Raw genomic sequence first — 72,089 nt, forward strand, 5'->3', positions numbered from 1 at the left:
TTTTGATATTCTGATTAGAGCAGTACTGTTTATGCAATCAATATTATTGTGACAATATAATATTGAGTGTCCATTTGGCATGATTAATTTTGCCAACTTATTTTACTATTTAGTTTATTTTTGGTACTATTCATGGGTCTCACTGCACTTTTTGATACTATTCATGGGTCTCATTATACTATTTCAGCTAAGACCTTTATCTATAGTACTGTACGTTTGGCAAAAAATTGGGTAGAGGCCAATTTGGGGTTACCATGTTTGGTAGTGATGTTCAAAAAATAGTTTTTAGTGTTTAAACTAATATTATTGAAACCAACCCAACTCAAACAATGAGATCGGTAATCCGGTGACTTCTCACAAAGATCAATCCAGGTCATTAATTGGATCGAATGTGCATAACACCCGGTCAAAACCAGTAAAACTCGGTGGGTTTTACGAAAACCGTGTGACTTGACTGGGTTTTAATAACTCAGTTGGGTTTGTGAATTGTGTAAAATTACATATATTATTTGAAATGTGGTACCAAATACATTTTTTTTTTTTTGGCATTATGAATACATTAAACAAGTGCTTTTATAAAAAAATTTAAATCAGAGTTTTCTCATAGATTGATGATAGGTTTTTATTTATTTATTTGGGTTGTTTGCATTTTTTATTTATGTTTTGTAATGAGTTTTGATTTGATTTGGGTTTTTTTTAGACTTGTGGTGGTGGTTGGGTGATGGTGGGTTGTGTTTTAGTGGTGGTGGAGTGTTGTGGGGTGTGGTTGTTGCTACTTTGGAGAGATGTAAAATAGTGTGTTATAGTAGATAAAGTAACTTTTAATCTGTTAAATACTAAATTTTTTAAAAGAGCTGATGCTAGTGCTCTTAGATAAAGTAACCTTGCTTTGGTAATATTTCGAAACAAGAGAGTTAGAAGTCTGAAAAAGAAATTTTATTCTGATGTGCATATAATTTCTAATAGATTATTACGTGGAGAAGCTGCTTCCAAGATCATGGAGGTAAGTACTCATTTTATTTCAATAACAAAGAGGTATTAGTTACGATTACTGGTGTGAATATTATAATTCATTCCTCAAACTTACTCATGCATATAGCTGTCCTATTATTTGGGTGGGAGGTGGCTCATTAGGAGGAATTTTATCTTCTTTGGGTAAGAAGGAAGAGGCTATATAATGTGTGGTACCGTGGACAGTGATTTTCAATCCCTTTCAAAAGTGGGATGGACAAATAAGAATTACAAATGTAATTGAGTCTACAAAAGTTTAGTTTCTTACTGCACATTTTACCTAGCTCATTCGCCATATCGCAAGATAGAGCCCTGAAGTAACTTCTTTTCCAAGATTTTATTTATTGAGCAAAGCCCATAGTACATAACTACCGACACATTTATATGGTAGAATGGCAGCATGGGCATACAACATAAGTAGGAAATGATTCAATACAGAAAATTTGTTAAAAGTAAAACAAACAAACACACACACACACACACACACATATATATATATATATATGTATGTATGTATATTTTATTCATTACACATCAAATTCACAACTAATAAAGATGAAGAGGGAGTCGAGGTTCCATCATTGCAACAAGTGGGAATTTGCGCGATGTTGCAAATCCATAAACTTCATCCATGCTTAAATCTTCATTTTTCATATTTTCTGGTAGTTTCCAATTAAATCCATGTAACATATTAGCCAAGGTAGAGCTAATCACCTTGAGTCCAAAGTTATAGCCAGGACACATTCTCCTCCCAGAACCAAATGGTAATAGCTCAAAACTTTGTCCCTTCACATCAATAGCCTTACCCAAAAACCTCTCTGGGCAGAACTCTTCTGGTGCATCCCATATTGATGAGTCTCTCCCTATACTCCATTTATTTATGAAGACTCTAGTTCCTTTCTGGATTTTGTAACCAGCTACATCACAATCTTGCACAGCTAAATGTGGTGCAAGCAATCCAGCCACAGGGTGCTTTCTCATAGTCTCCTTGACAATTGCTTCAATATAAGGAAGTTGTGGAATGTCAATCTCTTCCACCCATCTGTCTCTCCCTATTACTTTATCGAGCTCTTCTGTTGCCTTTTTGATGAGATGTGGTTGCTTTAAGAGTTCGGACATTGCCCATTCCAGAGTCGTTATGGTTGTATCTGTGCCTCCAGCGATTAGGTCCTAATTTTGTTTCACAAGACAAAGATTAATATCTAGAGATCAAGCTGAAACTCTAACGATCGGCTTTCATATAACATGATTAAAGTCTAGCATATTTAAATTATATTGGTTTTTATCTAAAGTCTTACAACTCAATTACCACATCTCATATTGTAACTACCAAATTTATTTAAAAAATATAAATATAGGAGTCTTTTTTTATTGAATTTAAAATATGAGTTAATTGTAGATATATATCCACAGTATATTACAGGGAATTTTTAATGATAACCATAAACTACAAAATTTAGCAATTAACATTCTAATTCGTTATTAATGTCAAAATTAACAAATTTATGGCTTGTTTGAGGTGAAAATTGCAGATTAATGTGAACTGATTTTTTAATGTTGACATCTTAATATATATTCCTTAGCAACTAATGAACTTATTTTTTAATTTCAACTCTAATTTTTGTTGGAGAAATTATTATTGCAAATGAGTCTTCAATTAGAGTGTTGATTGAATAATAGAATACTGAATGAGTCTTCAATTATAATACTTATTGCATATAATATAATTAATAATACCGAATTGATATTCCAAGTTTGCAACATAAAGCAAAATATGATTTTAAAATAATAAGAAGAATGGTTTTTAAATAAACGAACTTAAATATAAATAGCCGAATATTATAATTTAATTGATATGATATAAAATTTTTTTTTAAGAAAAAAAAAAGAAAAAAGTCTAATATAAAGTTATCATCTATGCCTCAATATTCGCTGAGCTAGGCCAACAGGCGCTACTACTGTAACTACAGAAAAAAAAAAAAAAAAAAAAAAAAAAAAAAACTCATGCATGCTTCCACAGTATAATGCATGCCTGCTTAATAAAAATTTGGAATGCAATTCTAAAATCTTTTATGGATATTCAAGTAATTCATTTGTTGGATATTACCTTGGAAAATGTTAGGGCATATTTGGTAGATTATAACAAATACTGTAATGTAATAGATATTCCAATGGCATAATTATTCGGTTGTTTGGTTATATTTTTATTACAATGAATAATTATTTTTTATGGATAGCTATTCTTCAAAATGAGGAATAATTATTCATTATCAAAAGTACTGAATATCTATTCATTCACCTTATATAATAACTTTTTTTAAAAATATCCTAAAAAACCATTAGTTGCCACATCTTCAAAAGGAAAGAAAATAAATTTTCCTTCTTGTTAATTATTAGCTCTGTTTTGAACACCCTAAAATAATTGTATTTTAGGAAATTTGACTTAAAAATAATTTAATTACATATTCTTTTTATACTCTACTAAATTGTGGACGCATACTTAGAATTTTATTCCTAAATGATCACCAAACTAATAAATAATAATACTTATTAAATTCTAACTTAATGTATTTATTGTAATACTTATTCCTATTCTCATGCAATAATCATTATAGTAAATCAAACGTGCCCTTAATGTTACAAACTATTTTGCAAAATATTTCACAAGATGTTGATTTGGTGAGTGGCTACGTTAGTGGTGGACTGAAATAAGAATAATTTATAAAAATGTTGTAAAATAAGTTCTCACTAACATTGTTCACAATGTCTTCAAGAGACAAGAACCAAAAAAAAAAGGGGTGAGAAACAAGAGTAAAATATAAAATATTACCTTAATGAACGCCTTGATACTGTCATGGGAGAGCTTAGTATCAGCATTAGGATCATCAGCGAGCTGCACTAATAATTTCGCCATCTCCTTTGGCACAAAATCATTCGCTCCCTCCTTCTTTGCGTTGTGTTCATGAAAGACATGATCAAGGAATTTATCAAATTTCTTACCTAAAGCCTTCATTCGCATCACATACCTCTGCAAGTCTAGGAAATCAAGCCATGGTATCTAGTCCCCTATATTAAACACCCCATTTAGGAAAAACAACTCGTCTAACATTTCTAGTAACTCTTCATGTGTCACTATTGAGGTCTCATTTTTGGACTCACTGCTACTAACACAGCTTTTACCAAATACAACTCTGCTTATAATGTTTAGAGTATGAACAAAGAGATGGTCTTTTAGCTTAAGTGGCTTCCCCGTCCCTGACAAGGTGCAAAGGCGTGACATAAATGCACGCATTTCTTCAACACGAATGTATTGATAGGAGTTGAGTCGTTTTGAGTTAATTAAACAACTCGGGAACATAAATCTTACGGTCTTGGCGCCAATATGGTCCCTTAGGGGCCCAAGTGATATTGTGATAGTTATAAGATAAATACTTGCCAACGGCAGATTTGGGTCTAGAGGCAAAGACATGGTCATGTGTTTTTAGGAATTCCTTTGCCATTTCGGCATATGAGGCAACAACAACAGGGAAGGAACCAAGCTTGAGCTGCATAATTGGTCCATATTTTTGGGCCAATTTATGAAGCGATTTGGGAGGATGAGAGCCCACAAGATTCAGATTGCCTATGATTGGCCAAGGTTTGGGACCTGGTGGAAATTTTAGCTGGTGGGATTTGAAGGGTAATAATTTTGAGAGAAAGGCTAAGGCTGCTAGTGATGCCATTACTATAAGAGCCCAAGAAGAAAAAGACTCCATTACTTGGTAGGAATTAGAGGACATGGCAGTGAGAGTTTGAGGCGGATTATGGGGTTTAACGGCATTAAATATATATACAGATTTATGCACACAATGTACTTATGTTTTTTGTGCGGAGTAAAACAAAGAAAAAACTTAAATGCTCTAGGAGAAATGCTCTCTCCTCTCACTCATGTGAGAGGAGGAAGCATTGCTTCCAAGCTTGTAAGAATTACCCTACAAACATGCCTAACTTTTAATTACGAATTGGACTTGCCCACATATGGAAAGTGTTTTGGAAGAATCCAAAACGACAAAAGAAGAGTGCTAAAATACTTTCCCAATATATCACTTGCTTTGGTGAAGCTACAGCTGTCCGGTCCACATTGAAGCTAGCCTCAGCCACATTGTTCACGTTTCACCATAATTTTGCGTCCAACTTCTGGATTGAGATTAAGATGCAATAGCTTTCAATCTCAACTATTGAGAGGAAAATGATGCACTCTTTTTTTAGGCTTAAAGATTAGTATTTTATTAATGGAATAATTTTGAGAGAAAGGCTAAAGCTGCTAGCAATACAATTACTAAAAAAGCCCAGAAGAAAGAAGAAGACTCCATTTGGTAGGAATTATTATGGGGTTTGTATATACACCATTCGTGCACACGATGCCCTTGTGTTTTTTGGGGCGTAGTAAGATACTGAGAGACAGATGAAGCCAATGTTATTGTAGGCATACGGCAAGTGTCAGTAAGAATCCAAAACCGTTGGTTACATTTCTTATCAATACACATTTTTTTTGGCTTTTCGATTAGGTTCACTATAGCTCACGGATTTGATACAGCCTTGCCTTGGCTATTTGCAGCAGAGTCACCCTCCACTACTACTTTCCCAACATATCTCTTACTTTGTTGAAGCTAAATGCTGTCGGATATTGCAGCTTCACGTTTCACTATGATTTGGGTCCAAACCTTTTTACACCACGTCCATTATATTATCCCAGAGGACCCAGAAAACAACTAAACTTTATCCTGGTTTGGAGTTTGGTGCATGATTTTTAATTTCAACTAGTTGCTATTCTGTTATATGTGCGAAAAAACTACTTTAAATGAGATCTAAGTGAGACTCTATTAATATAAAATGATATATTTCTTCTTCCTCCCTCTATCCTTTTTTTACATTTTTTTATAAAACAAAAGGAACCATGTGCAATGCAAATTAAAAAACTTTAGGTATTGTTGAATAAGACAAACCAAACGGTGTCGTTAAACTAAAACACAAAGCAAAAGAGGATTGGCGCAAATGTCTGTTACTACTTCTGGGGTTTGTACACGAATACCTTAAAGTAATGATTAATAATTTATTTAAAAAAAGATTTTATAGAAAAAAAATTAATATTTTGATATTTATTTTCATTTCTTATAAAAGTAATACTAAATTTTTTTTAAAATATATTATTAATTATTATTTTAAAAATACCTATTAGAAAGGGACCCTTTTATATATATATATATATATATATATGCACACGATGTACTCGTGTTTTTTGGGCGTAGTAAAACAGATTGGTCCAACTTTTAATTACTTATTGCACATGTGTCATGTGTGGCAAGTGTTTTGGAAGATTCCAAAACAGCAAAAGCAATGTGCAAGAATATCTGATTCGCAGCAAAAGAAAAATACTGTTTCTCAACGAAAGATGAGTGCTAAAATTCTTTCTCTTGCTTTGTTGAAGCTACAGCTTTCCGGTCCACATTGAAGCTAGTCTCAGCCACATTGTTCACGTTCCACCATAATTTTGGGTCCAACTTCTGGATTGAGATCAGGTGCACTACACTTTCATAAAATTATTTTTTTTTTTAAAAAGTGCAGCTACTGCACTTGAAGCAATGGTTTTAACTTTTTCTGATTTTACAATAGAGGGCTCTAAAAGCCAAAGAAAAAATGACTAGCTCTTCCTCTCTCTCCTTTTCGCGTGAAGAATAGGAGGAACTGGCTCACAGCAACAAGAAGGTTAAGAATGTGAATCATGCAGGATTCAGTGATAGCAGTGATTCAAGACCATCATCTCCAAACCAGCCCCAAGGTATGTGGAGTCGAGCCATATCTTTTAAGGATAAGGTTGTGGGTGAGATTCCTGGTGCATACACTCAGGCTTTTAATTTTGGAGACCTCATGGAGGACGATGAAGAGTCGGATGACGAAGTAGAGGCTCTTAGGGAAGGGCTGGTGGCTGTAAAGTTCTTGAGAGAGCTTAAATAGAAAATCAGACACCCGTGGGCAAGGGCTTTGATTGTTAAGGTGTATGGAAGGTCAATTGGATTCAACTTTCTTCAGACAAGACTTCTAGCTTTATGGAAACCAGTAAGCAAACTTGATTGTGTGGATTTAGGCTACGGGTTCTTCCTCACTCGATTATCTCTTAAAGAAGATTTTGAGGTTGTGCTGCAAAAGGGCCCGTGGTTTATTGGTGAACATTTCTTGTCCATACGACCTTAGGAACTGGATTTCAAACTGGAGTTGGCGAATGTATCCTCGATTGCAGTTTGGATTAGACTCAATGGGTTGTCGATAGAGTACTACAATGCTGAAGCATTATATTTGATTGGGAAAGCCATTGTGAATCTGTTAAAGGTAGATACTCACACTACGTCGGAAGCTAGAAGCAGGTTCACTAGGCTATGTATACAAGTCGACGTAACTAAGCCATTAGTAATAGCTATTAAGATTGGAAAGCTTGAGCAACCTGTGTGCTATGAAGGCATTCAAAAACTATGTTTTGACTGTGGAAGAGTGGGCCATAAGCGGGAAAACTATCTGTACTCAATCCGCCAAGATGTTCCGCTGAAGGAGACGATGGGGACGGACTCAAAGAAGAACAGTACCCGATCATGCAATTCTCATGGGGCTAATGCTGACAAGGTAGATGAGGGACCTAGTGGGATCGTGCCTGATAACATACAAGATAACCTTGAGGATAACGTACATGATAGTACGTATGGTCCGTGGATTGTGGTGAAGCACAAGGTGAATGGAGCAAAAAACAAAAGCTCCAATATGGGACCACAACCACGCTGATACATTGGGAATGTTCAGTGGACTAGAGAAGGGTATTCAAGGGGTGAACCGGTTGGGCCTTCTAGAGAGATCGAAAGGAAAATTTCTCCACCTAAGTTGAGGAATGGGGCCTAAGGTGCTTGTAGTGTCACAGAGTTGGAAGGTTTTAAAGAGTTAAAGGGCATAACTTTTTCGAGTATAAGCCCAAATCTGTTTGAGAATAGGAAGAAGGTAATTAAGGTGGAAAAGGCCAAATTGGCCACTAAGCCTAGCCCACAAGCTTCAGTTAAAGGCAAGAAAGCCTTAGCTTGGTTAAGGGCAACCACAAATGTCGTTGACAAAAGGGGTAGTTTATCTGATCCCCAAGCCGCCAACAATTTGTTGCTCTCTTCCGCTGTGCCAAACCGTGCTTTTCTCGATGGCAATTCTGATCAGGGAGCAGCCACTGAAGTTCAGGTCGCTAATGTTGAAGTGTCAAAGCAAAGTGGTGGAGATTTCGAGGATTGTGACTGTTGAAATCAGTGTGTAGCCGAGCTGGGTATGGAGCTGGTTCTGTCAACGGAGGTGGAAAGTATGGATGATGATGCTCCCGTGATTCGTAGCAGGTATAATGAAGGGCGATTTCGCTCCGATGGATCCAACGTGGAAGGACATGAGTTGTCCATGGTGGGTATGTCTTCTGGAGGTGCTGGGTATGAGTGCAACTCTGAAGAGAGTTTTGAAGCTACTAGGTTGGGTATTGAGGGCGGTGGTAAAGCTCCTATGTCCTGCTGATGAATGTCCTCCCCCTTTTCTCATTTCCCTTATGAATATTATTGTTTGTAATTGTAGAGGTGCATGGAAGCCCGCTTTTAAAAGTCATATTAGAGAGTTGGTCCGCAATCATGATCCAGCTCTTTTGATAGTTGGAGACTCGGGTTGGGGGAGACAGGTCGAAGGAGATTATGGACGAGTTGCCTTTTGATGGAGCTATTCCTACCGATACAATTGGTTATGCGGGTGGGTTATGGCTGTTGTGGAATGAAGATAGAGTAGAGATATCTTAGTTAGCAAACACGGAGTAGGAAATTCATGTGATTGTTAAGGTATGATCCTCTAACCTTAACTGGTTATTATCTGCGATTTATGCTAGCCTTAGGTGTGCTGAAAGGCAGGTATTATGGGGTAATCTTAAGATGATGGCTGAAGTTCATGATATGTCGTGGGTTATGGCGGGCGATTTTAATAAGCCATTATTGGAGGGAGATAAATTTGGAGGAAAGGGGTGGAGTGTAAATAGAGCTCTTCAGTTTAAGAAGTGTTTGGATGCTTGTAGCATGATCGACTTAGGCTTTTTGGGTCCGCGGTTTACATGGACTAACAGAAGGGAGATTCAGGCTCTTATTCAGGAGAGGATTGATAGATTCTTTGTCAACTCCCATTTGTGTCTGATGTACCCTGAGGCTCGTGTGGTCCACCTTACAAGGTGCCATTTTGACCACTCTCTGATTCTGATGGAATTGCAGCCTAGAGTTCATGAGAATAGGAGGAAATTATTTAAGTTTCAAACTTGTTGGCTGTCTAATTGCACCTTCCCTACTTTAGTTAATCAGGCTTGGAGGCAGAGCACGGGTTTGGCGCAGGCTATTGAGTCATTCACTAAAGACGCAACTAGGTGGAATAAGGAGTAATTTGGAAATGTTTTTGCTAGGAAAAAGAACATCATGGCTAGGTTAAATGGCATCCAGAGAGCTATGGCAGTGCAACTATTGGTTTTTCTTCTTAACCTGGAGAATGATCTCCTTAGGGACCTTGATACTGTTTTGAAGCAGGAAGAGGAAATTTGGGCGTTAAAATCTAGAGTTAATTGGATGATTCAAGGGGATAGGAATACGACTTTCTATCATGTATCTACCTTGGTGAGAAGAAAGAGGAACAAGATTTTGGCTATCAAAGATGCAGTGGGTGAATGGATCTATCAGGAGGAGGATGTCAAAGAATTTGTGAAGAATGGGTACAATGATATTTATACCACTTCCTTCTCTAGCTTTCCTACCCTTCCTCCTAGTATTTCTTCTTGGCAAGCCAGGTTATCAGAGGAGGAAAAATGTAGTATTAGTGGAGAGGTGTCGGAGTAGGAAATAAAGGCCGCTTTATGGTCTTTAAAAGCTTTTAAGGCTCCTGGGCCGGATGGGCTGCATGCGGGGTTTTTTCAAAGGTTCTTGCTTACTGTGGGTAGTTTAGTTATCAAAGAAGTTAAAAAAGTCTTTGCTGATAGAAGAGTTCCGGATTACCTAAATACTACTCATATTGCCCTTATTCCTAAGATTCAAGGTCCGGAGACGCTCAGTAATTATAGACCCATCAGCCTATGTAACATGGTGTATAAAATTGTTTTGAAGATTATTGTTGCCAAGTTGAGGCCGTATCTGGACAAGCTCATCTCCCTATGCCAGTCAGCTTTTATTCCAAGTAGGAAGGGTATAGATAATGCTATAATAGTGCAAGAAGTCATCCACTCTCTTAGTAAAAAAAGGGGAAAGTTGGGTACATGGCTTTGAAGATTGACCTTGAGAAGGCGTATGATAAATTGGAGTGGAGCTTCATTCGAGATGTGCTTATTAGAGTCAATATACCTATTGACCTGATCGATACTATTATGAGTTGTGTTACAACGGTTTCTACTTCGATTGTCTTTAATGGGGAAGCTTTGGAGCTGATATACCCTTCAAGAGGGATAAGGCAAGGGGACCCTCTTTCTCCCTATCTATTCATTCTTTGCATGAATTTTCTTGGGCAGCTTATTGAGGAAAAATGTAGTGCCAAACTCTGGAGACCGATCAAAGTTTCTCAAAGAGCCCCCTTAGTCTCCCATTTGATGTTTGCGGACGACTTGATTCTCTTTTCCAAAGCAGATAATGTTAACTGCTGCGCCGTTAGGGATGTGCTTGATGAGTTTTGAAAGATGTCAAGGCAAATGGTCAGTGAAGCTAAGTCGAGGGTTTTCTTTTCTCCCAATGTTGATATGGATGATAGGGAAGCTTTTTATGACATACTTGGCTTTGCTTCCACTCCCTACCTAGGAAAGAACTTGGGTATCCCCATTAGACAGCCGGGCATGTCTTCTCGAGAGTATAATTTTATTTTTAACAGAGTAAAACAAAAATTAGCGGGTTGGAAAGCTAATTTGCTTTCTTTGGCAGGGCATGTGGTGCTTATCCAAGCTTCCTCAGCAGCTATTCCTTCCTATGTAATGCAGTGTGCTGCTCTTCCAGGAAGAATTTTGGATGATATAGACCGGGTGAACCGAAATTTGTTGTGGGGTAGTACGGAGAATCAAAGAAAGATGCATTAAGTTGGGTGGCAAAAGGTTACTAGAGCTAAGGAGGAAGGAGGTCTTGGTCTTCAAACGGCAAGAGGGAGGAACACTGCTATCCTTGCAAAACTGAATTAAAGGTTGCACACAGAGCAAGATAAGCTTTGGGCAAGGGTCTTAAAGCAGAAATACTGTTCTGGTAGGAGAGCAAGGGCCATAAATATAGATCGTCTTTCATGTTCTCAAGTATGGACAGCTATAAAGAGAGGTAGGGAGGTGTTCAATGAAGGTAGTATGTGGCTAGTGGGTAGAGATAGTAATCATAGTTTTTGGTTTGGGAATTAGATCAAAGGGGGTCCCATTTGTCATAGGATCCTAGGCCCGTTGACTCCTGAAGCTGAATTACTTGAGGTAAAGGATGTTTTGACTGACTCGGGTTGGGATTGGGGTCGTATTCCTTTTACTCTGCTTGTGGACATTAAGAAGTTGATCCTAGCTACTCCGGTGTCTATCACAAGCAGAGGGATTAACAGACTAGTTTGGGCTGGTAGTACCAGAGGTGGGTTCGATGTTAAAAGTGCTTATAAATTGGCTGAGCATACTTATTATATGCCTGCCTTGTCTACGAGGTGGATCCGGAAAATTAATACCTTACCTAGAATTAAAACCTTTATTTGGAGATGTGTGCATGATAGTATTGGTGTTTAAGGCTGTCTTGTTAGAAGGGGGATGGGTGCTGCTGATTTATGCCCTATTTGCCAAGTAGATAAGGAATCAATCTTGCATGCTCTCTGAGACTGTGATCGGGTTAGGGCTGCCTGGTTGCAATTGGGAGTCAGATACACGAATCAAGTCTTTTGGAGTAGCAATCTTCAAGAGTAGTTAACAATGAATGGGAGTAAGGGTAGCAAGGTGATGTATGGAAGAAATCATTGGAGTATGCTATTTTCTTTTGCTATTTGGATGATATGGAAAGGTATAAATCAAATGGTGTTCTCTGGTAAAGCTCAATCCGAAGCTCTTGACTGAAATTGAGAATCTGTACACTGAGTTCATGTATTGTGCTTGCTCTCCAAGGTGGCCTATGCCAAGGGTGGTAGTTGTGTGTCGCTGGTAGAAGCCCCTTGAGGGATGGACTAAGTTAAATACAGATGGGTGTGCTACAGGAAGTACGGGCTTGGTTGGCTGTGGAGGAGTTGTGCGTGACAGTCATGGGGATTGGATTTCTGGGTTCTCAATGCATATAGGGATCACAAACAACTTTGTGGCTGAATTATGGGGATTAAGGGATGGGTTATTGCTATGTAGTAACTTGAATATTCCCTCCCTTATTTTAGAACTGGATACTAAATCCATTGTGGAGATTTTTTGCAAGACGGGTTATGTCAATGATGTGATATCTCCCATCTGGGATGACTGCAGGATGCTCATCACCAAGTTCCAATAGGTGCAATTTAAACACTGCTTCCACCAATCGAATCAATGTGCAAATGCACTTGCCAGGTTAGGTGCTGATCAAGACTTAGATTTTAGAATTTTGAAAGTCCGCCTGTGGACGCCTTTTTGTTCTTTGAACAAGATAACAATGGTTTGTACTTTAACAGACTATGTTCTATGTCTGCTGCTTCTTCTTATTTTATAATATCATCTCTTTCACCAAAGAAAAGCAATAGTTTTCAATTTCAACAATTTAAATTAAAAAAAAAAAAGTAAAAATGCATTTTTGATCCTTATATTTTTGGCCAATTCCTGTCTAGTCTCTACTTTTTAGTGTACCTACTTTAGTTCTTGAAAACAAAAACCATTTCCATTTTGGTTTCTGCCATTAACCCACTAATTGAAAACTCATACATGGTAAATAAAGTGCTTACATGTCAAGCCTATCCATTTAAATATTAATTAACTAATCCTATGTGTACTAGATGAATATCACATGACCCCCAACGTCAGCTTCCCGCCACAAAGAGCTCCACGTGCTCCGCTCATCAACTACCCACCTAAACTCCCTACCTAAACACACGAAAAACCCTAAAACACTAAAAGAGTTGCCTCTACCTTACCCAATTGAAGCTTGCCTCTCCAAATTGCTCATCATATCTGCTCCAAATCATGATCAAAAGAGGGTGAGTGGATGGAATCAAGCTCGGCATCATCTGAGGTAAGCTTGAGGAGAGCACTACATATGTGCTATTGCCCCTACCTTGCTAAACTGGTTCTAGTGGTGTCTTGGATGGAAGACAATCCTGGTAGAAGGTTCTATAGGTGTCTCAATTACTCGATACTGTTTGATTTCAAACCAGGTTTTGGGTTTCTTTTTTTAGTTTTTTTTTTTCTATTTAAAATTGGGGTTTTTTTCTAGTGGGTTGAATCTTAAACAATTTTGGGAATAATTTTGGGTATTTTGCAGTTAGTCATCACCTTAAAATTTTGGGTTGTCATTTGTAGTTATGTTTTTGTGGTTTGTGTGTGTTGATTTGGTTTGTATTTGGGTTCCATTTCAGGTTGGTTGTAAGTGCAAATTTTTTCAAATGGTTTTTGACAGATTGATTCCCATACAACACCAGTATCCATTTCAGATTGTCCCAATTGTGTTGTTGGATTCTGTTTTGTATATGTTGCTTGGTTTGACATGGTTTGGATTGGAGCCCTTGCAAGTGATTTCAATTCAATCCAAGGTGATAACAGGAAGTATTCAATGTAACAGTACACAAGGTAATCGTATACAAGGTGATTTCAGTTCAATCCATTATACACCAATTTAGCAATGATGATTTCATTTCATTCAGATTGAAATGACGAAGTAATTTGGATACACAGCCTAACAAAGTGTTCCATATTGCTAACTGGAAGCACATTGGCAAAAAGCATGTCAAAACTACATACAAGGCATGCTATCCTACTTCTTTTCTCTACCTTAAACCTGCTAAAAGCCACATTGACAAAAAAAAAATGCCTTAAACCCCACCCATCTATCCCACGCCAATGCTAAAATCACACAAAGGCAAACCCCACACAGCACCAGTGTCAATACCAAACACATTGTCAAAAACTTCTTCCTCTTCTTGCAGATTGATTTTCCTTAATTCTCTTTTGTTGTTCCCACATAGCACCAATATCCATTTTGGGTTTTCAGATTGATTGATTTTCCTTAATTCCCACACAACACCAATATCCATTTTAGATTGTTTTTCCCTAATTCTCTTTTGTTGTGCAAACTTAAAATGCTCTTCTATACTAGAATTTGTGTATATTTCAAATGGTTATTTTGTATATAAAGATACAAAGAAAGAACAACCAATACAGTACTGAAACATAAATTGTTTTTTATTTTTTTTTTAATTTAAAAAGAAAAAGCCTCTGAACACACGCGTAGATATAATTTATTTGAAAAGTTGCTTGTAACAAAGTGTTTGTATTTGAATTATAAGTATTTATCAATGTAGATATTAGTTTCAGTAATAATAACAACGTGATTAACTCTACAATTAGGCTATATAGTAAAGTAGATCATGTAATCTTAATATGAATAAAGGGATAAAGAAATTAAAGTATTACCTTGTAAAAAAAAAAAAAATTGTGTTTGTAAACGATCTGTCATGTTTGGAGTTAGAAAATCTGAAAATTAAATCAAATGTACAACTCATGAATTCCTATAACATATAAGAGAGATTAATAATTGGAAACAAATTTATGTGATCGTTGTTATTCACCGAATAGGTTGGAGGCTACTTTGGGTGTGAATATTGCTGCAAAGCAATCGATGCTCATTGCTTTGACTTCTTCCTCAATTAAGAATTAATTTTTTTTTCATCAAAAAAAAAAAAAATTTTAATTTTCTCCATTGTGCTGCAAAGTACACCATGTGGTGGCCTATATTAAATATTGTAAAAATTATTAGAATGAATCCTATGACATAAATAAATGCCAAAATGGGCATTTGCCCCTTTCGCCCAAAACAAGTAGCAAAATACCTCTATTCTGAAACTATCTAGCACAACTGCCTCCATGCCCAAGAACGTTGAGAATATGCTTTTGTGCAAGGTTAGGGACGAATTGATTAGGAGAGAGAAAGAAAGTTAAAAAAAAATATATAATATTCTCTCAAATTAATTAATTAGGTTAGCTAATATGGAAAGCAATTAATTTTAAAGATGACATTGATTATAGTGATTTTCTAAGTATTAGATTTCTTAGACATCTACGGTTAAAAAATGTGTAACTTTTGTAGAGTTATACTAGGTGTAACTTGAACCCATCTCATACATATATATATATATATATATTGAATTTTGGATAAATTTGTTTTGAAGACATAGATTAGTAGGAGAGTGTCCTATTTTGTAGGCATTTTAAGTGGAGTTAGAAATATATTTTTATCAGATTGTTCTCAAGTTTTTTCCCGTTAAACCTAAGGTTTATGGGTATTTTTGAATTACATAAAAGTCTATTCCAAAGAGGAGAATTCTCTTATCGATAGTATAGATATTCACCGTTTTTATGGGACTCCCATTTGTACTGTATGCCAGTTTTATTGAACCCAAGGTGTCTTTGATAAAAGGACAAAGTTTAGCTACCTAAAGGTGAATTTTGACAAATTCATTATTAGATTACATTTTCTTCATATATACTCTATGCTTGCAAAATTTCTAGAAAATTAAAGATCAATAGTTATGTTATCAATAAATTGTTTAAATTACAAGTTTTTTTAATTAAAAATTATGCATAAAATATAAGCTTATAAATTATATAATAAATAATATTTGATTAGCACAAAATTTTACATGTGTATTAAAAGCGTAAAGAACATACAATTTAACATATAGATTTTCAAAATATGTAGTAATGTTAATTTGTTTAAAGGAAGTTGTAACCTTATGTTACAACCAATTTTGTAGCTAAACTTTGTCCTCTATAAAATGAATAAAATTAAATAAATAAGTGATGTCAGGCACTACATGCAAAACTACATAGATTCTTAAGAGATACTAGTACATGCATTCCACCATGTAGGGCGGCTCAACAGTATAGGTGAACGATGTGGTCGCCTAAGGCCCTTAAGCAAAAAAAGACCCCCAAATTTTAACTTATAGAGTTATTTCTTTCATTGTAATAGTATTAATTATGCACAAATATTAGCCAATAAATAAAATAATATTTTTTTATCAAATAAAAAACAAGAAAAAGAGAGTGAAAGAAATGTTATGTCCACAACATTTTTCACAACAAATTCTAAGTGGTAGGTTATTAATGGCTATTATTGGTGGGCAAAAAAGTAATTTCAATGGTGAGTTCAAATTAGAACTAGTAACAACTTAACACCTATGATTTTTTGTAAAAATTTTGTGAATGTAGTACTTTTAAAAGAAAAAAAGAAAAAAGAGCAATACATAAATCCTAATGGCAGGTTGTTACTAGCTGTTATTAGTGGGTAAAAATGTAATTTCAGTGGTGGGTTCAAATTAGAACTAATAATAACTTAACACTTAAGATTTGTTACAAAAATATTGTGAATGTAGCACTTCTCAAAAAAAAAAAAAAAAAAAAATTCACAACATTTTTCCAAACAATTGAGTTGGAAAACTTTTATTAGTTCTCATTTATGTCTACCGCTAACATCACATTTTTACTTACTACTATCATTTTTCACATCAATGGGTGTGAAAAGTTTTATCAAACTTTTTTGTATCTATAGACTTTCTCCAAAAAAAAAAAAAATTACATGGTTAATTAGTAATTTTGTATCTAAAACAAAAGAATAGAGCTTAAGTAATATTTAAATTTATTTTAAAAAGTCACATTTAAATATATAAAAAGACTCAATTTAGTTCACCTAGACCTCGCTTGAAACTTAGTTGACCAACTCCTCAAATTTCAAATAGAGAAATTCACCTTAAATTCGCTTGAAACTTGATCAATTCAACTCATTAGAATTTCAAATAGAAAATTTCTCCTAAAATTCACTTGACCAAATTACACGTAAATTCCTTTCCTTCACCTTTATGATTGGATTCTTGTCAATCCAGATTCTAATATTACAACCTACTTATATTTCAGAAATACACAATAATCCTCCCAATAGGTTGTAATATTTATGTCTAGTCTTTGACGCGCAGTATTGTGCATAAAAGAAGGTTCAACTCTCTAAGTATAATCATTTCAAAGTTCCAAAGACAATTAATGGTGCATTATGCTTAAACCAAAACTCCTATGCTTTAGAGGTATTGTGATGAGATACCACGTAAATGTCTTATGAGAATTTGCTACTGTCCAACCTTTGAGAGTCCTTATTATATAGTATTTATTATTATCATTTCTACTAGTTATCTTATCTTTATTTGAGTAGTTTGAGAGTCCTAGGAATGACAACGGGTCAGGTTCGGGCTAGGTTTCTTTATGCCCGAACCTGCCCCCGTGGGTTAGTACCTGTTACCGAACTTGGCTCGTTTAATAAATGGGTTTTTTTTTTTTTTTTTCGGGCCCCAAACCCGCCCTATCGGGCCACGCAGGCCCTATCTAGCCAATTTAGATTTGGGCCTAATTTGCAGCCCAAATCGTGGCCCAATAAAAAAACAATCCAAAAATGCCAATTCCCGTCCAGCAATGTCTTTTTTATTTTGGCCCAATCATCGTCCAACAATGTCTTTTTTTTTTTTTTTGGTGGCACTGTAGCACCAACAAAACACAAAAAACAAATCAACTACAAACCAACTCTCATAAAAAAAAATTAAAAAATTAAAAAATTAAAAAAAAAAAACTACAAACCAACTACAACAAATCATTTGCATTCACAACAAATCAACTACAATGAACTAGCCCTAAAACAAACCCAAAGTTATTTAAAAAAAAAAAAAAATTGGACTAAAAACAATATGATTGGTGACCTAATCCCCCTGTTTTTAACTAGAAAAGATTAAAATGAATCACAATCAATTGCAAGTTCTTTTACAAAAAATAACATTTTATAAATTATTAAAAAAATAAAAATCAAAGAAAGAGAGAAACCATGGCCGTGGGGGATCAGATTAAGGGCCGTGAGAAACAAACCTGTGACAAACTTTAGGGCCAACGGTGACGGAACTTCAGGGTGACAGAGCTTGAGGCTGGTGGTGAGATCGAGTGATGGCTGACGGTGACAGAGCTTGAGGGTGAGTGAGAGTGAGTGAAAGTGGGAGATGAGAGTGAGGGATGAGATGGCTGGCGGTGACAAAGCTTGAGGGTGAGTGAGAGTGAGGGAAATGAAAGGGTAGGGATAGGGGCAACTAAGTGCTTGAGTGAAATAAGAGATAGGGTTTTATTAGTTTATATATATATATATATATATATATGTATATATGGTTTTTTGGTAATTTTTTATTTAAGTAGGCAGGGTCTGGGTTTGGGTCGGGTATTACCAAAACCTGGACCCGACCCGGACTCATTTCGGGTTTTATTTTAAAAATCCTAACCCAACCCTATTATTTATCTGGCCGGATAAAACCCAACCCAATAGGGTCGAGTCAGGCCGGATACTCACAGGTCAGGTAATAATTGCCATCCCCAGGGAGTCCTTATATATAAAACACTAGTGAATGTTTAGACCCCTAATTTCAAAATTACCAACACAAGCTTATACTTAAACAATAAATGGCGGAAAGATAAGTACAAGCAATACCCAAATAAAAAAACTACTCTAAACAATAATTAATCACAACACAATAGCAATTAAAAGGCAAGAGTAAAGGTTAGAGAGATGCAAACACAAAGATAACACCAACACATGTTATCGAAGAGGAAATCGAAGAACTCAACAAAAAACCTCTCCGCCGCCCTCCAAGTGGTAAAATGATCCATTAAAGAATAGCAATAGACCCCCCAGGTCTAATCTACCCAATGCACCTAAGCCGTCCAAGCTTCTTGCTCCAACAAGGTTAAGCTTAACCGTGTCTTCTTTAGCTTTCCGGATGCCACAATAAACCCATTGCATCAACCAAATGAATTGGTCATCTTTGAACTGTTTCCCAAGCACCAAATAAACTCCTCACTGATATGGGTATGGTGAGATAAGGATTTAGCTATTGAACCTCTCAAGGGTATGCCAATGGAAAGGGTGAAAGTAGAGGAATTTGAGAATCAAAGGTATAAGATTGTGAATGAGTCAATCTAGTTGTTCTCTAGGGTTTCTCTCTCAAAATTCTTTCTAGAAGTTCTCTACATTTCGTGAGTATAAGAGTATTTATAGTAAGATACGTGAGGAATGTAAAAAGTCATTTTTCTGCAAAACGGGGTGTTCTGACGACTCACTCACAACTGGGATGAGTTGCGAGTTCTAGTAGCGAAATAACTGACTGACCAGACTATCCTTTTTTGTCCTATAATGCTCCAACTGTTATGACCTTTCAACTTCCTGCATGCTTCACGCATGTGGCACTTTGGCGAGTCATCAGTCGCGAGCCACTCGCGAGTTCCAGTCGTTAGAATGGTCTTGAATGCACACAGACTTTAATTCTTGACACTTTTTCACACACAACCCTTATATGATTCCCAATTAAATACAGGGTATCTAATTGCTGAAATACAAGAAAATTTGGCACGGAATAAAGCCAACACATGGTTGAATAAATTATACCTTACAATCTCCCCTTTTGGCTATTTCGTGATAAAAACCTAAAACAGACTTTAGACTTAAAATGTAATTTGGGAACAGTTGCCAAAACTCACCCGCACCTAACTCTAGATTCTGTGAAGCTCTTGAACCATACAGACAAGTTTTCCTAAAATCAATATCACAAGAAGTTCATTGTAAGCAGAAATCTTGAAATGCATATGGAGCAAACACAATGCGATCAAGCAAGTATGAATATGACAATTAAGCATGGCTTGACCAAACAAGAACAATCACTATAAATAGTGACCACAATGAACATTCACACAATGAATGAACATCTGGACATGCAAGCTAATAAGCTCAATGTAAAATATCATTTGCATGTCCAACACTTAATCGATGCAAAAACATTAAAGTTATTGCATCAAGGATACAAGATCCAACAAGGGCACAAAAATACTAAAGATAATGCAAGACATAATCTAAAAGTAGTAAATAGCTACAAAGCAAAGGTACAAAATGGTATAGTTTTAATAGCTAAAACATCCAAGCATTCATAATACACAATATCCAAGTACTTTAAAACCAAAGTAATAAAGTCATAGAGTACTTAATAAACCAAAGTACTAAAACCATAGAGTACTAGAATAAGTGCTATGAAAACCCATAAAAAAAGTAAAACCATAAAAGCTATAAAAACTTATAAAAAGTTATCCCCCTTAAGATAGGCTCCCCTGTAACACCCCGACCCAACTTTATAATTAAACTATGTGTTTGAGTGGTTAATTTTTATTTTTAAGCCACTTCCTTTTTATAATTAATAGCAGAGTATTTAATAACCAAACTATTTTATAATGCCTTTGAATAAAAATTGTAAAGATTATAAAAAATTGAAGGGTTGATTGTATTATAAATATATACTAAGTATGTACAAAATTATATTAAGTGGTTGGGTTATTAGATATATAGTTATTGGTGTTTAATTAAGTGTTTAAGGTAAGGGCTTATATGTAAATTTATATTGTTGTTTGAGCCTTTCTAGAATATAAGCTTATAAAAGGGGGGAAAGTAAATTAAAAAAAAAAAAAAAAAGTCTAAAGGGTGACCCATCAACCCTCTTTCTCTTCGCCAACACGTGCCCCACCCAAGATATTTCCCTTATCTTTTCTTGGTTGTACTAGAAGACTCTTTGTTCTTCTTTCTTTGCTCTTTTCTATTCATCTTCTTTCTTTGTTCTATTCGACAGCACCTCTCTCTCACTCTCTCACTAACATCCTTCCCTCTATCACCGAAACTATATATCTCACTCTAAGGAAGAAATTAATAGATTAGCCCTAAGATTTTAACTTCAAAGTTTGTGAGTAAATAAATAAAAACCTCATCTTATTATGGGTATTTTAATGGTGGAATGGTTTGCTATAGTTTCACTTCTATGTTCTCTAATCTAATTGTTAGAAAATTTGTGAAATTAGTCTATATATATATATATATATATGCTGTTTTAAGAAGCTTTGAAACTGTGTTGGTGATTTGTTGAAGGTAGATTAGGGTTTTTACTAATTAATGATTGTATATGATTAATGAAGTACGAAAAAGTTAGGATGAGTACTTTTAATGTTACTGCTGAGATTTTTGTTGTATTTAATTCTAAAATAAATGGTTAAATGACTGCATATAAGTGTTTTTCAACATGTCTAATGAGTTTATAAAAATCCCCATATGAAAATACCATCGTTTGATAATTGTTTGTGAATTTACAAGAAAATGTTGCAAAGCTGTCACTGTGACAGATTCTATATTTACGCATGATAAATTATGTATTAAATTGTATACAGTGAATTTGGATGCTAGGGATATTTCTTATGAATTATAAGACACATATAGTTGTAATGAAAGTGGTCTCATAGCATTTGGATTAGTATAAAAATAATGGTTTAATTTCTAAGTTGCATGAAAATCTGTCAGGACAGATTTGAGTATGTTGTCTTTTATGATTTTTAATAAATAATGGTTTTATGATTTGACTTTGAAAATGATATGGAATTTACTAGATATCTAGAGGAGTGGCTCTGTAAAATTTTGTGAAGATTGGATGTGTTTAGATAGCCCATTTGTATTTTACAAATGAGGCATATGCTGTTGAAATGAACAATAAACAGTAAATGATAACTCTGACTTTGAGGATTTAATTCTAAAGTTAGGGTGAATGTTTTGAGCTATAATTTAATATGATTATCTTTTGGTATGTCTAGATCATAGATTGATTCTTTTTATAACTTGGTTCAAGGTTTAGTACTCAAAGGAAGGGTTCTAAACTATTCTACTACTTTTTTATGTTGTTGTCTTGTTCAACATGTTTTATGTTGCTATATGAGTGTATATGGCTAAAAGAGTTTATGTTTATGCACGCATTATTTCCCTAATCTCAAAGCACCTTTTGAAATGAAGTTGGCTATTTTAGAGATATGAGATTAATGTGAGAATGTTGATTTCTCTATGATTTAGTACATCATGTTGTTTAATGAATGTATCTTGTGTTTGGGGAACCTCGTTGAGGTAGGATTAGGATTTCATTGATTATAAGAGCTAGGCTTTGAGATGAATGTGTAAGTTTATGATAAGAAATTATGGATAGTAATAAGTTTTGATATTTAATTTAGGTGTTACCAGCCCCAGGTCTGAGCTCCTTCGACTTTAGGCTCTCGGTTCCTCTACTTTCAGGTAAGGGATAAGTTATATGAGCATTTGGTAAGTGATGAAATTATTTTAAAGTGTATTATGCATTAAAAGGTTTTTGATTAGAGATATGACATATAATTATGTTTTAGACAATGATGTTCAAAAAAAAAAAATTACAGTTACTGCTTATCTTTAAAGTTTATAATTTTTATTTATTTGAAAAAAAAAATTTAATTATAATAAATGTAAATTATTATCATTTACCCAAAAAAATAGAAAAGTCTTTGAACACGCACATGAGCGTGTGCTCAGTGGCTAGTAGTATTTATTATTATCCTTTCTACTAGTTTTCTTACCTTTGTTTGAGTAGTCGTAGTTATCTAGGTATCTTATCTCTATTTCAATATTTGAATAATTATCTAGTAATATTGTCTAGTTATTTTAGGAGATTGTTGCTCTTTAAATAAAGATTCATGGCATTAGGCCAAGGTTGAAGAATTTGCTATTGTACTGTGGTTTGTTTTCCACCCAATGGAAGTCTTTTATCAAATTCCATCTCTTTTCCTATCATATTGTTCTTAAGACAAGAAGTTCTTCACTTGCTAGCACGTAATAGCGGTAGAATGAGAGTGAATATTATTAGTGTAGTACCCTGATTTTATTTTATAATCATCATCATACATCATCATTATTATTAGCTTTGAGAGGTGATGTGGATAAGCACGTGGTGTCATGATAGGATTGGTGTGAGGTGTAATTATGTGGCCAAACAAAGAATGCTACCCAAAGTTAAGAGATGAAACAATAACCTGCACAATTGGGAAATTGTATACATTCTGTGCATATGTATAGGATGTGTAGTTCTCATTTATTTTTATTTTAGTTACAAAAAGATAAGGGAATTAAAACCTTTAGTCTCCTTATCAGTTAAGAAAAATGATAAGAGAATAAAAAATAAAATAAAAACCTATTTGGATAAGAAGTCTAAAAGTCATTGGAATCCCTTAAAGTTCCATCTTATCTAAATAGTTTAGTAGTTGATAACACCTTAAATTGAGGTTAATTAGAAGCTATAAAATCTTTGGAAGGCTCTAGGGTGTCTTCATTATACACGTTAACCAAAAGCTGAAGAAGAAAAAGAGAAAGAAAAGTGTAGGGATGGTTGGAGGCATCAACAAAATGTATTTTTAACAACGAAAATTAGTGAGAAATATTTTTTGTTGCTAAAAATACAGCTTTAGTGATGAAATATGAATTCTGTCACTAATAATGAAAAAAATTATAACATTTAGCGTCGAAAAATAAATTTTGTCGCTATTGTGATCTGAAAAATGGGCGCTAGTGAAGGGAAACTTTAGCGCAAGTTTAATTAATCTATAGCGACAAAATATTTCGTCATTGTAGGTATTGCTGTGGATAGTATTAGTGACGAAAATCCTTTTGTGGCTATAAGGAAGAATTAGAAAAGAAAAATATTCGTCACTAAAAATAATCATGGTTTTTCATTTCACAGTTTTAGTGACGAAACTACAATTCGTCACTAAAAGTATGCTATAGCGACGAAATTTGAATTTCATCGCTAAAAATCTTAACAAAATATGGTTTCTTTAGTGATGAAATTTGAATTTCGTCGCTAAAAGCGTAACAAATTCTAGCTCCTTTTGTGACGAAATTGAAATTCGTCGCTAGAAGTGGGCAATAGCGACAAAAACATTTCGTCACTAAAGACCACTATAAATACTCCTAAACTAGCCCCATTTCAATACTCTAAAGACCACTTCATCTCCCAAAAAAAAAAAAAATATATATATATATATATATCAACTTCCACCGTCGCCAATGAAGCTCAACAGTGACACTTCAACTCCCACCGTTGCTAATTAAGCTTAACGGCGATGCTTCAACTCCTACTATCACCGATTAAGCTCAATGGGGACACGTCAGCTCGCCGATCGCAATCGTCGCCGATTAAGTTCAACAGCGACGCTTTTTCTTGTCGATCGCAATGCTTCAGGTCACCGATCGTTGGTGACGCTTCAACTTGCCGGCGACACTTCATCCTTCAGTTCGTGACACTTCATCCGACGACGCTTCTAGCGACCCTTCGCCTCCCTTTCGTGTTGGCGACCTTTCGCCTCCCCTTCGCACCAATGACGAGGACTGTGAGCTTCTTTGGTCTTTCTCTCTAACTGGTCTCTCTCTCTTTTGCTTTTTCATTATTGCCATGGCTGGATTTGTTATGATTTTTGTGTTTTCATTCATTTAATGGAAATGGGTTTTTCTTTTCTGGTCTCTAATCCTTTTATCTGCTTGATGTTTGACAAAATGCCTCAGAGAGTTGAGTTTGTTACATGTTGTGCTATATAGTTGACTAATTGAGTGTACGTTAAATTGTCAGGTCCAACATGATTTAAAATTTATATTTGTGTAGTACCCTTTGACAATTTTGTTAGAATGGAGAGAATTGTTTGGTTGTCATTTTGTAAGAGAAAAATAAAAATGGGTATTGGAGTTTATTGACAACTTATACTTGCTTTCTTGGTAATGGTTTTTGTCCTATTCCAAGCACTTAGCAAGTGGTTGCTGATTTTTATTATTCTTCTATTCTAACTGGGTTACAGATGTATTTGTGAAGGTTTTTGGGTATCAGGATTTAACAGATGAGAATAGTAAGACTTTGAACAAGGGATGGTGTTATTGTAATTCATTATTGGTGGCTACTAGATTCATTTAAGTTTTAATTAATGAACAGATTCATAAAGCAGTGGGTAGTGAAACAATTTTTATTGGAGAAGTAAGAATACTTCATTCATGAAAGATGAAACAATATAGTGGGTAGTAAAACAAATTAATAGGGGTAATGATGATCTTAAGTAATATCTTGATTTTCATTCATTTTTGCAGGAAACTTGTAGAACCTATGGTATTTCCAGTGTGTACACATTTTACAACTAGAAATAAAGCTCACTACAACTAGGTTTGATTATTAGAACATTGTTTTCCTCAAATTTTATTATTATTATTATTATTATTATTATTATTATTATTATTATTATTATTATTATTATTATTATTTTGTGTGTGTGGCTGTGGCTTTACATTTTCTTACTAGTTAATTGTGGGCTGTTGTAAGTACTAGAAGGAGAGTGAACCCCCTTTTAGGGAGACAATTTAATAAAGGATCTCTCAACAAAGTGAAATTTAACTAATGAATTATAGGCTGTTTGTTAGAATTTTCATTGATCTTATATGGTTGTAAACTTGTGAGCTTGTGCATTATGTAATTATTTCTCTTTATCTAATGATTGTTATGGTCATGAATTAAGTACTAGAAGTTGTCCCTTTTAAAGAATTTCAAGATCCAAATAAGGTGAGTTTCTTATGCATACATGGTTAATATGTGAATCTATGAAATGCTTCTATTTTTCCCCAGTTAAGATGTAAAAAGAGTATCATCTATATTTACTTTCTTGACCAATGAAAATGCTAGTTAAAATATGAAATTGAGTCTTGATTCTCAGATAATTGACTCTCAACCTTTAACGGTGGCTATGCTTGCTTCTTTGTTATTGGCAATATCTCTTTTTAAGGAGCAATTATGTTTTGTTCATGATTTATAATTGCATTCAATGAATTAAGAGATCATATCCCAATTCCCCCTAGTCTGATCTAAGTTGGGAGGTGGGATTGTGGTTTGAGAATAAAAAGAGATGAGTGTTTCTTTGTCCAAGTTATTTAGTATCATATCCCACATTCCTTGTTTTTCTTAACTACTTTTGAGTTTAGTCTTTAGAGAGAGCCAAACCTAACACTTTTGTTTTGAAATAGACACAAGTGAAGTGATCTCAAATGTTGTTGTGAACAAGAACTGGACACTGGTCATATATAATCATAAAGGTAAGATTATTCATGGGTCTTTTTATGTTTTGCTTTTCTGTACTCCCTTTGGTTGTTATGTGTTTGTTTTTGGGTTTTTTTTTTTTTTTTTTTTTTTTGTGCTTAAGTTTAAGTAGGGAGCTAATTTTGGTTGGGATTTTTTCTTTGGTGGGTTATCCATTTCTTAGTAAACTAAAAGTTTTTTTTTTTCTTTTGTATGTGGGCTAAAGCTAACTAGAAGTTATCTTTCTTTTATCTCCAGCTCTCTTTCTCTTTTGTTGCTAAAGAAATTGTGAGGAACAAGGTGAAAAACACAAGTTAACTTTGAATTTTTTTCTGAAAGTTGTAAACTTAGCTTGAGCAAAGTAAGTAAATTCTAGTTAAAAACTTATAAAACTTTATATATACTGGTGGACGAAAATGGCCATATACTACCTTTTTTTGGAAATTTTTAGCAAAAAAACACTGTTTCGGAAATAAATGGCAAACTACCACTTTTTCCAGAACTCGAGTTTCAACAAACACATTTTCATTCAATATGCATCTTTTCGGTCAATATGCACATTTTCATTCAATAGACACATTTTCATTCAATATGCACATTTTCAGTCAATAAGCACCTTTAATATATATCCAATATGAAGGGTTATGACATTTCGATAGGCACATTTTGGTATATCAAATTTAAAGGGTTATAACATTTCAATAGGCACCTTTAGTATATATATTACAACATATCTTATGTATACCTTTATATACAACACAAACTAAACTAGAGACATGACATTATATTTCTTATTCCTTTCCATAAACAACTAAGAAATAAAACAACATTGTTTTTTTTTACCCCTAAAACTCATCCAATAGTTATTCCCGTGCATCATACGGGTTACTGATTAGTTATAAATAAAAGAGTGCACTGGTGATGTCTATCTTATGGACATAGGATAAACTAACTAATGATTATAAAATGTTTAGATAAACTAAAAATGGTTTGTTAAGATGGGATGCTTTAGAGTAATGCTATTTTCAATAACTTGGAACATTGTACAATGGAGTTACCTGATATTACACCTTGTTCTTGGTGTGTCAACCAGAGATGTATATCTGAAAGTAAATTTACTTGAGAAGATGCAATTAATCTACACTATAGAGATATTAAAATAAACAAATTTGCTCGGGAAGATGCAATTAATCTACACTATAGAAATATTAAAATATAACGTTAAACCGGGCCGACCACTAGGGCCTGTTTCCTTTGCGGCGCACAAATAAATGCCTTAATTTAAGAAAGCAAGGAAAAATTATATCTTGTATCCATCATATGTGGTGGGTCTCTCAGACATAAGTGGGTTCCACACTTACACAATATACTACCTTTTAAGTAAGAGAATTCACTTTTTAATTACTAATTACTTGAATAAATAAGTAAGTAAGAACATTCACAATAGCCTTGTATATATATATAAATATATTTGAACTACTTTTAGCACTTGGCAATTCTGCTATGAGTGCTCTAACTTTTAAGTCTTGGTGATATATGAGGATCAAGTTAACAATCTCAATAACAGGGTTGTAAACAAACTAAGCTTTATTCAAGTATTGAGTTTTTTAGTTTGGTTCAATACTCAATAACAAAAATAAAATGTTCAAACTCGAATTGAATTCAAACCAAGCTTACAAGCAATATTCAAATTCAAACTCATCCAAAAGTTTGAACTCGATTTGACTCAATTTAATTCATTAGTTAAGTTGAGCTTAAACTTAATATCAAACTATTATCCAAGTCCAACACAAGTATATTATCAAGTCTATATTAAGTATATTATCAAGCTCATTTAGGTTGAGTTTGGCATTGGATTAAAAAGTCAATTTTTTTTACTATGGAAAATGTTAACGGATGTCCTTAAAGTAATGGTTAATAATCCATTTAAAGAAAATTTTTATAAGAAAAGAAAAAAAAAAAAACAATTAATATTTGACAACTTTTTCCATTTCTCATAAAAGTAGAGTCAAAACTTTCCTAAAATGAATTGTTAACCATTATCCTAAAGACACCCATTAGCATGACTATTTTACTATTTAGCTTATTTTTTCTACTATTCATGAGTCTCATTATACTTTTTGGTAATATTTATGAGTCCTACTATACTATTACAGCTACATTTTAGCTTTATCTATAGTATTTTCAACAAAAAAGTTTTCAATTTCAGCTAAATAAGTTGTTTTCAAATAGACTCTTAGTTTGGACAAGTGAACCCAACTTCCAATTAATTAAGGCTTACTAAGATATTTGTTTATTTTTTAAGTTTATATCAATCTTTTTACCAACCCTTAAATGAGCCTAAGCTCGATAAATTTATTTTTTATTGAGCCTTATTGTTTACAAGCTTGTTAATGAATAAATATATATATATATATATATATATAGAGAGAGAGAGAGAGAGAGAGAGAGAGAGAGAAATGATATGTCTACAACATTTTTATAACAAATCCTAAGTGGCAGGTTGTTACTGGTTGTTATTGTTAGGGCAAAAAAGTAATCTTAGTGTTAGTTTCAAATTTGAACCAATAATAACTAACCACTTGTGATTTGTTATAAAAATATTGTAGACGTAGCATCTCTCATATATATATATATATATATATATATTACTTGGCTTGTTTATTAAACAAGTCCAAAACTAATACTTAAACTTGACTTGTTTGTAAATAAACAAATTAATATGAACAAACTGTTTTTTGAGCCAAACCCAAGCTATTTATAATTCATTATCAACCTTACACATGCAATAAATATCTAAATAGAGGCAATAGCGTGCGTAGAAGTGAAACAGTTACTCTCATGATTCTGGTCATATTCCCGTGATTGAGAGTGCATGTATTTCTCATTGTTGCACTGCAATTGACCGCTTCATAATTCTCTCTGTTGAAAAAGTATATGTATAATTTCTCCTATTGAAACATAGTATACTTTCTCCTCGCATTATAAATATTCCAGTCATTAAATGTGTTCACAAATTTTTTTTTTTAATTGGAATGTGTTCACAAATTGAACTTGGCTGCTTGCGACGAATAATTTCATCAATTCACTTGGTCAATTTCTAGCTTCTGGGCCATTTGATTAGTTCATTAATTAAATTAAAGGCGGTGTGATACAAAAGTTGTGTGTACTAATTTTCTTCTCAATATAATCCATCATTTAGGCTTACGAATGCTAATAATTAGAAAGTAGTTGTGAATTAATCTTACAAGAATTTGCAGATCTTCATTCGTCATCATTGCACTTGAACATGTACGTATACCATGTCATGTCAGGTCGTTTTGTGACGACCACGTATCTCAAAGCATATGCATATTTATGCATGCAGGTTTAGTTGGAATTATACACAACTTCAATGTTAAGTTTGGTAGGAAAACTAGAGAGAGAGAGAGAGAGAGAGAGAGAGAGAGAGAGAGAGAGAGAGAGAGAGAGAACGTATAAGTGTGTGTTTGGCTCAAAATTAAAAAGTAGTTTATTTTACTATTTAACTTATTTTTATCATTATTCGTAAGTTTTACTGTACTTTTTAGTACTATTTATAAATTTTATTGTACTATTTCAATTAACTTTTATCTTTATTTATAATATTTTTAATAAAAAATTATCAATTTTAACAAAATAAACAGAATTCAAACGAACCCTAAGGATTGACAAACTTTTTCAAGTCTCAATTTTCGTTGTACGGTATATATGCTTAGAAGCGGACGAATACAAGAAAGGACAAAGTAAGTCTTCTTCTTTGCTTGATAGGACAAGATAAGAGACTTTTTTTTTTTTTCTTTTTTTGAGAAGTGACAAGATAAGAGACTTGATATGGCCAGAAGAAAAGTTTCTGCAACAAGATCATTATTGAAGTTAGTTGGGATTTAACAAATTATCTTTAAATATTTCTTATAATAAGACCATGCGAATTTTAACAAATTACATCATCTTTATATATCCTCTAATCTTTGTATATACTTGTAAAATTTCAAAACAACCAAAGATTAATAACTATGTAACAAAATATTGATTAGAAGTTGTGGTTTTTATATTTAATACAGCCATGGATTTTTCATATAATTTTGTATTTATATTTTATAAGTATAGTTTTTATGTGATACATTGATTAGAACTTTCTGTGATTTTTACTCTTTTTTTTTTTTTTTTTGTAACTTTTTAAATATAGGAGTTGTTTGTTTGTTATATAATACTTTATTGATATCTTAACCAAAGGGTATACTAGTAAATGTGGATAATGGTTCAAATGCATAAAAATAAATAAATAAACGCATATATTATATATATATATATATATAAATAAATAATGGTTATAAATTTTTCTTTTCTCCTCTTTGTGCAAGCAAACGAGAGGAGATATTCGTTTCTATAATGTTCAACGACCAAATGAATATACATGTGGGAAATACATCACGTTTTTTACCTTATCTATTTGCCTACCCAACATTTTTTTTGGCCCTTGACTTTTTGCCCTTGCATATATATAAAAAGAAGTGGTGACTTCTGAATCTGATACCACACGCTATGGATGTTTGTTCAGTAGAAAAAGACATATCACCTAATTAGCTCAATCAGTGTGCGTTTGGGATGGCTGAATTTTTCAATTTATCTCCACTTTTAGCTTATTTTTGCTACTATTTATAGATTTCATTGTATTTTTTGATACTATTCATGAGTCTTACCATACTATTTAACTTCTTTTTTAACCTTTTTTTTCTACACTTTTAGCAAAAAAGTTTTATGTTTCAATTAAATAAACCTACTTCTTTTCTCTTCCTTAAACCTGCTAAAAGCCACATTGACCAAAAAAAAAGAAAAGAAGTGCCTTAAACTACTAGAACATAACCCCACCCATCTAACCCACCAATGCCAAAATTACACAAAGGCAATTCCCACACAGCACCAGTATCAATCAAGGTTTTAAAACCCGGACCGAATTGTACGATACGACTGGGAAAACCTTGAACCGCTCATTTTTGAGGTTCTTTTAGTCTCAAGAACCGCTTTATGGGAAAAAAGAAAGGATTCGTGCGAACCGTGGTCGGACTTCACGGTTCTTGCAATTCCTTTTTTTTAGCAAATACTGGCTGAAATTAAAGATTTGGCCGGCATGTAATTTGGACTTTTTTCAGATCTAGAATCAAAAGATTTGTGAGAGAAAAAGAAAACAAACTGAGAGGAAGAATATGACAAAGTAGGGGTTGTGCGAAGTTGAAGCAGCAAGCTAGCAATCCAACACAGATCGCCAGTCACAACCTTCATCTTCATCTTCATCTTCGTCTTCTAATTCTATGTCTTCTTCTTACTTCTTTTTCTCCTTCTTCTCTTTCTTCTTTCCGTCTCCACTGCTGTGGTTTTCGTTTCTCACCTTCTCTCTGTTTGTGTTTGTGTTGATTCTTTTGAATTCTTTTTTATATTTCCAAAGCCCTTTCACGTGACTTACATTGGGTAAGAAGAAAACTTTTAATTTTTGAATTAAAGATGGCAAAATGTTTCAGCCATTAGATTTTTGCAACTGAGCTCAGGATGTGACTATTGATAGATTGATATGTGACAAGCATTTGATGACTGTCAACCCAGCGCACTGGTGAATACAAAAGAAAAATCAAATTGAGTAAAAAAAAAAAAAAAAAAAACGTATAAGGCCTCCACTAGTTATTGAGGACTTGGTACACTTAGGTGCACTCATTATTATATACAATTAAGTATATAATAATTATTAAATAATTATTTTAATTTAAAATTACAAAGTGTCCTTCTAATTCCTATATTATTACAATATTATTATCACCAGTTTAACTAATCAACCTATAAATAAATAAAGAAATATTATATCTATGTATGCTTAGGATATGATATTTCTTATTTTTGTCCCGGGAAAGTTATGATATGAAAAAATAGATTTGAAAGATAGATTTTTATATTTAATTGGGTCATTTAATATATTTATTTATATTTAAATAATTATTAAATTAATTATGACGTTATCACGATTTGACCCTAGTTCAACCTCGGTTTAACCTTAAAAATCTTGAACATCTCACTTTTACGGTTCAATGAACGGTCCGGGTCTGAAAACCTTGGTATCAATACCAAAGAAACTATCAAAAATTTCTTCCTCTTCTTGCATATTGATTTTCCTTAATTCTCTTTTGTTGTTCCCACGTAGCACCAATATCCATTTTGGGTTTTCAAATTGATTGATTTTCCTTAATTCCCACACAACACCAATATCCATTTCAGATTGATTTTCCTTAATTCTCTTTTGTTGTTCAAACTTAAAACGCTCTTCTATAGTATACTAGAATTTGTGTATATTTCAAATGGTTATTTTGTATATAAAGATACAAAGAATGAACAACCAATACAGTACTGAAACATAATTTTTTTTTTTAATTTAAAAAGAAAAAGCCTCTGATCACGCACATAGATATAATTTATTTGAAAAGTTGCTTGTAACAAAGTGTTTGTATTTGAATTATAAGTATTTATCAATGTAGATATTAGTTTCAATAATAATAACAACGTGATTAACTCTACAATTAGGCTATATAGTAAAGTAGATCATGTCATCTTAATATGGATAAAGGGATAAAGAAATTAAAGTATTAACTTGTAAAAAAAAAATTGTGTTTGTAAACGATCTATCATGTTTGGAGTTATAAAATCTGAAAATTAAATCAAATGTACAACTCATGAATTCCTATAACATATAAGAGAGATTAATAATTGGAAACAAATTTATGTGATCGTTGTTATTCACCGAATAGGTTGGAGGCTACTTTGGGCGTGAATATTGCTGCAAAGCTATTGATGCTCATTGCTTTGACTTCTTCCTCAATTAACAATTAATTTTTTTTTTCATCAAAAAAAAAAAAAAAACGATTAATTTTCTCCATTGTGCTGCAAAGTACACCATGTGGTGACCTATATTAAACATGGTAAAAATTATTAGAATGAATCTTATAACATAAATAAAGGCCAAAATGGACATTTGCCCCTTTTGTTTATATATAACTTGATTTTCATTAAATCGAGTTTTTCATTGAAATTCAATTTTTTTTTAAATCGAATTTCAAAACAGAGACATTTTACTAGATAGTTTCAGAACATGGGTATTTTCTACTTGTTTTGAGCGAAAGTGGCAAATGCCCATTTTGGCCCATAAATAAATATATAAACAAAACAAAACAATTACTATGAAACTAAAACCTTTTGTTCTACATATCAGGCTAAGAGTAGGTGGAAGAAAGAGGAAAATGAAGATAATGGGGAATCTCTTCATTGTTGCTGAAATGTTAATGATGATATGGGGGTAGTATACTATGGTAAACTCATAACGGGTATCATATATGTTTAGAGAATTATATTCTTCTTAACCACAACTTATTATTTCCAAAATTAAATTGTCCCACTTTTGTAGTAGAGTTAGGACTTGAATATTAGCTATCAGATGAGTACTGTGGAGTGTGGACGGAGTACTATTGTGCACAGTTTAAAAAAAAAAAAAAAAAAAAAAAAAAACACTTGCAAAGTAATATATATAGAGTCATGTGTTTATTTCATATTATATAATATGAAATAAACACATGACTATATTCAATACTTTTTTATATGAAATATAATCATTATTGTTTATTGCCAATACGATTTATTCTAAGGACACATTTAATAGACTATAATAGGTACTATAATGTAACAGCTATTCTTATAGTTTAACTATACAATAATTTGATTAAATTTTTAATACATGAAATAGTCATTCCTTATGAATAGCTATTTTTTAAAATGAGAAATAACTATTCCTTTCTAAAAATGTTATAATAACTATTCCTTAGTAGATGTATTAATTTATAACATTAATATATTTCTAAATAAATAAACTTTCCATATTAACCTAATAATTATGGAAATAAAAAATCATCAAAAAATAACTCATCTCTCTAAAATTTAAAATATATTATTTTCTAGAAAATATAATTGTATGAATGAGATATTTCTTAAAATATATCATTAGTTTTATTCTAATGTTACAACACAACCAAACTAATGAATAAGTTTAATTATTCCATTAAAACACATTTTATTCATAGTAATAAAGACTATCATTCCTACTGCAATCTACATTCAATGTACCAAATGTACCCTAAGAATATCAAGTTCTTGAACAGTTTCATAATTTTTTTTATATCCATGAATAGTTTCGTATTATCAAGTAAATATATAACCACTAGGCTCTTTTTTTCTTTTTTTTTTGGTCTACTGTCATATATATATATATATATATATATATATTTGAATTTTGGATAAATTTGTTTTGAAGACATAGATTAGTAGAAGAGTGTCTTTTTTTTCTAGGCGTTTTAAGTGGAGTTGGAAATATATTTTTACCGTGTTGTCCTCAAGGTTTTTCCTGTTAAACCTAAGGTTTATAGGTATTTTTGAATTACATAAAAGTCTAGTCCAAAGAGAAGAATTCTCTTATCGATAGTATAGATATTCACTATTTTTATGGGACTCCCGTTTGTACTATGTGCCGGCTTTATTGAACCCAACGTGTCTTTGATAAAAGGACAAAGTTTAGCTACCTGAAGGTGAATTTTGACAAATTTATTATTGGATTACATTTTCTTCATATACTCTATGCTTGCAAAATTTCTAGAAAATTAAAAATCAATAGCTATGTCATCAATAAATTGTTTAAATTATAAGTTTTTTTAGTTAAAAATATGCACAAAATATAAGCTCATAAATCATATAGTAAATAATATCCAATTGGCACAAAATTTTACATGTGTATTAAAAGTGTAAAGAACATACAATTTAACATATAGATTTTCAAAATATGTAGTAATGTTAATTTTTTTTTAAAGGAAGTTGTAACCTTATGTTACAACCAATTTTGTAACTAAACTTTGTCCTCTATAAAATGAGTAAAAATAAATAAATAAGTGATGTTAGGCACAACATGCAAAACTACATAGATTCTTAAGAGATACTAGTACATGCATTCCACCACGTAAGGCGGCTCAACAATATAGGCAAATGATGTGGTCGCCTAAGGCCCCTAAGCAAACAAAGCCCCCAAATTTTAACTTATAGAGTTATTTCTTTCATTGTAATAGTATTAATTATGCACAAATATTAGCCAATAAATAAAATAATTTTTTAATCAAATGAAAAACAAGAAAAAGAGAGTGAAAAAAATATTACATCCACAATATTTTTCATAACAAATCCTAAGTGGCAAGTTATTAATGGCTATTATTGGTGGGCAAAAAAATAATTTCAATGGTGAGTTCAAATTAAAACTACTAACAACTTAACACCTACGATTTTTTATAAAAATATTGTGAATTTAGTACTTTTAAAATAAAAAAAATAAAAAAGAGTAATACACAAATTCTAAGTGACAAGTTATTACTGGCTGTTATTAGTGGGTTAAAAAGTAATTTCAGTGATAGGTTTAAATTAGAACTGGTAGAAACTAAACATCTAGAATTTGTTATGAAAGTATTGTGAATGTAGCACTTCTCAAAAAAATAAAAAATAAAAGCAATACAAAAAATTTCACAACATTTTTCTAAACAATTGAGTTGGAAAACTTTTATTAGTTCTCATTTATGTCCACCATTAACATCATATTTTTACTTATACTATCATTCTACCACATCAACAGGTGTGAAAAGTTTTGTCAATTTTTTTTTTTTTTTTTGTGTCTATAGACTTTCTAAAAAAAAATTACGTGGTTAATTAGTAATTTTGTATCTAAAACAAAAGAATAGAGTTTAAGTAATATTTAAATTTATTTTAAAAATTCACATTTAAATATATAAAAAGACTCAATTTAGTTTTCACCCATGGCCCTAAATGCTTCAAGCCTCCCCTACCACGATGAAAGGAAAATGAACTACGCTCAATGGCAGCCCCATGAACTTTTTTTCAGAGTGGTCATTATGAAATTTAAATTATAAAAAATCTAATAAAAAGAAAACCTCATATATTGTCAACAAAACACACACACACACACACATACAAATACATAAAGTCTTACAATTATTTTCTACAAGTTTTCTTATTTTGAAATCGTTGCATATAGTCTTATTATCAATGTTGCAAGCTACATCTCTTTCAAAATCTTAGTTGATAAATTTTTTTTTTGAACTTTTCCATTTTGTTTGTAAGGGTCTAATCTATTGTTAAGGGGACTAAATTTTAAATACGAATTTTGGCTACAAACTTAGTTATAGCCTAATGCTACAACTCTCCCTAAACAAATTAATACGGCTACATATTTTTGGAAAATCTAACTATTGAATTACAGTTTCTTTATATTTTTAAAACACATGTTATTTACTATTCGATCTATATAGTTATTTTTTTATGTATAATTTTAGTCTACAAAAAACAATTTTAGGGTGGTCAAAAATATTTTCTAAAGGTAAAAAAATTATAAAACTTTTAAAATTTATATTTAATTATTCAAGCAGGGTGGTCTTGTGATCCCACCCTGACTTCAATGTAGAGCCACCCTTGAGGCTGATGTTTCTTTTTTTCTAAAGTACCCTTCGTTTCACAACCTTTTTTTCCACTTTCGAAAGAAATATGAGATCCAAGCAGTGCAGCTAAAATGGAGCCTAACTTGATAGGATAGAAAATAGGATTGTCAAACTTTAAAAGTGATCGATTTAGCCTAAACAACAATTAAGGCTTTGTAATTTTGTATATATCCCAAAAAAAAAATCTTGAGTTGTTATTGCTGTTTTTATTATAGCTAGAGATATGTAAAGAGATGAAAAAAAAAAAATTGATAATAACAATTAAGATTTTATGTTTATTTAAAAAAAATTGATAAAGCAATAGATGAGAAGTACGTTGATAAGAACAAATAAACACACCAATGTTACAAGCTCAAGGAAATTTTCAGACCCTAGTCAACTCAATTATCCATCATTCTCCATGGTATTTGGAAACATGAGGGTTGTTCAATACACCCGTGTGTTGACCAATGTTAGGGCTGCTGGGTCTGTCTATGAAGTGACCATCAATGTGCCAATGATGGTGGTCCTAAAATAAAGCCTACAAAGCTTGTTTTTAAATATGTTGGGAGAGAAACGAAGGTACACGGTTACCTTTGTGACTAAGAGAGATACACCCAAGGCGGCCAAGTCTTAATTTAGGGTAATTGTCTAGAGCAACGCCAAACACCATGTTAAGAGCCCAATTGTTTTTTCATGGACACAATTGTGAGATTAGAGTCTATGCCATGCCGTTTTTGGGTTAATTTTATGATCCATGGGGCTAGTAGAAGGACACATGTGGATCAAGATATGAGTTGCCTGAAGTTTGGGGTTGCTAGTCGGTTGGTTTAGGAATGTCTAGTGATAGAATGTTTTCCAATGAGACTTCCTAGTGTTAATGAACATGATGAGTGACATAATAAATAAATAAATAATAACAAGACAACTACAAAATATTTACAAATTAATGCGACAATTAGTATGATTTGTGCCACATCAATAAAATAGAAAATAAATTTCTTAATTTTTTTTTTTTATGTTTAAAAATTGATACATCAGTTTGTAAATCCTATGTAATAAAACTTATAATAGTTGTAGTACACAAAACATCTTTTTGAAGTATTTGCATTTTTTTTTTTTTTTTTGAAAGAACCAAATATAGCTAGGTTCTCCATAATTTGCCAATCTAATAAAAGTCATTTCTCTCAAAAATAAAAATCTAATAAAAGTCATATATATCATCTAATTATATTTCACATATATTTTAACCTAAAAGCTAATTAATTTTACCAAGAAAGGTTGCAAATAGAGAATAACAAAAGTCAAACATGGTGTTGATTCCTATGTCTTATCCCATTGTTTTGTTCTTATTTTTTTCCTCAAATAAAAACTCTGTCCTTATCTATCTATCTTGCATTAGTATCTACTTATTTTGCAATTGGATGCCAAAGAATGTGAATACCTTTAATCTCTTCTCCCTTGTCGAATAGGAGGTTTGGGGTAGATAGCTAGCAAAGCAAAGTTTGGCTGCAACACTTGTTGGGGTAATTTGGTTTTAGTAAGCAGGGTTTTTAATCACATAACTACTTTTTTAAACTTTTTTCTTTTGATTCAAATCGTTGAAAAGTTTCAATGAAGTATTTTTGAACTGAAGAGTTTGTCAACTAATTTTTATCAAATGTATTTCAATAGAAATTCTTATTTATGAACTACCATAAACTATCAAGTGCGTCTGAAATCGCGCAAGACAAAAAAGTATTAGTAGAAATCATTTAAACAACGAAGTTGCAATTTTATTTTCAATTAAGGCAGAGTCATGGCACATGATTATTGGTTACAACACAACCAAGTACGGCAATAAGGATACACATAATAGGAAACTGGTACAAAATATAAGAAAATACAACATACGAGATCGATTTTTGTCATAACTAATAAAGATGAAGCGGGAGTCGTGGCTTCATGACTGCAACAAGTGGAAATTTTCTAGGCGTAGCCAAGCCATAAATTTCCTCCATGTTCAAATCTTCTGGCTTCATATTGTCTGGCAATTTCCACTCAAATCCATGCAACATATTAGCCAAGCTGGAGCTAATCATCTTTAGTCCAAGGCTATACCCAGGGCACATCCTCCTCCCTGAACCAAACGGCAATAGCTCAAAATTTTGTCCCTTCACATCAATAGCCTTACCCAAAAATCTCTCTGGGCGGAACTCTTCTGGTGCATCCCATATTGATGGATCCCTTCCTATACTCCAAGTGTTTATGAATATTGTTGTTCCTTTGCGAATGTCATAACCAGCTACATTGCAGTCTTGAAGAGCCAAATGTGGTGCAAGCAATACGGCAACAGGGTGTTTTCTCATTGTTTCTTTCATAATTGCATCAATATAAGGAAGCTGTGGGATGTCTTTCTCTTCTACCCATCTGTCTCTTCCAATAATCCGATCCAGTTCTTCCGTTGCCTTTCTGATGAGATGTGGTTGCTTCATGAGTTCAGACATAGCCCATTCCACAGTAGTTGCAGAGGTATCTGTACCTCCTGCTACAAGATCCTGACATTAATGAACAGAAACAAAAATTGTCATTCACTATATATTTATCATTTAGGGGAATAAGGGCAGGCCTTCTTTTTTTTTTTTTTTTTGGAAACCTATAACTCCAACCATTTATAATTAAGGTTGATATCTTTTAGCCTATCCTCCAAATTTTAGAACATGTCTTATTAAATTGATGAGTCAATTTTTAAATACAATACAAAAAAATATTTTTATTATTTTGTTAATTTGGCACCAATCAAATTCATCAGTGCATCTATTTATAAGTTTTTTTTTTTTTTTTGGAAAAATGTTGTTAACTGTACATGTAACAACATTTTCCTATGTTTTTTGTCATGTTCAGGTTAGGTTGATTTGCCATAAACACACCTAATATGTATGCCTGGAAAAATTAGACTCGAGCTCATTGACACACTCGATTCCGAAAGAAAAAAATGGGTATAATAATTAAACTTGTGAGAAAAAAATTATAAAAATAAAGAAAATATAAGAAAAAGAATTGTTAACTTGAAACTGACCTACTAAAATGACAGGAATATGGGTCAGGATAGACCCATTTTTAGGGGATGATTTTATTTCTAATCTAGTTTTTATTCTCAAATATTTCTCTATCTAATTCTCACTTTCTCACTTTCTTCTCTAAATTTTTCTTAGACTCTCTATCTCTTAGTGTGAGTGTGAGCCGTGATAATATTCAAACAAATGTCATAAACCTGAAATTTTTGCTTTGAGGCCAACTTTTAATACCAGTATAATATATAGGCAGATAGATGTATGCGTACGTGTTAACTTAAGTGTAAGTGAAAACTATATATATATGAGTAAATTAATACAGTACGAAGATTATTGATTCAATTTTTTTTTTCTGAACTTTTTAATTTTATATTCTTTATATATATATATATATATATATAAATAACTTATTAAATAGATAGATGTATGCGTACGTGTTACTTGAGTGTAAGTGAAATCTATACATATAGAAATGAGTAAATTAATATTTTAGGAAGATTATTGATTCAATTTTCTTTTTAACTTCTTAATTTTATATTATATTATATTATATATATATATATATATATAAATAACTAATTAACATTATTACTTTTACTTTTACATTATTCCCTCTGCATGCATTCACGGTTAGAAAAATAAAAGGCACCAAAAATATATACAATTATTCTCCGTCTGCTAATTTACAAGAAAAAAAAATTTAATTAGAAAGGTTAATAAGGCATACCTGAGTGAGCGCTTTGATATTGTCATAAGTGAGCTTAACATCAATATTAGGATCATCGGCAAGCTTTAATAATAAATCCACCATATCCTTTGGCACAAAATCTTTCACGCTTTCTCTCTTTGCCTTATGTTCACCAATAACATGGTCGTGGAATCGATCAAATTTTTTTGTGATAGCCTTCATTCGCTTCACGTATCCCTGCAAGTCCAAGAAATCGAGCCATGGTATCCAGTCCCCAATGTTCAACACCCCATTTAGCAAGAACAGTTCGTCTAACATATCTTGAAATTCTTTGAGTGTCACTATTGAAGACTCGTATTCAGACTCACTGAAATACTTCTTGCCCAATACAATTCTGCTTATGACGCTTAATGTAAGGCGCGAGAGATGCTCTTTCAGCCTAATCGGCTTCCCAGACAAGGCACATAAGCGTGAGAGAAGAGCACGCCTTTCTTCGACACGAATATACTCAAAGGACTCTAGTTGTTTCGAGCTAAATAGCTCAGAGAGATATATCTTACGCCCTTGGCGCAAATATGGTCCATAAGGTGCCCATGAGATATTGGTGTAGTTATAAGTGGTGTATTTCCCAGCAGCAGTTTGGGGTCTACATGCAAAGATGTGATCATGTGTTTTTAGGAATTGCTTTGCCATTTCGGCAGATGAGGCAACCACTACTGGGACAGACCCGAACTTAAGTTGCATAAGTGGCCCGAACTTTTGAGACAATTTATGAAAGGATTGGTGAGGGAGAGGACCAATAGAGTTTAGATTGCCTATGATAGGCCAAGGTTTGGGTCCTGGTGGAAGTTTTAGCTTGTGGAATCGAAGGGGGTTATTTTTGAAGAAAAAGAGCAAAGCAGCTAGCCATGCCATGGCTAAAACAGCAGCCCAAGAAGTGAGCTCCATTGCTGAGGATTTTGTTGGTTGCAGTGGTGAGAGAGTTCGGGTTGGTTTGGGGGGGTTTATATAGGTTTAAATCTAAGGGTAGTCATGAAGAGTTTCATTTTCATAGCTGTACTGTATCTTAAACACGAGCTGCACATGGAGTTGTGAGATAGTCAGATAGAGAATATTACGCACCAATCACATATAATTAAAATGAACACGTTAGAAAAATGTGAAGAAGTTAAAATAATTATAAAATAAAAGAAGAAAAAGCTACAGCTTAAAGTTAAAGGTTGAACTATTGTTATTTTCTTAAGATGATATTAGAATACAATATGCACGTATGGCTAATAATGATCCCTTTAGTACCTAATTAGTACACGTAATCATATTTCCATTGAGTAGAGAGAGGAAAATAGTAAAGGTTTCACGATGCACAAGGGGGAGGTAATTAAAACACGCCTGTAATTAGAAAAAATAAAAATAAAAAATAAAAAATAAAAAAGGGGTGAAACAAGTTTGTCTCATGATTTAATAATCCACCGCTGTAAGCCAATAACTTTTCTATCAAATGTGACCCCTCCTAGTTTCCTACCTTCACGGCTTCACTGCCTTGTGCTCAATCAAATTCACTTGCTCCCCTCTTAGGGTCCATTTGGAAGGAGAGGTAAAATACAGTGAGAGGGTTGAAAATAAGAAAGACATAGAAAAGTTATAGGATACAAGAAATTTTAGTTTTCTTTATTTGTGTTTGGTTGGAAGTGAAAAAATGGAGGAATGAAAAAAATAAATTTGAATAAATTTACTTATATGTCCTGGTTAAAAAAATGATGCACAATTAAAACCAAAAAAAAAAAAATGAAAACAACCAAAGAAAAAAAAAGGCAATCACCCAAATTTATTAAAAACTAAAAATCACGCCCAAAAAAAAAAAAATCACATATAGTTAGACCCAAAAAAAAAATATTTGTGTGTGTGTGTGTTCCACCCACAACTTAAGCCTAGAAAAGGGAGAAAAAAACAAAAAGCAACCAAAAAAAAAGCACTACAACTCACACCTAAGAATAAAAAATTTAAAAGAGAGAGAGAGAGAGAGAGAGAGAGAGAGAGAGAGAGAGAGAGAAGCAACCAGCAAGCACATAAAAGGAGGAGGGCTAGTTCAATCATTAACTGAAACTATTCATTCACTTGTTCCTAGCAATTTTCCATCCTCTCATTCTCTCCAACAAAACACACATAAAATTAGTTTTCTCTTTCCTATTTTCTATCCTCCTTGTTTCACCCCCCAACTAAACAAACCCTTACTCTCACATTTTCAATCTCTTATTCCAATTTCTACATAGAAACCGACTTGTTAGTAGGTTTGGTTGGAATTATGGAAAAGTGAGGATGAAAAATGCAGGTGTGGAGATCGGCCCAAAATCACAGTCTGGCTGGGCCCTAGGCCCGTCTAAGAAGTCAATATGACCCAAGCAATCCTTATTTAGGCCCACGGGGGTAAAGAGAACATGTCAGAGGAGTAATTTCTCCTCGGATACTGCAAAATCCGGAGCAAAGGTACATCCAAGCCATTATAATCCATCCTTCCAATGCGTAAAGAAGAAGGAAACCCGAAATATCTCAGTAAAGACTGCTACCACCACATTAAATGCAGTACAACTACTCTCCTGGCCGCATTAATGAGGAGAAGACCCCTGAACAGTGCTACCTTGGCTACCGCAACTCACAAAGAATTGATAGGGGTGTCTGATGGGACAGGTGCTCAAGTGAGGGTTTGGATGATCAACAAGTGTAAAGCCCAAATGATTGGAAAGGGCCTATATAATATGTAAAAGTCCCCCAAGAAAGGGGACGGAGAAAAGAAAGAGAGAATACTGTAGAGAAGTCTTACTGCATTGATCTGTGTCCATTAATCAAGTTTTTAGCCTTCTCATTTGTAACGGACCTCTTCATGGTGGCATTTTTGTTCTTATTTCTGTATTCCCTTAACCCATGCAACAAACCGTTTAAACTAACTGAAACCAAGTTCTTCAGCCCATACTCTATAAAAAATTCATTGTGTGGGACTTTTTGGGTCAAGACTTGACTGACAAGTATTGGGCCACTAAAATTGTGACCCTACAATTGGCGCCGTCTGTGGGAAGAACCTAAGTGTCAGCAAGCATAATAGTTAAGCATGGCAGGACTAGGTCCATACTAGGAGAATCCCCACCAAGCTAACCCTCAATAGACAGAACTTATTGAGTCTCAGCGGCAAAATAATCCTTCTAACCCAGGCAACAGAAGGAATCATGAGGGAAGCGTACATACTACCCAGACGAGCCAAAGTCATACCCAAATAGGCAGTTACGTATCTCAAAGGCGAAACAACCATCAGGCTATACAGCGAGAGATAGATAACCTGAAAAGAAAGTTGCGACATGCACAGCGAAAGCGATCTCCCTCCAGCTCAGATGCATCCTCTGACAAGGAAGACGTGAGTTATCAACGGAGGTCGAGAACATCCCCAAGTGAAACCTTTTCTTATGAAAAGGAATTGCACCCAGTGCGAAAGTATGAGAGCCCATCTAGCAAGGGTTTGGGAAATGACGCCATGAACAAGGCACTAGACCAGATCTCTAGATCACCCTTCATGCACAGGATAGAAGGGGCTAAATTACCTCAACATTTCAATCAACCTACGTTTACCATTTACAACGGCCGAGCAGACCCAGTGGAGTACGTGAGCCAGTTTAACCAAAGAATGGCCATCTACTCCTAAAATGAAGCCCTAATGTGCAAAGTCTTCTCGTCTAGCTTGGGGCCAATGGCGATGAGATGGTTCAACAGCCTAAAAACAAATTCCATAGGCTCTTATAAGCAACTCACTCAGGCTTTTTTTTCTCACTTTATTACAAATAGCAGAGTCCCTAAACCCCTAAGTTCGTTGTTGTCCCTGTGCATGCGCGAGGGAGAGACCCTAAAGGCGTATTCGGATAGATATTGGGAGATGTATAACAAGTTGGATGAGAACCACGATAATGTCACTATCAGCACATTCAAAAGCGGTCTCCCCACCAAGCACGACTTAAGGAAATCTTTAACTGGTAAACTCATTGCCAATGTTCATCAGTTGATGGATATGATTAATAAGTACAAAAGGGTGGAGGAAGATCAGCTACAAGGAAAAGGAAAGGAGAAGATCATTCCCTCCAAAGGGAATGATTACAAGTCGGAACGATATATCAATAACCAGCCGAGGAGAGATTTTCCGAGATAGGCTGGACAAAACAGCATGCAAACGGTTAATGCCGTATTCAGAGAGCCAGTGCAGAAAATTCTGAAGAAAATCAAGAACGAACCTTTCTTCAGGTGGTCAGGAAAAATGGCTGGGGACCCTTCGAGGCGCAACCAGAATCTGTATTGTCACTATCATCAGGACCATAGGCATACCACTGAGGATTGCCGGAATTTATGGAATCACTTGGATCAGCTGGTCCGAAAGGGAAATTACGTCACCTTTTACACCCCTCAAACGGTCATCTGGACCAGGCATTGCAAGAGCCTCGAAAAGATGTATCATTAAGACCTCCCACGGGAACGATACACGTCATCCTCGCTGCTCCAGGAAGGGCCAGCTCATTTCCTTCCGGGGTGCTGTCCGTGGCTCATCTCTCCGCCGAGAACAAGGTAAGAGAATTTAAAAGGTCTAAAAAAGGAAGCGCTCTAATATTAGGATTCTCGAACGAAGATAAGAGGGGAACTATCCAACCTCGCAACAATGCCTTAGTGGTTACGTTGAGAATCAGAGGTTTCGATGTGAGGAGGGTACCGGTAGACCCGGGCAGTGTAGTAGAGGTAATATACCCTGATCTATACAAGGGGCTAAACTTAAGGCCGGAGGATTTGACGCCCTTTATTAGCTTCAAAGGGAAAACTGTGGTACCAAAAGGGCAGATCATATTACCCATACAAACCGGTTCAGAGGTAGTGGAGGTAGACTTTATCGTGGTCGATGCTTACTCGCCCTACACAGTGATAGTAGCCAGGCCATAGATCCATGCCCTGGAGGCCGTATCTTCTACACTTCATCAAAAGGTAAAATACCCATCCGGAGGCCGAGTGGAAGAGATCTGTGGAGATCAGACCATGGCTAGGCAATGTATGGTGGCCGCCATCTCACGTCAATCCCATGCCGAGTCCTCAGCTTCTGAAAACTTATAGCAATCAACCACCTCGGCAGGGCAAAATAGTGGGCTAGCCGAGGAGATAAGGTGTGAAAGTTTGGAAAATTTTACCGTTGAAAACGATCCCGAGAGATTTTTCCAGGTCGGCTCAGAGTTACCTCTTCAAGAAAAAGAGGAACTGGTCGGATTTCTAAGGAAAAATGTTGACATATTTGCATGGGACACTGACGATGCCCCGAGGGTTGACCCTAGTCTCATTTGTCACTACTTGAATGTTAATCCATCTTCTATTCCAAAGAAGCAGCCATCCTGCCGCCCTTCAAAGGAACATGCCAGTGCCGTTAGAGACGTAGTGACGAATCTGAAAAAGGCAGGAGCTATCAAAGAAGTTTTTTACCCTGAATGGCTGGCAAATATGATGGTGGTAAGAAAGAAAACGGGGAAGTCGTGAGTCTGCATGGACTTCACAGACTTGAATAAGGCATGCCCGAAAAACCCATTCCCCTTACCTCGAATTGACCGATTAGTGGATGCGACTGTAGGCCACCCTTGAATGAGCTTCCTGGATGCCTTCCAGGGCTATCATCAGATACCACTGGCACTAGAGGATCAGGAGAAAATGGCGTTCATGACACCCATCGGAAACTATCACTATAAGGTAATGCCTTTCGGACTAAAGAACGTAAGGTCAACTTACCAAAGGATGATGACCAGAATGTTCGAACCATAACTAGACAAAGTTATTGAAGTCTACATAGACGATATGGTTGTAAAAAGCAAAATGGTGTCCGAGCACGTGAAAGACCTGGAGATCATCTTTGGCATCTTAAGGGAGCACAAATTGCGGCTCAATGCTTCTAAGTGTTCATTTGGGGTCGGATCTGGGAAATTCCTAGACTATATGGTAACCCACAGAGGAATAAAGGTAAGCCTAGATCAAATCAAAGCGATTAATAGCCTACAGGCTTCTCGGAATCCAAAAGAAGTGCAGAAGCTCATTGGCATGATCGCAGCATTGAACCGGTTCATATCACAATCTACAGACCGATGTCGACCTTTCTACCTCTTGATAAATAAGTGGAAATGGTTTGAGTGGTCGAAGGATTGTGTCCTGGCTTTCCAGTAACTCAAAGAATATTTGTCGCGACCGCCCATCATGTCTAGCCCTGAGGCAGACGAGGTACTGTTCGCATATATAGCAGTAGCCCCTCATGCTGTAAGCTTGGTATTGATACGGGATGATAATGGAATACAGCGACCGGTGTATTACGTAAGTAAATCATTGCATGAGGCTGAAGTGCGCTACTTACCATTAGAGAAAGCAATTCTGGCAGTAGTACATGCCACGCGAAAACTCCCCCATTACTTTCAGACACACACGGTCATTGTTCTAACCCAACTTCCCCTTCGATTGGTGCTCCGAAGCGCCGATTACATAGGAAGGATCGCCATGTGGAGTGCACTTTTGGGGGCCTTTAGCATTAAATACATGCCTAGGTCCTCTGTCAAGGGTCAAGTCCTCGCGATCCTAGTTACAGAATTCGTTGAACCCTCTGTAGAAACAATAACAAAGAAGGAAGACATGGATGGAAAATCGGTTGGCACAATCTTAGCATGGGAAATCTCACGTTGGAAAGTCTACGTGGATGGTGCAGCCAACCAAAAAGGATCTGGAATTGGGCTAGTTTTAATATCGCCCGAAGGTATTGCCATTGAAAAATTGCTAAGACTCGGGTTCTCGGCTACAAACAACGAGGCTGAATATGAGGCTTTACTTCAAGGAATGATGATGGTTCAAAAATTGGGTGGAAAGGCAATGGAAACGTTCTCGGACTCCAAATTAGTCGTTGGCCAAGTAATGGATGAGTTAGAAGCTAGAGATGCTAGAATGCAAGAGTATCCCAGTCGAGTCAAACGCCTGCAGTTAGATTTTGAATCCTTCAATCTGACGCATGTTTCCAGAAGTGGGAACACATATGCAGATTCGCTGGCCACTCTTGTCACGTCCTCTACGCATGATATGCCGCAAATAATCCTTGTTGAAGATCTATGCCAGACAAGTTCAATTAGAAGAGGCACAGCTCAGGTCCATCAGGTTAGAAAGAGTCACAGTTGGATGGACCCTATAGTGAACTTCCTCAAAGACGATACATTACCAAAAGGAAAACTGGAGGTCGAGAAGATACGGAGGAATGCTCCTCGGTTTTGGTTATTAGAAGACCACAAGCTATACCGGCACTCCTATTTTGGGCCGTACCTATTATGTATACATCTAGAGGAATATGAGTCCTTGCTTGAAGAGTTACATGAGAGAATTTGTGGAAGTCACACAGGAGGGAGATCATTGGCGCACAGGGCACTCACCCAAAGATATTGGTGGCCGAACATGCAAAGAGAGGCCTAAGAATATGCAAAGAAGTGTGATCAGTGCCAGAGATTCGCCCCAAATATCCACCAACCAGGAGGAGTCCTTAACCCCCTCTCCAGCCCTTGGCCGTTTGCTCAGTGGGGTCTTGATATTGTCGGTCCTTTCCCTAAGGTAGCAGGGAATAAACAATACATAATAGTCGGTACCGATTATTTCACCAAATGGGTAGAGGCTGAACCTTTGGCCAACATCAGGGACGTGGATGCCAAGAAGTTCATTTGGAAGAACATTATTACACGCTTCGGAACTCCTCACACCCTCATCTCGGACAACGGTCTCCAATTTGATAGTAAGAACTTCAGGGAATACTGCTGCAAGTTTGGAATCACAAACCGATATTCCACTCCTGCCTACCCCCAAGGAAATGGGCAAGCCAAGGCTGTGAACAAAGTCATAGTGAGCGGACTAAAAAAGAGGTTGAATGATGCAAAGGGGAGATGGGTGAAAGAGCTCCCACATGTTTTATGGACCTATCAGACGACGCCACAACGGTCAATGGGAAAAATTCCCTTTTCAATGACTTATGGGGCCGAAGCCGTACTCCCAATCGAGAACAGCTTCCCCACATTGAAGTCTAACACTTTTACCCCAAACAATAATGACGAGTTATTGGAGAGAAGTCTAGACTTAGCCGAGGAAAAAAGGGAAAAAGCGATGATTCATATGGCCTGTTATCACTAGAAGCTAAAGCAGAGGTATGACGTTAATGTAAAGCTGCGACCTTTGAGTCCAGCCGACCTTGTGATGAGAAAGATTCTCGGCAGCGCTAAGAACCCTTCTTGGGGCAAGCTAGGACCAGCCTGGGAAAGACCATATTGCATCACATCTGTGGCTGGAATAGGTGCTTATTACCTAGAAGACTTAGATGAAAAAATTGTACCTCGCCCATGGAATGTAAATAATCTAAGAAGATATTATTATTAATGAAAACAGCTCTGCCTATGTTTTGTTTCATGATCATTGCATACCCATTGGTCCATTTCCATCTATCCAAGTTTTAAATACAACCTAAGTCCTTCATGGCTCCTCGGACCACAGACTTAGGGGAAATTAATAACTTGAGGCATCTATCCAAGTTTTAAACAAAACCTAAGTCCTGCATGGCTCCTCGGACCACAGACTTGGGGAAAATTAATAACTTGAGGTATCTATCCAAGTTTTAAACAGAACCTAAGTCCTGCATGACTCCTCGAACTACAGACTTAGGGGAAATTAATAACTTGAGGCATCTATCCAAGTTTTAAACAGAAGCTAAGTCCTGCATGGCTCCTCAGACCATAGACTTAGGGGAAATTAATAACTTGAGGCATCTATCCAAGTTTTAAACAGAAGCTAAGTCCTATATGGCTCCTCGGACCACAGACTTGGGAGAAATTAATAACTTATGACATCTATCCAAGTTTTAAATAGAACCTAAATCCTGCATGGCTCCTCGGATCACAGACTTGGGGGAAATTGATAACTTATGGCATCTATCCAAGTTTTAAACAGAACCTAAGTCCTGCATGGCTCCTCGGACCACAAACTTAGGGGAAATTAATAACTTATCTCATCTATTCAGGTTTTAAATAGAACTTAAGTCTTGCATGGCTCCTCGAACCACAGACTTAAGGGAAATTAACAACTCAAAACTCCTATGCAATTTTTAAGGTACGTTCGTAGTTGCATGTAATAGCCTCTATTATTCTAAGTTCACCGCACAGCACTGCTCTATTTCATTTGTTTATATTAGTAGAATCTTAAGGATTGTTGCAAACATCAAAATCAGTTATAAATACAAAAAGTGAAATGAGAAGAAGAACATTCTATATTAATAAACTGAGAATAATACAAAGGGAAGTCTTTACAAAAGGGCAAAAGATAAGACAACTCCCGTTTTAAAGAAAATACAATATAAAAAAATTTTAAAAAAATTAAAAAAAAAAAACCCTAGAAGCTAAACCTCAGCAGGAGGATTCTCTTTCTACTCTGGCTGAGGAGGAGGAACCTTGGAGACAAACTCCTTGGCAGAATCCTTGGCCTTATCAAGCAATGGGATGGCATTAGGAATAGTCATGGCCTGCTCAGAAGCTTCAAGAGCGCCGTCAGGAATCTCACGGATCTCAGGCGAGAAGAAAACCTTCTTGGGCAACCTTAAGGACGAGTTTGCAGGAATCCCTGCAGCATCAAGGGCATGAGCCCATGAGATGCTGCAGTAATCCCTGCATACCTCTGGAAGCTCCTCAGAGAGCTTGGCTTCAGTCCCCTCCGCCCCAAGCTGATAAGAAGCCTTCTTTTCAGCCTCGGCTGCCTCTCGAACTAGCTGAGCCTCTTCTTTAGCCAACCGGACCTTCTCCTCAGCTGAGCCACGTAAACGTTCCGGCCTTGAACTATCTCTTGAGGTTAGAAATCTACGTGAACGAGGACGGGCAACTACGCGTGGCTTATCTAGTTCTAGGCTATCAACCCCTGTCACGCGCCTTCCAAGATATTGGCCAAGCCATAAGAGTTGGTAGTCCAAAGTTGGCTAGGATTGACATGTCCAAACCCAAGTTTTTGGCCCGACGAGATCTAAAACCAGTCGTGTTATCTGGAGTTTAGAATCCTCCACCAGTTGCGCAATTACCTCCACCAGACAACGTTGAAGTTGCTGCGCAAGCTGGAGGAGAGACTGAATCATCTCGTCTTTCTCTTGAGGAGGAGATAGAAGGGTTTTATTTTGAAAAGGAGACTCCTAAAACTCCTTTGATTGAGCTTGCAGACCCTGAGGGAGAGCACAATCGAAATTCTATGGTCGGCGCCCCCATTATTATAGCCTGCTCGGAAGACTCCTCAGATGACGAGATAGACAGTATGGCTTCCAATAAAGGAAAAAGCTTTAGAGAGTTGATGGCCTCCCGAGGCAAAGGCCAATCATCAAAGGCACCTGCTCAGTCGTAGACCCAGGTTCTTCCTCCAGTTGCTCCTCAGCTCCCTTCTGACCTCGGCCTAAAGGTTAACCCGGACCTAAAGAAGAAAAGGCCGGTGGAGACCCCTGAGGAAGGCGAGGTGGTCCCCTGCCCGGGCAAGCAGTAAAAAACCACCCAGGAGCAGAAGAATAAAAGGGCTCCCTCTGAAGAAAGCCGGGATGAAGAGAACCGGGTCGAAGTGTGTGTTAATCGGCGCGCTTGGAGCCCGAAGCTGGAGGTAGACAGGGTCACTATTCCTTATACTGTCTCGGTTCGAGAATACAATAAAGGCCGAGCAGGATACATAGCTGAGGCCCTAGAGTAGCCAATGCTCCTTTCCCGGGACATGGAGGCCAACAGGCGATTCTTTCAACTTGAGCTCTTTGGAGCGCACTGATGCGGTGTTAACCTATGGTTGAACAAGTAGTCCCGGGTAATCCTACGCATGGGGATTGTCATTCCTCCTTCTATAAAAGCAATCATGGGAATGACGATTTCACCCACGTCTCTATCTGTTAATACTCCTTCTAGGGGGCAGTACTGTAGAACCACCCCCTGTAGGATGTGATATTTCACCCTAAAAGCCTCCATGGTAGCCGGAGTGTCTACTAGATCTTTGAATCTACCCATCTAAGTTGAACTAGAGGGATGGGAAGGAAAATCGAAGTGAAAATTGAAATCCAAGGAGAAATTTGAAGCAACGAAGCGAGCGGAACTTACGAGTATCTTCACAAACAATCACCCAGACGCTTGGAAATCTTTTCAAGGAAGGACGCTTCGCAGAAATGGCTACAGAAATTTGAAGGTCGAAAATGTTCGTAAATCTCTGGGCGCTAAAGTTCTCTGAAGTTCTCTGGACTTCTGATATGCAGATAAAAAAGAAAAACGAGCTTCTCTAGGGCTTTATATAGCTAGGGGGAAAAAGGAAATCACTCCCGCTCAAGAATTCAGGGAAGAATGTCCGTCGTTAGATCTACGCCTCGCCGTTGGATAAGGGAGACATAAAGCCACCTGGAGTAAATAACTGCGCCTCGTAAATTGTAGCTCGTCAAAAGTAACTGCCCCCACACGCGTGAACCAGGAACTAATTCCATCCTTTGTAATGTCAAAACCCCATTTTTCTCCTCGGAAAGAGATCGAAAACTGGAGTTTTGAGGGGCTATTGTGGGGATCGGCCCAAAATCACAGTCTGGCTGGGCCTTAGGCCTGTCCGAGGACGCGGCCTGTCCGAGGAGTCAGTATGACCCAAGCAATCCTTATTCAAGCCCATGAGGGTAAAGAGAACATGTCCGAGGAGTAATTTCTCCTCGGATACTGCAAAATCCGGAGCAAAAGTACATCCAAGCTATTATAATCCATCTTCCCAATGCGTAAAGAAGAAGGAAACCCGAAATATCTTAACAAAGACTGCTACCACCACATTAAATGCAGTACAACTACTCTACTGGCCGCATTAATGAGGAGAATACCCCTGAACAGTGCTACCTTGGTTACCGCAACTCACAAAAAATTGATAGGGGTGTCTGATGGGACAGGTACTCAAGTGAGGGTTTGGATGATCAACAAGTATAAAACCCAGATGATTGGAAAGGGCCTATATAATATGTAAAAGTCCCCCAAGAGAGGGGACGGAGAAAAGGAAGAGAGAATACTGTAGAGAAGTCTTACTGCATTGATCTGTGTCCATTAATCAAGTTTTTAGCCTTCTCATTTGTGAGGGACCTCTTCACGGTGGCATTTTTGTTCTTGTTTCTATATTCCCTTAACCCATGCAACAAACCGTTTAAACTAACTGAAACCAAGTTCTTCAGCCCATACTCTACAAAAAATTCATTGTGTGGGACTTTTTGGGCCAAGACTTGACGGACAAGGATTGGGCCACTAAAATTGTGCCCCTACAGCAGGCATTTTCATAGGGTTGGGGGATGGAAAAATAAAATGATAAAAAAAAATTTCATTTGATTGAGAAGAAATATAAGATAGACAATATAGTTTGTATAAATTTACTATCATATCCCTATTAAATAAAAATAAATAAATAAATGAAATTATGTATGAATGGTTCTTCATATTTTTTTTTTTTTTTAATTTAAGAAAGGACAAGTTCAAGACCCAAAACTTTTGTAACAAAAAAAATAAAGCCTAAATTGTTGAGAAAAGAAAGGATAAGCACAAAAGAAAAGAAAAGAAAAGAAGAACCGAGGAGAAGATAAGCACAAAAGAAAAGGTAATTAAAAAAAAAATGAAAGAAAGGATAAGCACAGGAAAAAAAAACAAAACAAAACAAAAACAAAAACAAAAACAAAACAAAACAAAGATTGGTATGATAACATAGAAAAAGACCAAAAAATAAATAAAGAAGCAAAGAAGAAAAATACAAAAATGCTTTAAAAAATATAGGCTTTGGGTTGGGCAATTTTGTCCAAAACATAGCTCTCATTTTCACTTGAGTTTTCTCCCCCATTTGGAAATATTGAGTTTTGGTGGGCCCGAGGATAAAACTGCCGAGTCTCACCATTTTCTTCCCTCCTTTCCACTTCTAACCAAACACACATTCTCCCAATTTTCTCTCCTCATTTTCTATTCCTCCAATTTTCACTCCAACCAAACGAATCCTAAGTGTGTGCTTGAGAAATGATTATAAAATAGTCTTTTACTTAATTTATGTACTTTTTGTGAGTCTCAAACTACTTTTTGTCTTAACTTTATTTCGAATACTTTAACTTTCAATTTTTTGAAAATAAGCTAAGTTTTAGCTTTTGTGTGCATTTGGAGAATGATTATAAGCTAGATTTTTGCTTATTTTATAGATTGTTTGCATGCCTCATTCTACTTTTTATTGCAACTTTATTTCAAATAATCTAACTTTTATTTTTTTTTTAAATATGCTAACTTTTAGCCTTTTCTTTCACATTATGCAAATAAGCTATAAAAAAATAAAAAATAAAAATAAGCAATTCTCAAACAGATACCCTACCAGCCTCTTTCTTTCTCTACCTATCCATAGCATACCTAGCTCATTCAAAGCTTCTACACTATGCTTTCAATTTGTTTTCTTTAACGTGGGTCTATATGTCAGTTCTCAGCTTGAAGAGACAAGTTTGAATCTGATGAGTGAAGCTACACACACACACACTCTCTCTCTCTCTCTCTCTCTCTCTCTTGCTCTCTCTCTCTCACTCTCTCTCTCTCTCTTTCCTATTATAGGGATGGGATTGTATTTTGAAATTAATTGAATATGAAACTTTGATTAAAAGGGTTTTTTTTCCTATTCATATTTTGTGTTCAAAAGGCTAAAATATGAGTTTCTTGTTAAGTGTTTTGGTGTTTTCTAAGTAATCTTGTTGATGTTTTGGACTATTGTTTGTTGTTATTTGGCCTATTTATTTTGGTTTAAGAGACCAAAGAATTTTTTTGAGGGGTCAAATTTAATTTTCTTAGGCTCAAATTCTAGATGAAAATGGCCGGATCTAGCTTAGATCTTGCCAAAAATGTTTGAGATGGCGAGATCTCACCGGATTTTGGCCTAAACCCAATCCAACCCAATCTGTGGACAGCCCTACATAAATGTAAGACCCACATATTATAAATTGAGAAGTTCGATATATCAATATACCATATATGTATGTTGTAGGAAATTTGTTTTGTACCAAGAGGAGATTTCGTGAATGATGAAGTCATCTCCTTCTAGCTACCACATCTATATAATAATATAAAAGCACGACGTGTAACTTTTTGTTGACCATTCTTTATTGTGCCACATGACTATATAAATTTATACCATATATACATTTAAAAACACCAAACAGCTGTGCCTTTTTATTTTGCCTGTTGAATTTTAGTATCTACTCACCATTTCACATAAAATGTATATATTAAAAAAAATTGTCATTAAGAAGAAAGCATCAATAAGGCATAGGGAAGAGAATAAGAAATCTTAGAAGGATAGCTTTCATAAGGCATGTAAAGAAATCATTCATTATTATTGTTGCTACTGTTGGTGTGACTTGATTCCTAGAGCATTTTCACTATTTGAGGGGGGGGGGGGGGAACTAACTTACAAATAACAATTTTAGAGAAGACCCACAAGTTTCTTGTGTTTCTAAGAAAGATGAAAAAGAAGAAGATGAGAAAAAGTTAACAAATGAATATGAACCACTATTTATACCTAAAGGATTATGACCCTTCAACAGACACATTTTCATTCAATATGCATCTTTTCAATCAATATGCACATTTTTATTCAATAGACACATTTTCTGTCAATAAACACATTTTCATTCAATATGTACATTTTCATTCAATAGACACATTTTCTATCAATAAACACATTTTCAGTCAATGAGCACCTTTAATATATATCCAATATGAAGGGTTATGACATTTCGATAGGCACATTTTGGTATATTTAATTTAAAGGGTTATGACTTTTCAATAGGCGCCTTTGGTATATATATTACAACATATCTTATATATACCTATATATACAACACAAACTAGACTAGAGACATGACATTATGTTTCTTATTCCTTTCCATAAACAATTAATAAATAAAACAACATTGTTTTTTTTCCCACCTAAAACTCATTCAGTACCTATTCCTGTGCATCATACGGGTTAGTAATTAGTTATAAATAAAAGAGTGCACTGGTGATGTCTATCTTATGGACATAGGATAAACTAACTAATGATTATAAAATGTTTAGATAAACTAAAAATGGTTTGTTAAGATGGGATGCTTTAGAGTAATGCTATTTTCAATAACTTAGAACATTGTACAATGGAGTTACCTGATATTACACCTTGTTCTTGGTGTGTCAACCAGAGATGTATATCTGAAAGTAAATTTACTTGAGAAGATGCAATTAATCTACACTATAGAGATATTAAAATATACAAATTTGCTCGGGAAGATGCAATTAATCTACACTATAGAAATATTAAAATATAACGTTAAACCGGGCCGACCACTAGGGCCTGTTTCCTCTGCGGCACACAAATAAATGCCTTAATTTAAGAAAGCTAAGGAAAAATTATATCTTTTATCCAACATATATGTTGCGTCTCTCACACATAAGTGGGTTCCACACTTACACAGTATACTACCTTTTAAGTAAGAGAATTCACTTTTTAATTACTAATTACTTGAATAAATAAATAAATAATAAGTAAGAGCATGCACAATAGCCTTGTATATATATATATATATATATATATATTTGAACTACTTTTAGCACTTGGCAATTCTATTATGAGTGCTCTAACTTTTAAGTCTCTTGGTGATATATGAGGATCAAGTTAACAGTCTCAATAATAGGGTTGTAAACAAACTGAGCTTTATTCAAGTATTGAGTTTTTTAGTTTGGATCAATACCCAATAACAAAAATAAAATGTTCAAACTCGAATTGAATTCAAACCAAGCTTACAAACAATATTCAAATTCAAACTCATCCAAAAGTTTGAACTCGGTTTGACTCAATTTAATTCATTAGTTAAGTCGAGCTTAAACTCAATATCAAACTATTATCCAAGTCCAACACAAGTATATATCAAGTCTATATTAAGTATATTATCAAGCTCATTTAGGCTGAGTTTGGCATTGGCTTAAAAAGCCAGCTTTTTTTATTATGGAAAATGCTAACGGATACCCTTAAAGTAATAGTTAATAATCTATTTAAAGAAAGTTTTTATGAGAAAAAATTAATATTTTAACAACTTTTTGCATTTCTCATAAAAGTAGAGTCAAAACTTTCCTAAAATGGATTATTAACCATTATCTTAAAGGCACCCGTTAGCATGACCATTTTACTATTGAGCTTATTTTTCCTACTATTCACGAGTCTCATTACACTTTTTGGTACTATTCATGAGTCTTACTATACTATTTCAACTATATTTTAGCTTTATCTATAGTATTTTCAGCAAAAAAGTTTTCAATTTCAGCTAAATAAGTTGTTTTCAAACAGACTCTTAGTTTGGACAAGTGAACCCAACTTCCAATTAATTAAGGCTTACTAAGATATTTGCTTATTTTTTAAGTTTTATCAATCTTTTTACCAACCCTTAAATGAGCCTAAGCTCGGTCAATTTATTTTTTATTGAACCCTATTGTTTACAAGCTTGTTAATGAACAAATATATATATATATATATATATATATATATTACTTGGCTTGTTTATTAAACAAGTCCAAAACTAATACTCAAACTTGACTTGTTTGTAAATAAACAAACTAATATGAACAAACTGTTTTTTGAGCCAAACCCAAGCTATTTATGATTCATTATCAACCTTACACATGCAATAAATATCTAAATAGAGGCAATAGTGTGCGTAGAAGTGAAACAGTTACTCTCATGATTCTGGCCATATTCCCGTGATTGAGAGTGCATGTATTTCTCATTGTTGCACTGCAATTAACCACTTCATAATCCTCCCTGTTGAAAAAGTATACCACGTATACTTTCTCCTGTTGAAACATGGTATATTTTCTCCTCTCTATTGCACTATAAACATTTCAGTCATTAAATGTGTTCACAATTTTTTTTTATTGGAATATGTTCACAAATTGAACTTGGCTACTTGCGACAAATAATTTCATCAATTCACTTGGTCAATTTCTAGCTTCTGGGCCATTTGATTAGTTCATTAATTAAATTAAAGGACGTGTGACACGAAAGTTGTGTACTAATTTTCTTCTCAATATAATCCATAATTTGGGCTTACAAATGCTAATAGTTAGCAAGTAGTTGTGAATTAATCTTACAAGAATATGCAAATCTTCATTTGTCATCATTGCACTTGAACATGTACGTATACCATGTCATGTCGGTCGTTACGTGACGACCACGTATCTCAAAGCATATGCATATCTATGCATGCACGTTTAGTTGGAATTATACACAACTTCAATGGTAAGTTTGGTAGGAAAATTGTTGAGAGAGAGAGAGAGAGAGAGAGAACGTATAAGTGTGTGTTTGGCTTCAAATTAAAAAGTAACTTATTTTATTATTCAGCTTATTTTTACTATTATTTATGAGTTCCACTGTACTTTTATGTATTATTTATGGGTTCTACTGTACTATTTCAGTTAACTTTTACTTTTATTTATAGAACTTTTAACAAAAAATTGTCAATTTCAGCAAAATAAATAGATGAACCCTAAATTGTTTGGTAAAAGGCAAGCAAAGGATTGACAAATTTTTCCAAAGTCCCAATTTTCGTTGTACAGTATATATGCTTAGAAGTGGACGAATCCAAGAAAGGACAATTTGGGCTTACGAATGCTAATAGTTAGCAAGTAGTTGTGAATTAATCTTACAAGAATATGCAAATCTTCATTTGTCATCGTTGCACTTGATCATGTACGTATACCATGTCATGTCGGTCGTTACGTGACGACCACGTATCTCAAAGCATATGCATATCTATGCATGCACGTTTAGTTGGAATTATACACAACTTCAATGGTAAGTTTGGTAGGAAAACTGTTGAGAGAGAGAGAGAGAGAGAACGTATAAGTGTGTGTTTGGCTTCAAATTAAAAAGTAACTTATTTTACTATTCAGTTTATTTTTACTATTATTTATGAGTTTCACTGTACTTTTTGGTACTATTTATGAGTTCTACTGTACTATTTCAGTTAAGTTTTATCTTTATTTACAGAACTTTTAACAAAAAATTGTCAATTTCAGCAAAATAAATAGATGAACCCTAAATTGTTTGGTAAAAGGCAAGCAAAGGATTGACAAATTTTTCCAAAGTCCCAATTTTCGTTGTACAGTATATATGCTTAGAAGTGGACGAATCCAAGAAAGGACAAAGTAAGTCTTCTTCTTTGCTTCATATATAGGACAAGATAAGAGACTTTTTTTTTTTTTTTGAGAAGTGACAAGATAAGAGACTTGATATGGCCAGAAGAAAAGCTTCTGCAATAAGATCATTATTGAAGTTGGTTGGCATTTAACAAATTATCTTTAAATATTTCTTATAATAAGACCATGCGATTTTTAACAAATTTATAGTAAATTACATCATTTTTATATATTCTCTAATCTCTATATATGCTTGCAAAACTTCAAAACAACCAAAGATTAATAACTATGTAACACAATATTGATTAGAAGTTGTGGTTTTTATATTTAATACAGTTACTATGGATTTTTCATATAATTTTGTATTTATATTTTATATGTATAGTTTTTATGTGACACATTGATTAGAACTTTCTGTGATTTCTACTCTTCTTTTTTTTTCTTTTTTTTTTTGTAACTTTTTAAGTATAGGAGTTATTTGTTATATAATACTTTATTGATATCTTAACCAAAGGGTATACTAGTAAATGTGGATAATGGTTCAAATGCATAAAAATAAATAAATAGATGCATATATTATATATATAATGGTTATAAATTTTTCTTTTCTCCGCTTCGTGCAACCAAACGAGAGGAGATATTCGTTTCTATAATGTTCAACGAACAAATGAATATACATGTGGGAAATACATCACGTTTTTTACCTTATCTATTTGCCTACCCAACATTTTTTTTGGTCCTTGACATTTTGTCCTTGCATATATATAAAAAGCAGTGGTGACTTCTGAATCTGATACCACGCACTATGGATGTTTGTTCAGTAGAAAAAGACATATCACCTAATTAGCTCAATCAGTGTGTGTTTAGGATGAGTTAAATTTTTCAACTTATCTCCACTTTCAGTTTATTTTTACTATTATTTATAGGTTCTACTGTATTTTTTTTATACTATTTATGGGTCTTATTGTACTATTTAACTTATTTTTTAACCTTTTATTCTACACTTTTAGCAAAAAAGTTTTATATTTCAGTTAAATAAGCGGTTCCAATTTCCAAATGGACACTTAATATGGTAACTAATTGATAGGAAATTTGCTTGGCTAAATAATTTAGCTGGGTAGGTGATTGTGTTGTGCTGGGTACATGCCATATTTGTTATGTTGAGTAGATGCCATTGTGAAAAAATTCTAGAACAACAACTAATTCCATATTAATTTTCATAATTATTTGATGTGGCTGTATGTAAGCGGTGGAAAAAAGTGGTTGATCTATATGAAAGTAACAAGCAGTCAATCATAGTTTGTCATATAAAATAGTTGCGGATTTTTTTTTTTTTTTTTCTGATAGGTGATAATTGTAAAATTGAGGACCTAGAATTTAACTCAACCATGTATCGAGCTAAGCAGGAGATTAACAATTAATTATTCAATTGGTATCTTCTAGTGATTCTAATGACAACATCTAGAGTTCAAATTTCCCTTCACCGATTGTAATTATCAACCAAAAAAAACCATAATCTTTAGATAAAGAATCAATAAAGATGTGAGCCAATATATAATATCCTAAGATCAACACTAATGGTTATCTCTAGTGTAAGAGCATCTGTAGCTTAGCCAAAATTTAACAAATTACCCTTGAAATGCCCCCGCATCAACCTCAACAAAAGTGAAAGCCAAACTAACTTTGAAACAATGGTTATGTAAACACCTTATTTCGTTCCGACCTATACCCAATCCCTCTCATCCCAATGATGAGAAATCAAACCTCTATCTAGTGTTAGCATGAGTAGGTAGATGAGTAACAATACATGATGGGAACTTAGCTTTCCATAATTCATTGCCCACGGCCCTATCCAACCTCTATGTAGTGTTAGCTTCCTCCAATTTTCTCTTATTCCAAGTGTAAGTGTTGCCTCTATAGCCCAAATCAATTAATTCACACTGTTCCAAAGCATGGCGAAAATACTCCATCTATTGAGAGTTAGCCGATCTAAGACTAAGATTTTCAGTAGAACAAAGTATAGCATTACAATCCCCAATACAAACCGATGGACCATCAACAAAAGACTTGATATGGTTTAACAACGCCCAAGATTTAGTTTTCTAAGACGCCTTAGGCCAACCATAAAAACCTGTAAGGAACCAAGTAGAATCATCATCCTCAACTATCTTAGCTAAGATATGGTTGTCTGTGTGATTAATAACACAAACATCCACTCCTTCCTTCCAAAGAAGAGCTAAACCACCACCCAAGCCCAATTTTTTAACAATGTACCAGTGAGGCTTTTCAAAATCCTTACACGATTTCTTGAAATCCTCTTTATACATTCTAGTATCTATAAAAAGACACACCATTGGAGCTTGTTCCGTCACCATCTTATGAAGGACATGAACTATCCAAGGATTCTCAAGCCCTTGGCCATTCCAACTTAGGAGCCTCATTGTTTCCAGCAAAGGTGGTCCACCTCCCCCACCGATCCATTATTAGGCAAAGACCAATCAATAGAATACTTACTATGTTTAGGAGAAGGGCCCTCCACCAAACCTTTACAAACATCCAACTCTTGGTTAACAAAAGAACATTTTCCTAACTTTGCATTGTTTGAGTAGGCCTTGGAAAGCCCCAAATCCATACAAATAGGGGTGTTCACCAAACTGCAAAAACCATCTGCAAAATGGCATAACCATACTACACCACAAGTAACAATGCACCGCACCGCATGGTGCAGTGTAATTTGCAATTTTATAATAGAAAAACTGCACTGCACTACACCCTCTCTATATATTAATATATTTATTTTTTTAATATTATATATATTATTAATAGTTTAATAACCCTATTTTTCAACAACAACAATAAAGTTTAATAACCCTAGCAAGTGTTGATTAGGAAAGCCAACTCAAAATAAAGGAAAACTAGCTTAATGGTTTAAAACTTGGCTTAAAACAAAGGGAAAAATCAGTTTTAGTCTAGGCATGAAAAACCTAAAATTTGAAAAATATACTAGTTTCAAACCATTTAAACCACATCTTATACACTATACCGCACATGTGACCACAAAAATGAGATGCGGTGCAGCTAAACCGCACTACAAAGTGCGGTGCTAAAAATGGCCTAAAACCACACCGCACCACGAACACCCCTACATACGAATATACAAAGGCTTAACATGGTCCAACTCTTGAGAAGTTTGTGGGCTTAAGAAAACTTCTTCAATAGCACATGGCACGTGATCCATAGTATCAAGTCTAGAAAAAGAATCATTTACTAGCTTTGTGGGACCCATTGAACCATCCTGTTGGATTTTGTGGAACCCAAGATTCAGGGAACTGAGTTCCCAAAATTTAGGCATCAAATATCCAATAATAAGAGACCTTCCTTGTTCAGAATGTTGACCTGCAAAATGGTTTTTCGCAATAGCATCATCCTAAACACCAGTCATTCTAACATTCGCTGCCAACAGCATAACCTAGATTCAATCAGTACGAATTGGCCCATCCTTATATCCATCCTCATGCTCGTTCTTCTTATACCTCAGACTATGACATCAAGGTGGAGACCAAGGACATCCTGAGTTAGCCCGAAGCCAATTACCATATTGAAATTCCCCCACCTCCTCACTTTTCTTCCTCTTAAAGTATGAAGCACAATGACGTAAATCATGTCCTAACAGCCCACAATAGTGGCAAAACATCAGGAGTAGCTCGTACTTGAAAGTAGCCCAAGTTCAAGACTCATCTGAAGTAATTGAGGGGAATTTGAATTCAAAGGGGAATTTGAATTCAAAAAGGAATTTGAACTGGAACAGATTCGAACCAACTTCAAGGATCTAAAGATCCTCATCTAGACCTCATACCTTTTTAAGAGTATCTTTAACAACCAGGCAATTGAAAGGTTTACACGTGAGAAACTTACCTATTAGACTAAGAGTACAACCCTTAATATCGAAAACCCTAATGTCATTAGGAATCACAATATCCTCCTTTTCCTCCACCATTAAATGCATTCCCCAACGTGTGAGCAACATTGTCAGCCATAGGGCAGAGTATAAACACAACTTAAAAGAAGAAATCGCCAACCTCTAGGGCAACCTAGAGGAGATAGAACCTTGTATAGAACGAGAGAGGGAGCTCCTACATGAGGAAAGAAAAAAAGTTTGGAATACGTTGGGTTTGCATTCATATTTATATATAGTACTATGTTATTGAAAATAAAGAGTTAATAATTAATAATTGTGAAGATAAATATAGTACTATGTTATTTAAAATCAATTACCATTCTATTTTTTATTGTATAAAATTTTGAATGATAGGACACAATACACAATTTTAAATGTATAACAACTAAACAAAAGAGAGATGACCATGTATAACTTGTTTAAGGAGAAACTAAAGAATTTTATTTCCTCCCCCCCCCCCCCAAAAAAAAGGTAGAAACTAAAGAAAAAAAAAAACTAAAATGCAAATTATACCATCTAAGTTTAATTGAAATTCATATCAGTCATTTGACTTTATTTTTATATAATTGAGTCATCTAAGTTTTAAATTTATTCAATTCAAGTCTTCCGTCTAGTTTTGTTAAAAAATTGTTGTTGGAAAAATTGTTCTCATATGAAAAAACTCTATAAAATTAAAAAAAAATATTTAATAGATTTTTTTATGTGAGAATTTTTTTATAATTTTTTTAGGCTAAAATGTAAAGTGCACCCACTAAATTTAACTGAAATTCATTTCTGTCTTCTAACTTTACTTTTGTTCAATTAAGTCCTTTAAGTTTCAAAGTTATTCAATTCAGACCTTTTGTCCACTTTCATTAAAAAATTTATCATTAAGTATGAAATTAACTAATGAAAAAAAGATTTTTCAAAAAAAATTCTTGCATCAAAAAATCTATAAAATATTTTTATTAACTTTATAAATTTTTTTTCATGTGAAAATAATTTTTTTAAGGGAAATTTTTTTAACAAAATTGGGCATAAGGCCTGAATTGAATATATTTGAAACATAAAGAACTTCATTGAATAAAAGTTAAGTTAGATGACTGAAATAAATTTCACCTAAATTTAAATGATGCAATTTGCATTTTAGCATTTTTTATATTAGTTAATTGCATATTTAATGACAATTTTTAACAAAATTAGATAAAAGACCTGAATTGAATCGATCTAAAACTTAGAAGACCCAATTGAACAAAAATATAGATAAAGGCTAGAAATGAATTTCAATCAAATTTATTGGGTGCAATATGCAGTTTAGCTACACACAACAAAATAAATAAATAAAATCCAAAAAAATTCAAAAAGAGAAGAATACATTATCCATTGGCCCAAAAGTCAATGGGCCTCAAATCCATTGAACTCAAGTCATACATAAAAACCCGTAAGGAAACCCAACCCATATATACATTGGGCTAGGCTGCGAGGTTGCGATTCTCTATAAAATAAAACACTTGTCCAATTCCAGAGCTACTCTTTCGTTTGCTTTTTCTTGACGAGCCAAGACCAAAACCAAGGTTTTACCAAAAATAATATGTTATAACGTAATACTTATTACTATTCATTTATTTGGTGACAACACAAGAATAGGACCCTAAAGTTTTTCAAGAAAAAAAGAATCTTGAAGATAATAGAATGAAAACATTTTAAATCAAATTGTTAAGTTGTAACATTAGAATAAAATTTAAGAAATATTTTAGGAAATATCTTAATCATATAATTATATTTCTTAAAAAATATTATTCATTAAATTTGAAATAGAGATTGGTTATTTTTTATGATTTTTTTTTTTTTTCATAATTGTTATGTTCATATGGAAAGTTTTTTTATTTGAAAATATATTAATTTTAGAAATCAATACACCTACTATAGAATAGCTATTATAGCGCTTTTAAAGAGAAATAATTATTCTTCATTTTAAAGAATAACTATTCATAATGAATTATTATTTTTTGTAATAAAAATATAACCAAACTACTGAATAACTAAACCATAGGAATAATTATTACATTACAGTACTTATTACAGTCTACCAAACATACCTCTAAAGTAACAAAAGTAGGATATTTAGACTAAAAATGCATTAAGGCTAATATGATTGCTCTAATGTGCCATTTATCATGGTAACAAAATTCAAGAAAACAATTATTTATCACTTACATGCCAAAAAACAAACTTGAAAAGGATAGGAGTAGAGGAACAAGGTATGCATAAGAAAATCCTCAAAAAAAATTATCTTTTCCTTTGCAAAGAGAGTTTGATCTTTCACTCAAGCTTAATTCAGAGCGTCAATATTCTTTTGCTTCTTTTCTTTTGTAGGTATCCATCCTTTAAGTCAATTGTGCAACTAATTATATGTCACGGAATGTAACCACGGTTTTTAAAACAAGGATGTTTGATGTGCATATGAAATATATTAAATAAATTACTGTCATATTTGCATAGTTTGCTTTACATTTATGCTATTTTATGACCAATTATAAATTATCTTTGTTTTAAAGTAGATGATAAAGACTATCCAGGACATGTTGAACAATTCACAAGTTGAATGCTAGGTGTACTAGGCCAATTGTCAAGCCAACTTAAGAGCTAGTCATGAAAAGAATTTTAAAAAATAAAATAAAATAAAAAATATGAAGAAAAAGAATAAGAAGTAAGTCCAGCCCAGGCGTGAACTGCAAGAAGAAAATTAAAGAATAAAAAGTGAGATCCAAGTTTTTTTTTTTTTTTTAAGTTTCAATCTATGATATCCACTCTTGATAATTACTTTTTATTATCAAACCAAAATATCAATTAGTTTTTTGTATAGGTGGGGAGCGAATCTCAAATCTCCTATTCGAATATAAAAGACTTTACTAAATGAAACCCAAGTTTAATGTGCTAAACATGTGGCTTGCAAACATAAAAGCTCCTAGTTTAACTAAGGACTATGTCATGGTGTCAGAAGACTTTTCTCATATACAAAGGCTTAGGTTAGTATTTTATTTTTGCGTTTTATTTCAATTGCCATGAGTAACTAAATTTTCAATTAAGGTTAACAATAAAACTTTGTTAAAGATTATCAGTATTTATTTATTTATGAGATTTGATTTTTCTCATAATTGTTGTTCTTTAATGATTTAATCCTTTTTGCTTTATATTAATTGACTAAAATATGATTCTCAATATGACTTCAATTATATTTTGTCATGATTTAGGATTTATCTTAATTGATTGAATGTTTAGTTTATTATTTCTTGATTTTAAAATTGGTTATCTCTTGTAATTTCTTTGTCAATGAACATAATTGATCATTTGATTTTATAATTAGGAAGTGAAGAAGAGTATACCTTAAATTTTAAACTAGAGATTTTAATGAGAATATCTTCCATGATATATTATATCTTTGCTTAGATTAATTGATTGTTTGTTTTTATTCAATTTCAAAACAACCAATTTTTATCAAAACAGATTAGGATTTAGTTGGTTAAGATTTGATTAATTTTCTTTTGTTCATACAAGTCCCTATAGATTCAACCTCGCACTTGCCAAACTATATTTCAATACAAATTTTGGTGCCATTGTCAGGGAGTTGGATAGGAAAATATATTAGACCTTAATTGAATTTTTCCTTTTACTATTTGTAGTTAGGATTAAAAACAGATATATATATATATATATATAATAATAATAATAATAAATTTAATCTTTTTCTTGTTTATTTTATGCTTCTAGACTTGTCCTTGTATATATTTTCTTGTCTAGTTTTTTTTTTTTTTCTTTTCTTTTTTCTTTTGTTCTGGCTGATATTTGGCAATAATTAAAATTTATAACAATCAGCTTAATAAGGTACTTCTTCTCCTCTCCACCTTACTAACATTATACTTGTTTCTCATGTTGCATATCCATATCTTGCTCTTATATCTTTCTAGGCATATATTTGAGAGTATCATTTTTAACATTGAGGACAATGTTTGGCTTGGGTTTGGGGGAGTGTACTTGAATTTTTATCTTTCTTTTATTTTATTTTTTATAGTTGTGCTGGAAAAAAAAAATATTTTGCCTAGCTTGAGGTTTAAGTTTTAATTTCATTATACTACTCTTGCATAAGGAAATTCACCGCTTTCATACTCAATATTCATTGCGCATACACGTAACCACTTAGACACAACTTGTTGTTGAAAGGTAAAAGTGAATAGAAAATCTTGAAGATAACAATGTGGAGATTATAACCCTTGTGAATTTCTAGCCTATCATTATGTTTGACTGGTTATTTAATTTTTCTAATCTCAAAGTTCATTTGGAAGTGCATAACATATTTCTCTTGTTGTAATCTTATTGTTTTTTCCTTTGGCCAAGAAAAAAATTTTAATATTTTTATGCCACACTTGAGTCTTTTGAAGTTATGGATATTGAAAGAACTTTACTAGTCTTTGAGAGATGAGATTAGGCTATTTTTGTTTATTTTAAGCCATATATGTGGATTTTTTTTTTTTTTTGATACATTATCGCTAATCACACTATTGAGTCTTTTAATTAGCGAGTTTTATTTCTTAAAGCCCGTTATCCATTGTGTTTCCAAGTAGGAATTTGATCAAAAAGTGATATTTTTATATATGTATATATAACATTTGGATGCTGAATTAGCTATATCAACATCACAAACTGATTTGACAATCAATTATGCCACACACAGGAACAAGATTTTATTTTGGCTCAAAATAAAACAAGCTGGATTATTCATGCTGGAAGTTACAACTAATAGTCTAATATAGATGGAGTGGGAGTCGAGGCTTTAGGACTGCAACAAGTGGGGACTTTCTAGGAGTAGATAAACCATAAACTTCTTCCATGCTCAAATCTCCTGGCTTCACATTGTCCGGCAATTTCCATTCAAATCCATGTAACAGATTAGCCAAGCTCGAACTAATCATCTTTAGTCCGAGGCTGTAGCCAGGGCACATTCTCCTCCCTGACCCAAATGGCAAAAGTCCAAAATATTGTCCCTTCACATCAATATCCTTCCCCAAGAACCTATCTGGATAGAACTCTTCAGGTGCATCCCACAGTGAAGGATCTCTCCCAATACTCCATGCGTTTACGAAGACTCTAGTTCCTTTATAGATTTTGTAACCAGCTACATCACAATCTTCAAGTGCTAAATGTGGTGCAAGCAATACAACCACAGGATGTTTCCTCATTGTCTCTTTCATAATTGCATCAATATATGGAAGTTGCGGAATGTCTTTCTCTTCCACCCACCTCTCTCTTCCAATTACTCCATCGAGTTCTTCGATTGCCTTTTGTATGAGGTGTGGTTGATTTAAAAGTTCAGACATTGCCCATTCCACAGTTTTTGCAGAGGTATCTGTACCCCCAGCTATGAGGTCCTGCGTTTGATGCACATAACCAAAACCAAAAATATATATCAATTGATGGGGTGGACTTGAAACTTAAAACTCGAATGGTTGATGAGTAAAATCATTTGTCCAATTTTGAGTGTTCCATTTTTAGGTTCCTCAGAAACTATAGCATGTCATTTTCTTTTCTTTTCTTTTTTTCATTTTAACTTTAGTTACTTTATTTAAAATAAAAAATAAAAATAAAAATAAAAATGTGTTACAGGCGGTAATTAGTGAATTATAAAATAAAGAGTCTAACTTACCTCTAATAAAATTTGAATAGCACACACTATAAGAAAAAAGACATAATACAAGTATTATTACCAAAAAAATAAATAGAGGTAATATTTAAACTATTGCAACAACATCACCCACTATGCCACTAATAATCCAACGGTAGTGATTAAAACTCAATGCCACATAGCAAAAATTAATGGAACAAACCTATTAAGCTAACGACGACGTTTTAACGCTTGAAGTTTAAACATCATTTTTATTTTCTTCTGTAGCATCACCTTCGCAATACTGGTATGAACGCACAACTGGGCAAAAGCTTAATATGTTCTCCATTGTTTCAGAGTAAGCATTAGGCATTTTTATTGTTCAATTTTTTATGCGATCTCCACACATAGAGGCATAGACAGACAAAAACAGACCCCAGAAGAATGCTAACGATGTGGTTTCTAATATGCTGCAAAATAATAGAGAATCAAAACTTGGATAGTCTTGTTATTTTGTAATTTTGCATGATGAATGCTGGTTGTTTTGTAATGGGGTGGCGTGTTCTGTAAAAGGGCAGTTTTTTATCTTGGGTTTAACAATAAGACATGCCAAGTGTTTGAGAAAAGTTTCCAATTTTAAATTGGGGCTGCTATTAATTATTTCAAAAGTTCATTTGTATTTACCTTTTGTAAATCTTCTTTCAGATTAGATCAATAAAAATTTATCATTAATATTAGAAGTCTCTTGATGACTGTAAGGACACAATTCTCTGGCGGCCCAATAAGGATGTTGGGCTCACGCATGGAAGATCCCTCACAATATGATTTGTAGAGAGTGGGCTTGAAAAGCTAGCTGTTGGTCACGGGGCGATACCCGGTCCTGGTTTTAGAGGAATTCGTGTAGAAGAAAGGATTTGGGCTTGAACGTTTAAGCCCTACGGCATCGCATCCTATGGGATGGGCCTCCTCGGACTTGATCCGAGGACCATTAGGGTCTTACCCAGGTTACCCGACGATGGGTTTTTTTTCTGTAATCTCAGGTGTTGTTGAGATATTCTCACCCAAATCGTCTCCCTTTTTTGGAGGTGGAATGGGAGTCCCCTTTCGATTTACTTACTTTCTTCTTTTATACTCGTCTGCGTTAACTGTCCTTCGTCCACGTGTAGGGTCAATTTTTACAAGACTGATATTTGTCCCATCAGTCTAATCCCAGAATTGTTGGGGATGGTTGATAAGGCTGCAGAGTACGGCTCTATCAGGTGCAGAGTCTTATCTGGCAGGGTAGTAAGGATAACTTCCCCCAAGATATTTTGGATCTCCTTACAAATTCGTTCCTATACCAGTTTTACCCCTTTATTCCGGTGGGATTCTGGATCTGCCGAGGACTGAACTGTCATCGGCTGCCTCCCAAAACTGTTTTGTGCTCTGTATTGTAGAGTTTGGGCCACAGCTCTCCTCAGCTTGGGCCTTCGGATTTTCCAAGAGCAACTGGGCCTGGCCCTTAAATTATTGGGCTCCACAATAGCCCCTCAAAACCCTGCTACCCGACTTCTTAGTTGGAAAGGAGGGTTTTGGTAAACCCGGGCCTTCAGTATGGCTTTATTTAATTCAGCCCTGCATTTAATGTGGGCGGTTTTCCACCTGTCCAGGAAACTCGCCGGTTTACCAGGTATTCCCTTTAATCCGTTCGTAATCTACTCCTGCCGTTTGGCTGTCCAAGATGCTCCTTTAATGACTTCTCTTTACGAGGCTAATTTGCGTTCGGCAACTCATCTGATGAGGTGGGGAAGTGGAACGGACACACCTTTATTCTTCAGATTCCTTTTGGAAACCTGAATGAATTTAATTCCCTTCGTTTTGCCCTTCCTATAAGAAGGCAAGCAGGAGGCCATCACTTTCGTGCAAACTCCCTCTCATCCTTCTGAGATTTGAAACCCCTAGCCTCCCTTAGCGTTCACTTAACCCCATTGTCATACACCCAATCAGAATGCGTTTACCATAACGAGTGATGAAAGAACCATACCCCTCCTCAAAGCACAGTGTTCTAATAAAGCTCGAAATGGCTCCGTCAGGGCAAGCCTGGCGGAGACTTAAGATTCGTCTCACCTTCCCTTCAGCCAAAATCCGAAGCAGGGACTCATCACGTCCAACTTTCGGCGTGATTGAGTCGAGAACTCCCATCATCATAACCAACCGCTCTCTTATGAGCTCACCTAGTATAGCCCCAGCGTGTTAGGAGTCAGGACCGAGGCAGGGACTAAGTGTCTCTGCTTCTTCCTTTCTTCGTTCACTGGTGGCCCTCTCCGCCTTCCTTCCCTAGTCTTCCCAGCACCAGATCCATTCTGGTACTTTCTCTTCTCCCTCTTTTGCTCCCTTTCTTTTTTTCATCTTTTCTCTCTTCTTCTCCTCCTTCTCTACTCATGTCCTCCATCTTCCTCATTCATCTCCTCCATCTTCTTCATTGATTTCTTCCTTACTATTTCCTTCTCTTTCATCTTTTTCCAAAGAAAGTTCTTATCATAACATGAGCAGCATTGAGGCAGAGATTGGAGAGACTTTTGAAGACGAGTTTAAAAGACGTCTGACTGTTTACATATCTGTACTACGGATGTTATTGTTGCTTAGGCAGTTCACATTTTGTATAGGCTTGTTTGAGCCCCTCTTTGTACGTTGTAATGATTTTTCGTATTAATAAAAAATTGTTGTCATTTCATTTCGCATATTCTGTCTCTTTGTTTTTATAAATTTGCAAGTGCTGCTCGGCTCAATAATATCGCATCTAAATCAATGACGACTAAGACCAAGATACTTAATAATAAAAAGATGTTGCCATAACTCCATAACTTTAATAGAAGTGCTTGGCACAATAAGGCCGACCAGTGAAAAGTAATACTTACCCACGCTAGCCGAGGAGAGAACCGAAGGCTTGATGCCGTGTGAGAAATAACCATCTGAAGACATATCACCCGCCAAATGAACAGCCCTCTTAGGCTACTGAATACTGGGGCGTCCCACCACCGTCCTTACACCTTTGTTGGCCTTAACCTTTTATGGTGTTTAAGCCGTGGACGGAGTAACCTGACATTTTTTTTATCAAGTAGCCCATCTTACGGAATTCAAACCTCTTCTTATCCAAGTAGTTGGTTTCTCCCATTGGCTTGAGTCCGAGGACCATACAAGGCCTTGGTTTTGTATAAAACTTGTAATTTCTTTCTTCATTTTTTTTACTCGGTTTCCCCATAGGCTTGAGTCCGAGGACCATGCAAGGCCTTGGTTCTGTCCAAAACTAGTGATTTTTTCTTTTTTGTACTTGGTTTCCCTATAGGCTTGAGTCCGAGGACCATGCAAGGCCTTGGTTCTGTCCAAAACTGTAATTTTTTCTTTTTTGTACTTGGTTTCCCCATAGGCTTGAAGTCCGAGGACCATGCAAGGCCTTGGTTCTGTCCAAAACTTGTGATTTTTTTTTCTTTTTTGTACTTGGTTTCCCCATAGGCTTGAGTCCGAGGACCATGCAAGGCCTTGGTTCTATCCAAAACTTGTAAGGTTTATTTTTTGTACTTGGTTTCCCCATAGGCTTGAGTCCGAGGACCATGCAAGGCCTTGGTTCTGTCCAAAACTTGTAAGGTTTATTTTTTGTACTTGGTTTCCCCATAGGCTTGAGTCCGAGGACCATG

The 72,089-nt window shown here is 34.5% G+C and overlaps 2 protein-coding genes and 2 pseudogenes across 3 annotated transcripts in view; 1 reads left to right on the plus strand and 3 right to left on the minus strand.

Annotated features, from left to right (window-relative positions):
* Positions 1-1,555: 1,555 nt before the first annotated feature.
* LOC115969313 lies at positions 1,556-4,800 on the minus strand (annotated as a pseudogene).
* Positions 4,801-8,978: 4,178 nt separating this feature from the next.
* Positions 8,979-9,470, plus strand: LOC115968432. The gene has a single exon (XM_031087830.1). It carries the CDS (start codon positions 8,979-8,981, stop codon positions 9,468-9,470), a length of 492 nt encoding a protein of 163 aa, XP_030943690.1.
* Positions 9,471-38,564: 29,094 nt separating this feature from the next.
* LOC115969315 (trimethyltridecatetraene synthase-like) lies at positions 38,565-41,516 on the minus strand. The gene is made up of 2 exons (XM_031088940.1): positions 40,596-41,516; positions 38,565-39,352 (listed from the first exon to the last, which is right to left on the minus strand). Exons 1-2 carry the CDS (start codon positions 41,502-41,504, stop codon positions 38,729-38,731), a joined length of 1,533 nt encoding a protein of 510 aa, XP_030944800.1. The 5' UTR covers positions 41,505-41,516; the 3' UTR covers positions 38,565-38,728.
* Positions 41,517-67,458: 25,942 nt separating this feature from the next.
* LOC115967318 overlaps positions 67,459-72,089 on the minus strand; it is an 11,755-nt pseudogene continuing 7,124 nt past the window's right edge. Inside the window, exon 2 of the transcript XR_004086436.1 lies at positions 67,459-68,182. The product of XR_004086436.1 is annotated as a trimethyltridecatetraene synthase-like (transcript). The remainder of the gene's footprint in view (positions 68,183-72,089) is intronic.

Source organism: Quercus lobata, chromosome 11 (genome assembly GCF_001633185.2).
Source record: "Quercus lobata isolate SW786 chromosome 11, ValleyOak3.0 Primary Assembly, whole genome shotgun sequence".
Lineage (NCBI taxonomy): Eukaryota > Viridiplantae > Streptophyta > Magnoliopsida > Fagales > Fagaceae > Quercus > Quercus lobata.

Excerpts from the sequence above, each read along its gene's own strand:
- LOC115968432 (XM_031087830.1), top strand. The coding sequence starts at position 8,979 with ATGGCTGAAGTTCATGATATGTCGTGGGTTATGGCGGGCGATTTTAAT.
- LOC115969315 (XM_031088940.1), bottom strand. The coding sequence starts at position 41,504 with ATGGAGCTCACTTCTTGGGCTGCTGTTTTAGCCATGGCATGGCTAGCT. Across the intron at positions 39,353-40,595 it reads ATATCAAAGCGCTCACTCAG|GATCTTGTAGCAGGAGGTAC; the intron begins GTATGCCTTATT and ends CATTAATGTCAG.